The 71,535-nt window shown below is 32.0% G+C and overlaps 4 protein-coding genes and 1 long non-coding RNA gene across 5 annotated transcripts; 3 read left to right on the forward strand and 2 right to left on the reverse strand.

The window, feature by feature from the left end:
* Positions 1-418: 418 nt before the first annotated feature.
* On the forward strand, positions 419-2,741 carry LOC132737824 (uncharacterized; the record flags this gene model as incomplete). Its single annotated transcript, XM_060725175.1, is given in 2 exon segments — positions 419-613; positions 2,223-2,741. Coding segments are annotated over 2 exon segments (389 nt in total), but the record flags the coding sequence as incomplete, so codon positions are not given.
* A 4,361-nt stretch (positions 2,742-7,102) lies between these two features.
* Positions 7,103-14,542, reverse strand: LOC132737825 (L-xylulose reductase-like). Its single transcript, XM_060725176.1, has 7 exons — positions 14,360-14,542; positions 13,361-13,458; positions 12,450-12,604; positions 11,786-11,828; positions 10,467-10,631; positions 8,732-8,849; positions 7,103-7,846 (listed from the first exon to the last, which is right to left on the reverse strand). Exons 1-7 carry the CDS (start codon positions 14,409-14,411, stop codon positions 7,737-7,739), a joined length of 741 nt encoding a protein of 246 aa, XP_060581159.1. The 5' UTR covers positions 14,412-14,542; the 3' UTR covers positions 7,103-7,736.
* Positions 14,543-16,565: 2,023 nt separating this feature from the next.
* On the reverse strand, positions 16,566-21,292 carry LOC132737826 (D-erythrulose reductase-like). The gene is made up of 7 exons (XM_060725177.1): positions 21,046-21,292; positions 20,450-20,547; positions 19,703-19,857; positions 19,055-19,097; positions 18,095-18,259; positions 17,666-17,783; positions 16,566-16,947 (listed from the first exon to the last, which is right to left on the reverse strand). The coding sequence occupies exons 1-7, from the start codon at positions 21,098-21,100 to the stop codon at positions 16,838-16,840; spliced, it is 744 nt and encodes a 247-aa protein (XP_060581160.1). The 5' UTR covers positions 21,101-21,292; the 3' UTR covers positions 16,566-16,837.
* A 2,874-nt stretch (positions 21,293-24,166) lies between these two features.
* LOC132737821 (uncharacterized) lies at positions 24,167-31,924 on the forward strand. Its single transcript, XR_009626786.1, has 3 exons — positions 24,167-24,226; positions 26,737-26,815; positions 31,357-31,924. It is a non-coding gene; the product is annotated as an uncharacterized LOC132737821 (long non-coding RNA).
* A 12,679-nt stretch (positions 31,925-44,603) lies between these two features.
* LOC132737827 (uncharacterized) lies at positions 44,604-53,235 on the forward strand. Its single transcript, XM_060725178.1, has 5 exons — positions 44,604-44,698; positions 47,929-48,047; positions 48,348-48,403; positions 49,766-49,850; positions 50,041-53,235. The coding sequence occupies exons 2-5, from the start codon at positions 47,984-47,986 to the stop codon at positions 51,492-51,494; spliced, it is 1,659 nt and encodes a 552-aa protein (XP_060581161.1). The 5' UTR covers positions 44,604-44,698; positions 47,929-47,983; the 3' UTR covers positions 51,495-53,235.
* Positions 53,236-71,535: the final 18,300 nt, after the last annotated feature.

Consider the following 71,535-nt stretch of genomic DNA (forward strand, 5'->3'; position numbering starts at 1 on the left):
TGGGTGAAATTTTCCATGTCAAGATTTTTTAACAAAAGCTTGTATTTTGTTTTGAGTTCTCACTTTTTTCTGTTAATTTAAAACCTACGTTGTTTTCGAATCCCGCCAGGGACTTTGGACTTTTTATGGAACATCAGTGGTTCTACTTAGATGTCTATTCAAAATAATGTACGAATCTGTTAAAAATGTTGAAATATGCCACATTGCCCTTATTGTATTGGTGCGACGTCAAACCTTGCCAAAATCCTCTTCTTTTGTGAAGAAATTTCGTATGATTTGAATTTCTATATATTCAAAAACAAATAATTTGAATATGTTTCTACTTTTTAGTTATTGTTTGTTAATGCATTTTAATGATATGTACTTATATTATCTCCGAGTTACAACAAAAACCGTATTCTTTTATTTCACGAAACAGATCAAGTTAGTGGCTGTGATACGATATTTATAGATAATGGCTACGTAGTCACCTGTCCGACGTCACATGCGGGCACAAAGAAGGACTGTATGTATAGATGTTTTCAAGGTTATAAACCAGCCTCGAAGAGCGTTACTTGCGTAAGGAAGAAGTGGTTGACAAACGACACCTACAGTCAACCTTGTATAAAAGATGGTATGAGTACTATATCATATTAAAATATGTACAATAAAAAATACTAAGCCGAGTTGCTAAGGGCTCCAGATTCCGTATCATTATCTTTCAAACCTGCGGGTTCGAATTGTTCCAGCGACGTCGATTTTTTTCATGTGAGATAGTTACACATAGTTTGTGCTTTTTTTAAGCTCACCTGTCACAAAGTGACAGGGTGAGCTTTTTTGATCGCTTTTCGTCCGGCGTCCGTCCGTCCGTAAACTTTTACTTAAAATGATATCTCCTCATAAACCACTTAGCCAATTTCATCCAAACTACACAGGAATGTTCCTTTGGTGGTCACCTTTAAAAATTGTGCAAAGAATTTTATTCCATGCAGAAGTCTTGTTGCCATGGCAACCGAAAGTAAAAACTTTAAATATCTTCTTTTAAAAAACTCAAAGAGCTAGAGCTTAGATATTTGGCATGAAATATCTTCTAGTAAGTGTCTACCAAGTTTGTTCAAATTAAAGCCCTAGGATCAAAATTGGCCCCGCCCCAGGGGGTCATTGATTTTCCCTCTATGCATATAGTAAAAACTTAAAAAAATATTATTTTAAAGAACCCAAAGAGCTAGAGCAAAGATATTTAGCATGAAACATCTTCTAATGAGTGTCTACCAAGTTTGTTCAAATAAAAGCCCTGGGGTCAAAATTGGCCCCGCCACAGGGGGTCATTGATTTTCCCTATATGCATATAGTAAAAACTTAAAAAATCTTCTTTTAAAGAACACAAAGAGCTAGAGTTTAGATATTTAGCATGAAACATGTTCTAATGAGTGTCTACCAAGTTTGTTCAAATAAAAGAACTGGGGTCAAAATTGGCCCCGCCCCGGTGGTCATTGATTTTCCTTAAACGCGTATAGCAAAAACTTTAAAAAATCTTCTTTGAAAAAACCCAAAGAGCTAGAGTTTAGATATTAAGCATGAAACATCTTCTAGTGAGTGTCTACAAAGTTTGTTCAAATAAAAGCTCTGGAGTCAAAACTGGCCCCGCCCCAGGGGTGTCATTGTTTTTAACTATATGTGTATAGTAAAAACTTAAAAATCATCTTTTAAAAAACTCATTGAGCGAGAGCTTAGATGTTTAGCATGAAACATCTTCTTATGGGTGTCTACCAAGTTTGTTCAAATAAAAGCTCTTGGGTTAAAATTGGCCCTGCCGGGGTGGGGGCAGGTCATTGTTTTTCATTATATGTGTGTAGTAAAAACTTAACATCATGAAACATCTTCTAATGGGTGTCTTCCAAGTTTGTTCAAATAAAAGCCCTGGGGTTTAAACTGGCCCCGCTCCGGGGGCCTATATACAGGTGAGCGACCTCAGGGCCATCATGGCCCTCTTGTTAATTAAGCCGATGACAATTTTTAGGTTTTTTTTCCTCCACAGTAATACTTTTCTGTAACTTAACTTATTTTATCTTATTCGTTAAATGAAGAAAAATGATATATTAATCCAATAAACAATTGATAACCAGACTAGTCAAAAAAAGACATTTTCTAGTCTAATTTCCAGCGATATAATCACGTTCTTCGATAAATACTACCAAACATGGCCATGTGAAACAATCAGATTTTTTTCTCTTTTTTTTCAGGATCCATTGTGAAACCTACAGCGATGACCAAACCGCCAACGGTGACGACTACCAAGACTGCTCGTACAACGTATCTGGGATATTATGATGATCCAAATCTCAAAATGGATGTTAGCCCTGTAGTTTTTGTAGGAGCTGTTATTGGCGGTCTTGTTGTTTTAGGACTGCTTTTATTTGCAATATTTTTCAGGTAAATACACATATGTTTCATCATTATTGATTTGAAATATTTGATTATTCAACATGACTCACTATTGTTTTAGTGAAAAAAATCTTTCGGCTTACGTTTACGTATTTTTAAGTCATAATCCTGGACAAGCTAGTATTAGGTTTAAGGTGATAAACTTTTATTGAGCAGTGTCTCGAATCTCAGGATTTTAATTGGATACTATAAATTCTGTGCTGGCTTGCACCAATAACATTACTGAGATCTGAGTTTGAGCCTAGTAAATATCTTTATAAACCAGGACCTGGGTTCATTATAGGTAAACTTTTCCAAGACGCTATTTGAGCCTCATCCTTCACCTAAAATGTCATCATTTTTATCACTTTTATTTACATGTACATAATGGTTACCGTTTTATATTTAATGAAATGTTAAACATATCTCGATTTTAGATATAAACTTACGATTAAAGGACTGTAATAAAATACTGTTAAGTAACACATTTATGGTAGTGATATGATAACAATATGATAACATATAGTTAATAAGTGGTTTTATCATTTATTAAGCGGTCGTATATTTTTCATTGTAATTGACCCCCCCCACACACACACACACACATATATATACACTTTAAATAGCAGTTACTTCTTAATTTAAATACAACAGCAGATTTTCTCTCCGGAAGTGTTGAATTGTAAATAAGAATACCTTTGCGACATTAAGATATTAGATGCATTTATCTACATGTATATCTAATTTTTTTATTTCCAATTTTTAACAATATATTTTCGTTTTGTTATGATAGTGGATTTTCTTATATTTAGTTTTTCAGTAATTGAACAAATATAAAGTTAATAGTTTATGGATATAGTAATATTTGTGTTCATGTGCTTCTTAGAAACTAAACAAAATGCAATAAAATGAAAGATAGGTTGACTTATACAAGTGATGCTTTTGTAACAGTATAAACAATATCGTTGAATGCCCGTATCGGATTCTAATTTCGGTCCCAAATAAGTAATGAACCGAGAGAGGAATATTCATTGTCAGCTAAAATGTGTATGCTTCATAACGTAATTTTCATTGTATGCTAAACTATTTAGTTGCTTAAGTAAAGCTGTCGTTTAGTTTGAATTTTAAGGACTATTTTACTGTGTCAAATGTGATTTGTGTGATTTACAACTGTAGTTATTATTTTATCATTGCCGACAATTTTCAATTGTACAGCTATTTTTCACTATCAACTTTCATGAAAATCTTGTTAATAATTTAAGTGAACCAATAATGTTAATATTTATTCACTGTATAGCTTATATTTATTTACTGCAGAGCTCACCGGAAGACAACTCGGGACGCTAGGGCAAGATCTGCTGTTAGAGCTGCTTGTGATCCACTATCTATACAAAACGACTACACAAATAATAACACAGACATTCCTGTCGATGATTCTCATTATCGCGATATAGCCCGACGAATTGTACAGCAATCTCAAAGCCAACCAAATTTAGATGACTATACTCTCATCATAATCCTTATCGCGATATAGCCCGACGAACTGTATATCAATTGCAAAACCAACAAAGTACACCCAACCCGCCGCCATATTATACAAATTCTGCTGATAGCAATCCAAATGTCCAAAACAATCCATCTGGCCCGTGTAGCCCTCCAGCATATACAGATGACCAAAGCCATGACATTTTAATTGGACCACTTTCTCCACCCTATTCGGCAGTAAATATTTCTGGGCCTGGAAACCTGGACGCTGCAGCAAATGATGAACAAAACGCAATCCAGACAGAACGCACCAATGGAAATCATGAAAATATTACACATGGTATCAACACGCCCAGTGACAACCCACCTCCTTACGAGGAGGTACAAAAAGAAAATGTTTTGAATTTTAATGAAAAGGACCTAACTGGGATATCCACAACAAGCATTACCTTAGATCCCCCGCCACCTTACACATTGCCAGACGAGACAAATGAGGTGTAACACTGCTTTGAAATTGTTTAACCTTTGTGCTTATGCTTAACTTTTTATGCTGTTCATTAAATAATGTGAAAACGGAGCCAGATTAATCGGTGATAATATTCTGTAGATTAGCGTTATATTCAGTTGTTAACTTTATATTTAGGATGTAGGTCATATCTGGATCAGATATGCAGACTAAACGATATATCTGGACTACTGCATATGTTTACATGTATATAAGTAAAGGATAGTCCATGTGCCTTTTGTGTTTTTTTAACAAACAAAGTGCCTTATAACCAAATCACAAATGTATACTTTGTATATTATGCAGAAAATAGTAAAAACAATAAGTAGTGAAATTTATGTTGTGTTTTCAAGAGCATAATGTTATAAGGATCTCTTCATATAAATATAAACCAAGACGCTTCGCGATGGATAGCAAATAATGAATGAAATGCAACCCACACAGAACGCACCAGAGGAAAGCGTCAAACTATAACACGTGGTTTCAACGTGTACGTGCTTAGTGATAACCCATCTTCTTTCGAGAATGTGCGGGGAAACTTAGTTAATGCTGGATGTGTCTTTTTGATTTGTTGTTGTTGTTTTTTATAAGGAAGTCTTAAGTTAGGATCTTCTCATTAAAATTATAATTTTTATTTTGCAGTGAAATTCATCTTGTGTATTCAATATTCAAGAGCATTATGTTCATATTATAAAGGATCTCTTGTCATTAAGTAAAGGAGGCAAATTGATAAGGGACTATTATAAAGTCTATGTATTTTAAACACAAAGATATAATGTCCATATGATTGATTGAATCCTAGCGCATAATTTAATTAGACTAGCATATGTAATTAGATTTCCTCGTCTTTATTCGCTGTTCAGAATTTAACACTGCTTTAACTTAATAAAAGATTTTATCTGATATAAGAGAATATTTTATAGTTGCATGCCTCCAGATGAGCCAAAATATTACAAGAAAATCAAACTGAGAAAAAAATATTTTAAAAAAGATTTTAAGAAAATCAAAATGATTCAAGATTTAACGGCTAATAATATGTTTTGTGCGATTTATGATTCATTTTGCAGTACTTATTACTAGATTTCTGTTGCGTGACTGATGCAGTAAGGGCTTCTTTTTGCATATGTTGATCTTTTTTGTAATTTATGTGTTTTTGTAATAATTTTATTTTACTTTTGAATACATTTTCAAAATTTTTATAAAAATTAGCATGAATCTAGAGGCATGCTGCTTTAAGTGTCAATTTAGTGTTCAAATTTTTGGACGGGTTCCAAATTATTAAAGTACAAACTATGTACAAAACCTGAGTATGCAGTTTTCTCCTTAAACCAAATGTAATAATATGTTTGTATGTCCTATTGTGAGTTCTGTATATTTTTATGCCCCCCTTCGAAGAAGAGGGGGTATATTGTTTTGCTAATGTCGGTCTGTCTGTCTGTCGGTCGGTCGGTCGGTCGGTCGGTCTGTCGGTCTGTCCGTCGGTAGACCACATGGTTTCCGCTGATTATCTTGAAAAGTATGTATCACAAAGTCTTCATATTTCACATAGTGATTGGTCATAACCAGTAGATGACCCCTATTGATTTTGGGGTCACTAGGTCAAAGGTCAAGGTCACAGGGACCTTAAATGTCCAAATGGTTTCCGCTGATTATCTTGATAAGTATGTATCACAAAGTCTTCATATTTCACACAGTGATTGGTCTTAACTAGTAGATGACCCCTATTGATTTTGGGGTCACTAGGTCGAAGGTCAAGGTCACAGGGACCTAAAAATGTCAAAATGGTTTCCGCTGATTATCTTGAAAAGTATTTATCACAAAGTCTTCATATTTCACATAGTGATTGTTCATAACAAGTAGATGACCCCTATTGATTTTGGGGTCACTAGCTTAAAGATCAAGGTCACATGGACCTTTAATGTCAAAATAATTTCCGCTGATTATCTTGAAAAGAATGTATCACAAAGTCTTCATATTTCACACTAAGATTGGTCATCACTAGTAGATGACCCCTTTTGATTTTAGGTGTTACTAGGTCAAAGGTCAAGGTCACAGGGGCCTTAAATATCAAAATGGTTTCCGCTGATTATCTTGAAAAGCATGTATCACAAAGTCTTCATATTTCACATAGTGATTGGTCATCACAAATAGATGACCCCGATTGATTTTGGGGTCACTAGGTCAAAGGTCAAGGTCACATGGGCCTTAAATGTCAAAATGATTTCCGCTGATTATCTTGAAAAGTATGTTTCACAAAGTCTTCATATTTCACATAGTGATTGGTCATCACTAGTAGATGACCCCTATTGATTTTGGGGTCAATAGGTCAAAGGTCAAGGTCACAGGGGCCTTAAATGTCAAAATGGTTTCCGCTGATTATCTTGAAAAGTGTGTATCACAAAGTCTTCATATTTCACATAGTGATTGGTCATAACTAGTAGATGACCCCTATTGATTTTGGGGTCACTAGGTCAAAGGTCAAGGTCACAGGGGCCTTTAATGTTAAAATGGCTTTCGTTGATTTTTCCATAATTGAACACTTCCATGTACCCATTTTTGGCAAGTTTCTGTAATAAAATTACCAATTATATGAGTCAATGGCTAGAAAGGGGGGTATATGTGTCGTTCGACATTCTTGTTAATATTTTTTGTCGAAATTTATCAAAATTATAGATGAAATAAGACTTCTGTTTCATTATCCCTCATGTACAGACTCAATCAAACGGAGTCTGCAATTTTCATGTTAACTTGTTGTGATTAATGCTTACGAAGGATCACCCTTCTTCCAGATTATTTTAATGTGCGTTTCATGTTACTTTATGCATTGTGACATTGTTAACCATTTGATGAAATACTTTTTATAGTTTTCTTTAAAGATATTTTGTTAATTTTTATACTTTACACTCTTTTGTAAATAAAATGTTATTGAAATGAGTTTAGTTTATTTTTTTATTGTACATTGTACTAATTGTTTGACTTTATTTTATCTATTGTCACTTTTAAATAAGATTATTATGCATGGTTGCTCTTCTCCCATAGATATTTTAGATAATAAGTGTCGTAGCTGACGAGTTGTCTTCAAATAACTTTGACGAATCAGTGTTACAATAAACGCATGCGAAGGCACAACTGAATTAGAAATATTAAAATAATCACTCGGATGTACATGTTAGATACAAAATCACCAAACCTAGCATACACGATGAATATAAATAAAATATTCATATTTTCTCATTTTATTTAATTATAAGATTTATTTTTACAAGAAAAAAAATTTTTAATAATCAAATTTATTTATACAACAGTTTTGTATATGCCAAAAAGTGCAGCAATCAGATGAAAATTATAAGAAGTTCGTGTGATGTCCACCATCTACAGGTACTTGTATTCCATTGATCATAGAGGCTTTATCGCTCAGCAGAAACACTATGGCATTTACGACATCAATTTCCTCTGAATGAAAAACAACAAACAAATCTATTAGAACTCACAATACTCCAGACACTATCAATACTTTCTGCAGAAGTTTTTAATATTGAAAATTAAAGGGTAACTGCTTATTTGTAAGTGTTTCTTAGTGTGTTTGCTTTGAGAATAAAAAGCATTAGGACATACAAATGTAGTATTTGAATCATTTACTGCCGGTAATCAGAGGTTTCCGGAATCTACCCCAGACATCAAATCTCCTAACCTGCCCATTTCCTTATATGGATATGACCAGCTGACAGTTTTAGAACTGCTCATGATCAGTTTTATCGATTTGAATTTGAAATGCAGCCAGTCAGCCTTGCTTAACTTATGAATGGTTTCAATCTTTACTGCTAGCAAAACCTTCTCACCACTTCCGGTGGTTATAGCAGAAGGGTAAGGGATATGCCAACTTACCACCAACCTCACGATTTTAAACAAGTTCTTCTTTTAAAACACAACAATATACTGTTGTTTTTCATCAATGCAAGTCCCCTTTTAGCTTATAATATGTCCGTATTACGAGAGATACACACTGTCTATCGTACATGTATTAAAATGCAATAACTAGACGAGATTACAAAATCAGGATATCCACTTTTCTACCAGCTTTTTTAACTCGCAGTAACCAAGTGGGTCATTTGCAACGAAGCCGTTTTAGACTCGAACTCTATTTTTCAAATGTTTATGTATGCAATATTTAACCGGGAAATTAATAAAAACTATGATGCCGGCATGACAATTAAGCTATTCCTAACAGAAGAGGTAATTCGATGTAAGTGATTTAAGATTACCACAAAATTCTAAAATAATGTAGACCTTAGGACAAAAGTTGGACGAATTATTTGATATTATTAGGTATAACTGTACCTGCAAATCTTCCATTAGGTATTCTCTTTAGGATATTGTCAGCCACCCCTGGCGCTGACCATGCTGCTCGTCCCATTGTGGTCATCACCACGGTTGGGTTGACACTGTTCACTCTTATCTTGAAGAAAGAAGGCATGTAAATGTTAAAGAACGCCCAAAACCGCAAATCGGAAAATGCTAAGGCTCAGTTACATTGAGCCTGTTCATGGACATCAGTGTTAGATTTTATTTATCATCCATACACCTAGCGCAGGCTTAAGAGCATCTTTAAAATTCAACAATGAACAGTTTTCAGAATTAATTATGAATTAAGAATGTAGAACCTTCGATGTGACTATTGAGTGCCTTTCAAAGAAAGGTAGTGTATGGTCTTTAGTTAAACACACAACATATGATTACAACAAGTAAAACGGAAATGCTTCCTTCTAAATACCTTAACACAAAATTATAATTATAAGTGGCTAAATATATTACTAAGTATTTCGATTTACAAGACGAAACGTAAATTTTACAAGACGAAACGTTAATTCAATCCGCTTCTAAACCGCTCTTAGTATATGCAATTATCTAGCTTAATTATGTTTACTGGTTTTTGTGTCGCCTTGAAAAGGCGACATATAGGGGTTACTTTTGTCGGCGTCGTTGTCGGCGTCGGCGTCGGTGTAGGCGTCCCCTTAAGCTTGTCCGGAGCATAAGTCAGTCATTATAAGTCGGATTGACTTCAAACTTGGTATGTATGTTTCTTATAATGACTCGAAGTGCAGTGAACAAGAACCGGTACTTTGCACTTCTTAATTTTTGAGTTATTGCCCTTTGTTAATTTTCATACTTTATTTTTGTCCGGGCCATTTCTCCTAATGGAAAAAGGATAAGGACTTGAAACTTCATAGGATGATAGATCTTATTAAAAAAGTGCAGTGTACAAGAAGCGGTACTCTGCACTTCTTATTTTTTAGTTATTACCCTTTATTTATTTTCATTCTTTATTTTTGTCCAGGCCATTTCTCCTAAATTATAAAAGCTATAGACTTGAAACTTCATAGGATGATAGATCTTATTGATCAGAAGTGCAGTGCACAGAAACTGCTGCTCTGCACTTCTTATTATTTTAGTAATTGCCCTTTGTTAATTTTCATATTTCATTTTTGTTTTGGCCATTTCTCCTAAACTATATTGTCCACAAGGCGACACATCCGACTCGCGGAGTTCTAGTATATAAAAACAACGTTTCGGCAAGAGCTCAAACACCTTTCCAATTCTCTATTAGATATCAAATGATCTTAAATGAGTTGCCATGTATATTGCCATTAAATATGAATTATAAAACAAAAAACATTATATAGTTTGTTTGTTTGTTTGTTTGTTTTTGGTGAATTTTATTGTGTTTTTGTTTTTGTTTTGTTTTTTCGTTTTACGCTTGCATTTATAACACGTGGCTAATACGAGTATAGAGAAATTCGTAATTTCTTTATTACATTGGAAATAAATAATACAATGTGTTTAAAAACGGATTTTTTTATTTTCTTTGCTCACAACGATATAATGATCAAAAAACTACCATATTCATCTTATTTCTTAGCCACTACAGCTTATCCGCGGAAAATTAGAACATACACCGTATTAGTTATTTACTTTCATATCCATTAATGATACGTGCAAACATGAAACACGTACAGGTTATATCTTAAATTTTCAAACATCACAAAGGTGCTTATTCAAGAAATAGAACACGAACCTTATAGGGTCCAAATTCTAGAGCCATAGACTTTGTCATCATGTCCAGTGCTGCTTTAGTACAACTATATGTTCCTATTGAATGTACTGGATTAATTCCAGCAATACTAGACACGTTTACAATAGACCCACATCTTTCCTTCTCAATCATACATTTTACAACAGCCTGTATTTTATTATTAAATAAAACAAATAACTATTATGATAATAGTGAGAGGAGCTGAACGTTCGTTTTATTGTTTCAGACGGACAAACATAATGCTAATTATTTTGGAATCTGACACACACTGTTTTTACACTACCATTGTGGATATAACACTGTAGGCTCGTTAGTATTTTTGTCTAAAATCTTAAGTTATTTACTCGACGGTGTCTACTTTCAGCTACCAAAATCATGTGACCCGTTATAGTGTTGCTTTTTTAAATTCCACGCAACAAACACATTGACCTAAATTGATATACTGTCAAGTTACATAACTATGAAGGCGAAAAGGCAATTTGTTAAACAGAGAGTCAACCGAGGTAAGTTTTTGTATCATAATATATGTAAAGGTCTAGGTTTGACCAATCATAAATATTAATATTATATAAACTAAAGGGATGGCGCTCTTCGGAGAAAAGAAAAGATCGAAAAAGAAATAGAGTGTTTATCATATGCATGCGGCAAACAATATATGGCATGAATTTGTTCTTACATACATGTGTTTACATGCCGTATAACGAGACATTAAAATCCGGAAACAAAGTGATCCCTCACAAAAAAATTACATAAGAATTGCAGACTCGGTTTGATTGAGTCTGTACATGAGGAATAATGAATAAATGCAACATCCCTCATGCCCCCTAACACCGGCTTGAGCGGTACTCAATTCTCAACACTTAATAGTGCTGGCATCAATGATTCCGAAGGTTTGTTTGTTTGTTTCATTTTTACGCCTTTTCCCAACTAAATATAACAACACTGAATTGAAGTACGTGGCAACTTTTAACAGCTGCCACACGGCACTTGATACTTGCTGTTGTGCAGTATAAATATCCGGAAGCAAAGTGATCCCTCGGAAGCATTAATCACAACAAAATTACATAAGAATTGCAGACTCGGTTTGATTGAGTCTGTACATGAGGTACAGACATTAAAGTCGTACATTAAAGTCGTGATTACGTATATATCAGTTTGCAAGAAATGAGATTGTTTATACATGTATGTGTATATCTATTAATATGTCCTGCTGCAAGACAAGAAGTTAATTTTTTATATGTTTCTTTTTTGTAAGACATGTTCATCTCCATATAAATACAAAAACAAGATTTTCAACTTACCTGTGATATATTGAATGCTGCTTTTATATTAGTATTATACAAGCTGAAATGTCAAATATGATAGATTAAACGACTATGTCTTTTCAGCTAGCAAACGGAACGTCGGTTGCTCTACTCAGGTATAATTCATGCATGAAATAAGGCACGGTAGGGCCCCTGAAGTCCACCAGTAAAGCTCGAACGTCGTCACATAATCTGTATATTATCGGTGCAACGCAAAACCCAATCAAACAAACACGGCTATGTCCATGTGAGCTATTCGTTTGTTAACAATAACCATATCCATACAGATTTGCTCAAGGGCCGAATGCAAGTTCTCACTACACACTCTGGTTATCTATAGGAGATATTTGGTTGTATCAGCGGAAGACATCGAGTAAACACTAGATGTAAAATATCTAGTCACGACAAAGATCACGCCGTACATTATTGTAAATAGATCAGGAAAAAATGAGACCACAGTGTTCGAGCTATGCCAGCTTCCTCGGACTCTTCATGTGAGAAGGCTAACGAACCGTCGTTGGTTCGCCTCAGGAGCCAGTTTGTGCCTAAAATAATGTGCAGAGGGATATATAATCGCTATATGACCTGCACTGCATTGGTGCGACTTTAAACCCAATCAAAAAAAAAGATCTAACCTTACAAGACACATTGCTGTACTTACTAATCAAAATCTTCCTCTTTTATTTCCAGGTAAGGTTTCTTCCTATCTACAGCAGCATTGTTAACTAGCATATCAACAAGACCAATGTCCTCTATCAGTTTTCTTGTACTACTCCAATCACTTATATCTTGACTGTAAACCTCTATTGACGCATTCTAAATCACGGAGTAATCAACAAGTAATTACATAAGTGTCTCAGCACTGTAAGGGTTGAGAGATTCATTTTATTGTAACTGATATAGAGAAAACAAGTTTCCGGGATTCAAGCATTTAACCAGCGAAATTATGCTGTCATATTATGATTTAAGTAGATCTGTGTACATTTATTTAAGTCACGTTAGCATTATTCAAGTCACGTTTGATGTTGCGTGATACTTCAAAATGACAGTGCAAATATATTTTAACGATTTGCATATAACATATTGTTATCAACATTTTCTTGAGTTTTGATATCATTAAAAATGCAGTTAATTTTTTTAAGATTTAACTGTTTAATATTAAAGGCCAATATGATGCCTCAGAAATGCTATCATTTTTTATTTCTTACAGTTTCCAAATAAATACTCATTTGCTATATACAAGATGTATCTTTTGCATGTTTAGCACCTGTTGGCAATTGGTACAATTACAGAGAATTAGTATTTTGAATTATATTTTGTATGGAAGTCAAAACACTACTTTGTTTACATTTTGCTACCTTTACGACACATCACTGCATGTTTAGTGCTACTTTTTTTCTTGTTTAACATCTAACATGCTCTTAATCCATTATTTAAATAGTTTGACATTTCTGAAGAATAAAAAGGAATACAGATTTAGACTAATAATATTTAAACGGAAACAGGTGGTGGTTTGTACAGAGCTATTTAGGAATTTCTTTTCGATATTGATAATTTGATAACAGTACTTGCTTCATGCTTTAAGCTTTCCAAGTCCTTTGCAGTTCTACTTATAGCAATCACTTTAGCTCCCTGTTTTGCTAGTGTAATACATAACAATCGTCCAATACCTGTGAGAAAAATATTTTTTTAATTATACATAACCTTGATATTTTTTAAAGGGACATTAAAAGATTATTACATACGATAACATAATTCATGTATAGTGTAATTTTGAAAGATTCGCTATAATATCTCTTACCTAGTTATGCATAGTTATGATAATGAAAAATGAGAGACATGTGAATGGTTATTCAGTATGTTTTAATATTTTATGTGATATATCTAGTTTACATGCAAGAGAGTATACTGTCTGATTTTATTATATGCCAGTCGATATAAAAGATGCAAGTAAATCAATTAGTTTATAAATATTTGGCGGTGTTCTATATCTACGTGGTATTTTATACTGGATTCTATCATGACATGGATTTTGTCATATTTTTGTTTGTTAAAGACATAACGCCGAGCAACACCATGTAGTTGATACATACAAGTGCCTTCAACTTGTGTTGATGCATACAATATACAGAATGATTGAATGAACATAATGTGAACCCGATAAAGGTAATAATTAACAATGCTTTGGCAATCTAAAAAGAGCAAAGTCACGTGAGGTGCTAGTGTATAATACATTTTAGTCTGGCTATTTCAAAGCGTATAAAGCCCCTTGAGACTTAGTGTTTGTTTAAGGGTGGAGGCATCAGAAGTGCAGCCACCGCTTATCCCTGCGCCATCTTAAGAGGCGACAAAATGGGTTCGAATTACTGACACATGCATCTTTTAGCTACATCGAGCGTGTGAGGTGGTTTTGACCCTTGGTTTTTGCATTAAGTTTGAAACAACAGATGTTAACCAAAAAACCCACAAAAATTTAAAGCGTAACAAAAGATAATTAATACTAACTAATTTTGAGACTATACAGTTCTATAGCATTATGTAATATTAAGATAAAAGTTTACAAACACATACCTTTGCCCGCACCTGTAACGATAACTTTTTTCCCTTCAAAATATGGGTCCATTTTTAAAATAACATGAAACCTATCTATGTATGCCAAGTAAGAAAAAGTATATTTGTGCTAATTGCAATCGTGTCCAGTCATATATTAAATGCAGTATGTAGAGTTCATCTTTACAATTGTATGAACCCTTATCATATGTGTACAGGACATTAAATGTATGAAATAATCAAGCTAGGTTAACAGATAAGGGGTTAAAACTACAGCTTATCAATAAAAGATATTAGCTTGAATCAACTCGTTATTTCAAAAAGTAATGTACATATATGTACAAATATAAGTATCGCAAATAACGCGTATGTTGGTTATGTATATTTATTTGAGAAACCAATAAAGACTAGAACGAGTAGCGTCGTGATTAACAACTGTGCTTCTACAAGAGCTTAAGTAAACCAGAACTCTGTGACAATATTGAATTTCTTCTCGTATGTATAACAATTTGCGACACATAATCTTTGAGAAAGCTGATCGCGTAGACAGTACATTTTCAAAACTTATTTTTCTCCGTTTACTAAGAATGCAAGGATATTTGGTCAACACCTGTTCTGATTTACATAATCGATTAGTAATGGTCACAATAGATTTTAAATGTCTGTAGCTACGTAATAATGTAAAAATGTGATATTTCTCGGCGTAATAGATTGTAATGTATTGTCTCTTGAAATTCTGAATAGAATTGTTGGATATGTATGTTTAATATTTGTATGTATATGATTGTATGTGTACATGATATACTGAAATAAAGTATGAATATGTTACTAGATAAACTAAAGTAAGACCCATTTACATTGAACTGCTTCGCGATGACGTCACAACTCATAAGTTTGTAGCGCTCATCAAATTGGTTCGGTTGAAAAAAATCATTGTTGCCTCTACCTTACCAAGCAAGATATCAAAAATGGACTTTTCAATCTTTTTATTTGGACAAAACCATTTATCATTTTAAGTGAAATATTCGAAATATGTACCGGCTGCAGATCATGAATCTTTGTTTGAATTGAATGCCTGGGTACATGTAATATAGTCTTTTGTGAACAAACGGGTATATAGGTACTAGTATTTGCAAGAACAATTAGTCAATTTCGTTGATGAATTCAATTTTTCTGCTCAGTGATTTCACATTTTCACGGATCACTTATATCAAGACGTTCCCCATTTTACCATATTTCATTTTCTTGGCCATAACCATAATTAACCAATAAGTGAAAGAAAGAGCATCAAAACACAAGGCTATCTGATTTGTACGAGGGGGCGTAGCCTCTGAGTATTAATCAGATTGCCGAGAGTTTTGTGTTATTTTTCTTTTGTATCATAGGCAACAATAAATACACAAATATGAACCCGCTTCTGAATGTGGCATTTTTATCGTTATCACAAAGGTAAATTCCAGAAAAAATTAACCAATGAACCAGCTTCTGAATATGGCATTTTTATCGTTATGCCTTGCATTGTAGTCACAAAAAGTTAAGCCCAGAAAAAAAATCACTGGGCATGCTCTGGAGAGCGGGTAACTAATACAAGCACTCCAGTTAAAGCACTGTGCATGTATGTGTCTGACACGTTTTCAACAGAAAGGTCCCGAAACTATGATGCAACTTACAAATAAATTTGTATATCTAGGGCACATCGGGGAAATGTAAGTAATTGGAAACAACACGGTATGTACGAATAGGAATACTCTTTATATTGATATTTCAAACCACTGAATTTTGAAGGAATTGGTTGAAAGAAAATCCAAAATGATAACAGAATGTTGATGTACCGTTTGTATCCAAAATCTGGGGGCTACTGCAGTTGTAAATACACGTAAAAAGTACGATAGTACTGTTCTAGCATAAATGAGTACGTATTATACGGTAATTCAAAGTTTCTTTATCTGTTCCTCGGGTAATGAAAATAATGACACCATTTTGTCATGCTTTCATGTGCTTGTATGATGTCATTTGACAGCTATGTTTTCTAATGAAGTAACGGGGCGTCAATGCAGTAAAATATATTTACATGCCGCCCCGAGTCACACAATAAAACAAACGTGCAATAATGGCGCGTGCTCACGTGATTTTATCCGTTAATGCATTTTTTTATCCGTTAATATATACATTCGTGCTCAGCTGTTACGCAAGAGTGAAAATTAATGAGTAAGTTCAAATGAGTAACTGGGCTATAGAATAACTTTACTACAATTACATAATATTTTAAAGCGTTCACAAATATATCAGGTTCATTCAAATAATTGTATCAAAAGAAAGCAATACAAGTTTATATCATTTAAATTATTCAATCATACAATTTTTAACTAGCTTTAGATTGGATCATTAATCAATGCTACAGTTTAATAGCTACAATGAAAAATATTTCTAATCAAATTTTGCATCCAATTTTAGAATCATATAAAGCCGTTTGATGGACATTCTGTCAGTTTGCTTGTATCACACACAGCTCACAACCATACCGCCATCTACCGGCAATATTGCTCCGTTTATCATAGAAGACTTATCACTCAACAAAAATATCGTTGCATTCACCACATCTTCCTCTTCTGTAAACATAATACAAAAAATTGGTTCATAGAAACATGTCACCAAGAGTGCTCTGATACGAGACTTTATCATTTACAGACTCAGTCAAACCGATTCTGCAGTGTTCATGTAATTTTGTTGTGATCGATGCTTCCGAGGGATCACCTTTCACCAGATTTTTATATCGACTCGATACAAGAAGGCCCTGTTACATTGGCAAGATAATATTACATCATAACCTTAAGGAATTATATATATATACTCCACAATTACTATCGTAAGCACAGAGGTGTTGTTGTCGCAACGATCAAAGAATGCACAGAAAATATATTCTAGCATTTATTCAAACATCTTTTAAATGAAGCACTTTTTTACGCCAAAAATGTTATCATTATGAAATGTATGAAAAATGCAACAATTAAATAACTGCTAGCAAAATATCATTCTGATGTTTTATATACTAATAATATGTATTTGATCTGTATATTCGAAATAATGTTTCAACATTTCATTATTGCACGTTTCATGTAATGCGTTACTTCTGTGGAGGCGCGGACAGCAGCCTTCATTAACCCAATAGTGCATCTAAACTTATGTTAACCTAGGCCTAAAAATATCCATATTAACAATAATGGGTGGCTTTTATGTTCCTTCAAAACTAAATCAACAGTTAGAACATCTGCTAGATAATTAATATTATTTTAATAAGGGAAACTTTTATCTGATGTTACAACTTACCCGCCAAACGTCCAATGGGTATCTTAGCAATGGCATTGGCTTTCTTTACTGGATCACTCCATCCTCGTTTACCTAACTCCGTTAGAACAATAGTCGGATCTACGCTGTTTACACGAATCTTAAATTAAAGGAGTATTTAAAAATAGTTCCAGCTTTTCTGTTAGCAAGAATTCATACGCCTGTAGATGTATTGATTCATTTATGACAATTTCAATAAGTAATAACAATAAAAAAATCTTTAGTAAATGTTATGCAATTTTGCATGTATGCGGTGATATTAAAGCTAGACATAAGGGGATTTTTCGGACTTTATTTAGAAATTAAGAAGTCTTTGTCTATACAAGGAATGTAAGCTTTATGAAAGCTGTTTATCCGTTGAAAAAGGATTTTTTTAAAAGAAACAATCTATGCTCATTTGTCTAGACCTACCTTTTTAGGACCTAGCTCGTATGCAAGGGTCATTGCCAACATATCCAGGGCAGCTTTTGCTGTACAGTAGCACGTATGATTCGGAACTACACGCATTGCAGCGATGCTTGAAATATTAACAATAGCGCCACCTGTTCCACGTTCAGCCATTCCTCTAGCAACCACCTGCATTGTGAATCAACAGAACGATAAATTTGCACTTTTACGAAGTTTTTCTTTCAGTTTTGCTCAGATATTTATCGAATTGTCTATTGGTAACTTGTCTAACAAAATAATTATCATCCATACCCAAATTAAAAATTAGCGTTTCTGATAAAACTTTACTCTGTGGTCGCATCCATACAAAATATCAATTCACTTTAATTATACCAATTGCCAACAGAACTAAAGATGCAATATAGGAAATGAGTATGTTGTTTTGGAAACTGTAAAGCGATACCAAAAATAAACAGTTTTTGAGAAATGAAAATTATTTCTGATGCATGATGGACCTTTAACGATTCGTACGTGGTTGCAAAATATTCAGTTGAAATACGTTCTTCTAGAAAAAAAACAACAACGTGTCCTTGCACTTGCATACAAAATAGTAAAACTATTATGTTTATTATGAGGGATTTTAAGTATACGCACGATACGTATAAATCAAAATGATTTTTTTCTTCACCTGACATGTTATAATTGTTATGTCTTGTATGAGACAGTTATGCATCTACTATATTCTTCATTTGTCATGAAATTATCTAAATAAAAATCCTTAAAGAGGTCTAAAAAGGAGTAAATTTAGGATGGACTGCAATTTGCTTTTTTGTTCGATTTGCCTTAAAAAATGTTACATGTTGCATGGTCTTTTACAGTTATTAATAAATAATCTAAATAAAAAAAATTTATGTGGCAAGAAGAGGCAAATTTAAGATGGACAGCAATTTGTTTTGTTTGTTTTTCTTGTGGAACATTTTATACCTGAGAAATGTTGAATGCGGCACGGAAATTGATGTCATGCAAACTGAAAATGACAAAACAAATTTACTTAATGGATCATTTTTATATAATTATGAAATTAGAGGATCCATAATACTAAAGTGACATCATGCCCATCAGTGAGTGTAGTGTACTGATGAAAGTCTAATGAAGTTTATATTTTGACATACTACATTTCAGTTTGTCTGAACGATATATATATAACTAATGTGAGCCGATGAAAGTTCTATAGATACCGTCCAATCATCTGTAAAGTACAATTTGTAAAAAAAAGTGTGGCACAGTCTTTTCATATTTTTGACCGTTCTATATAATATTTTTTATTTAACACTTTTTAACACATTTCTAATATCAGCTATTGGTCAGTCATCATTATAACAGTGAATCTTTGAAATATAGTCAATTAAGCCCAACTTAACAATGAAACAAAAACAAGCATAATGTCACTTAATATTCGATATTGCCACCTTATATCTTAAACTGATGTTATATAACATGCAACAACAATAAATGATGTAATTGTTATCATTTTCAGCCAGTATTGGTTACCTGTGACGGCCTTTGTAAGTACATTGTATATTCATGAAGATTGATAAATTGATATTTTATATAATTGTGTTAGTGATTTACTTGTCTAATTCCTCTTTTGTGACGTCAAGGAAGCCTGTCCAGTTTGTAATACCAGCATTGTTGACCAACAGATCTATTGGTCCAAGCTCTCCAACAACTTTTCTAGTATTATCCCAGTCGGATATATCAACAAAACGAGTTTCTATCGACGGAACCTGAATTTAAAACGAAATTGTCAGTTTCAAAAACGAGATTATTTTATGGTAGGACAGGAAGTAATGGTAGGATATAAAACGACAAACATCGTTCTCGTAGTTTGTGTTTAGCCTTCCTTTTGGCCTCTTCTGAGAGGAACATTCTAGTTGAATTTTAAATTGTATTCATGGGTAAGTTATGATCTTATATTGAACTATTGGTTGCATATTACTGCTTAGTAGTATTCCATCAGCAAATATTTTACCATATTTTCCAATTCTGTAGATTTTATGGCGCTGTCTCTGTTATTTTTCATATGATCAGTATATTGAGCAAATATTTGAAAATTTAATTGTAATAAGTTAACACTTATCCCGCTGAATATGTGTAAACGGATTGTTCTGCTTTCAATGTGAAACAGCTGCTTTGAATTTCAAGTTATCAAAATATAAGAAAGAACTATCGAGAGAATAAAACCTGGTCTGACTTTACAGGCATGCAGGCTGACCTGGTTGCATGGCGGCTGCAGTCATATTACATTCAGTTTCAGCAGTATCATGAATTAGCTACAAATATCTTGTTGATATATGCTAGTGATTTAACTTTTATTACCTGTTGTTTAAGATTGTCAAGGTCAGATTGTGTTCTACTAATACCATATACCTTGGCACCAAGACTGGCTAACTTTACTGCTATAGCTCGACCTATACCTAGAAATACGTTATATAAAAGAACCTTTCAAAATACATGTATTATTTATATAATGTAGTGTTGGATAATATTTGTGCTTAGATGTATAGTTCTCTCTCGTACGAGTCATCTAGTCCAATTAAAGTTTAATATCTAAAATGATATAGCTATAAATTATTTGTAAGTTACTCGCAGCAATAAACTAAAGGCAATAGAAAGATTTACAAACTGGAAAGAGATTATAGTCAGAAAAAACATAAACAAAAGTCATTGACTTCCTTTTCAACCCTGTTTCTAAATTGTAGTATGATTTGGTTATTTATATATGTGTGTAATTAACAAGATAGATATTGTTAAAACTAAACTACCGGTAAAATACTGATAAATTTGTTAATTTGTCTATCAAAAGTATCCTTTTGCGGAAATGATTTAATATCCAGTTAACAGTTGCTTCGCCGTTTTTATGTTCATTTTCAGAATATGTTTAACGACTTTGCATTATATTGAATAGCACCTACCTTTGCCCGCTCCGGTGACAAGTGCGCGTTTACCCTGAAAACTTGTGTCTTCCATCGTTTTAACTTTTAACACTCCAGGACTGAACTTTAAATTTTATTTAACGTAACTAAATCTAGTTTGGTTCTATCTGCGATGTTATTATCATATAAATGTACTTCTTATCGGTCAGATAATGACAGACTGTGACAGAACATAGAATGTAATTTAATCAGCAATAAACGTGAGAGAAGAACAGTAACTGTGTATGCTTATCTGAGCATTTCATTACAATATATTTGCATTAAAGTAAACTTAAACAATTTGAATATCTTAAGAACGCTTCCCACTATTGCAAGTATTTCCATAGAGACTCCACTATGAAGTGTACACTCTCAGTCCAAGTAGGTACTAAATGGGGGTCTGTCAACCTCATGAAAATGTTATTTAGTGGTAGGTGACATAAACGGGCGTGTTAGAGCACGTGATTCCGGGCATTTACGTCATGCATTGGACGCTATGGTAACATTAATACAGTACATGTGCCTCGAGCATACATAATTTTCTCTCTTTTTCTAACATGGATATTTAACAGTTCGAAAAAAAATAATCTGGCGGGAAAAGTCACATGAAACACAACTGCTCAGAAACATATTTTCGTGGTTGAACTCAAATTTTCGAATTTGCCAAATTTGTCCGGGAACTTTTGTTGATATGGACTTAACGATATCCAAAATCCGTCATTGACCTCAATCCTGTGCTATAACAAATATATATTTCAATGTTGGGACCTCGTCAATTTTTTTTATATAAATATTGAATGTATGGAAGGTTTAAGGTGTCATCTTGGCGATTTCGTTGTTTACTCTATGTGCGATGATAGAATTCAGATTTCGGCATCCTACTGGCATGTTCTTCAATCATTTTAACAGGAATAATGCATGCTTTAAAGTGAATAAAATTATGAATTTCCAATGTTATACGTATCAGTCATTTAAATATTTAGATAAGTTGAAATGTACGCTTGTGGAAGGGGAACTAAATCAACAAGGAAACAAGAAAGAAGAAAACAAATCAACATAATAATTACTTTATTCGCTCCATTTCCTCTCCATTTTGAAGTCGTATTACCTGACACGAATTCAATGAAATAGGAAGCCACGGCATTAAAATCATTGTTTGTTCGTTAACTATTAACCATAAAACTCTTCGGGTGAACATGAAAGACAAAACCAACTACGATTATACTCGTAATACATTATAATAGTTTTCAGTTAAACATGTATCTATTTAAGTGTACATGTGTAACATATTGTTAACAGTTTTTATTAAAACATATTGTTTACAGTTTTTGTATTTTCTTATCGCAGATCAGAATGCTGACATTCAGTATCTGGAACAGCGCATACAACACAAAGTAGTTCTCAAAACAGTTTAAAACCAGCGATGTAAAAGATATAAACATATATATATAAGTATCCAACGAATTTTGTATTTTCTGATCGCAGATGATTATTAACAATGCCGGCTACATTGGCATCTTGTTCTATACGCCGTGTCAAATCGTACATAAGAAGTACGATGACGGGTGACAGGCTGTCCGATCTCGGCATTTTTTACATATAGAGAAATTGTTGTTGACCAACAAACTTGCTTCTGTGAAATTCAGAAAAATGGACTTTATCTAAGATTTACCCATGACTTTTGTATGATTTATCATGCTCAGTAAAGTTTGCATCTAACCAAATCCATAGTTTAAATATTATATCTATTACTTTGATATTTTTTCTTGAAAATACTTTGGAATTAGCATTTTATTCTTTTTACTCCACTTGCTTTCGGCTTCTGAGCCGCTTTGTTCACCTGACCCCATTTCGTTGGCTTATACAAGTTGAAAAAGCTGACTACGTGCCTGTTATGTATTCATGGAGCGTAGTAAGTATGAAGTAAAGTTCCGTAAAAAGATAAGTACATGTATTTAACCCGTTGCATGTTTGATATTTCTTTAAAATGTAGAAACGTGCCCGAAATGCATCAGAAGCCAAGAATCAAAGAAAAACTGGCATTTAGTAAATGTTCTTGCATGTAAGACTGAAATCTGGAAAATTGTAGAAACACAAACTTATGTTTTGGTACGTGAAAATGCATAAATTTGTATAATTTTTGTCAGAGATCGACTATAATTTAAAACCACGGCTTAAGCACAGGTTTAAGAAAAAATATGCAAACACTATTATTCAAAATATGCACCGCTTAACATTTTATTGGGGAGAACCCCAATGCCCCCCCCCACCCCGTTAAAGGGGGATTTTATTCGTTTCAAGCCGAAAATGTCTGGATTTATAGTGCACGTGATCCCCGTTAATTATAAAAAAATTCATACCTTATGATGTAACTTTAATGCAATCTAGGAACAGTGACTTTTCCCTTTGCTGAGATTTATTTATATACATCGTCATAAGTATAAACAGTCTTGCTATGTAAATATTGTAAAATATTATCCCACAAAATAAAAAACTTTCTGGCATATTGTTACAATGTACTATTATTACAATAAATACAATGTGTTGTGGTTGTTCTTGTTTGGTTGTTATTTTTATTGTTTATGGGGAAATGATTGTTTGGTTTTTTGTTTGTTTGATTTTTCTTTATAACATTTTTTAATTAATTTTCCTAATTAATTCAATGCAAACCTTATTTTATTTCGTCATGACCATGAAATAACTGTGCGGTTATTTCTTTTGTCTTATTTTGAGTGGTAGAAGTTTACAGACCTTTTATGTAAGTTTATCAGTTTTGTTTGTATATCTAATATACCTAGGTTTGTGTGTACAGGTTTTAAATAATTCAATTTATGTAGGCATACATGCTTTTCCATAGTTTCCAAAGCATTCACTCACTCTAAACGTTAGATTGTTACAATACAAGGGTATTAAATCCAATCGAAAAGTGAAAGACTATATTACAGGTCACGAGACCAACTCGGGTACCTGTTATTCGACATGCTTTATTCCTGAGCTATCTATGCACTAACATTCCATTTTAAACATTTAGATACAAATCATTCTAAACAAAAGGGTTATGTGGCGTAAACTTCTATGTGCATAGACCCTGGAGATCGCCGTGTAATATAAACCCCTGTAAAAAGCTTTGTAATGCAGTAACTTCATGAACAATATATAACATAGATGTGCATAGACGTTCGTAAGTAATGGATGTTAAAATGGGAACAATTTTGTTATGAATTTCCTTTATACCAATACTGTTTACAGGTATAATAATTATTACATTATATATGCACTTTTTTCTGTAAACTTTTTTTAATGTAATTTCTTTCAGATTTCTTCTTTCCCGATGGCAGGTTTAGATTTGTAATTGTCATAATATAGATTTTAAAACGTTACACAATATTTCATCCCACAGACGTATTTTACATGAAAAAGTTAAGAAAACACATTTTGAAACTTATTTTTTCGTGTTGTCATGGAAATTAAGGTTATGTTAAGAAAATTTAGTTTGATTATAGAAGATGAGAAGTTTCACCCGAGGGAATTTAAATGAATATATAGGTTTAGTACATAATTCATTGATAGAATTAGATAAAATTATATTATGAAAACCTTTCTCAAGGAGATATAATATTCCATTCATCACAATAAAATAAATAAAGTGATTTTATTGTCAAAGACGCAATAAATTAACTTTGTACCATGTACTTTTTACGGGAGCGACAGAGGTATATGACACGGAGTAATATATGCATAAAGAATTACAATATACATTTTGTAGTTCACTTAATAACTAATCATATGGCCGCAAACTTTTCGAAACATGGTTTCGACCTATTGACGTGGGCTTTAAAAATATTCGCTGAAAAAGCTTTACGCAATATATTGTTAAATAAGTCCAACCGCTCTTTCAGACACTGAGGGTTCAGAAAATTATCAAAATATAAGTTTAAAATGCCAATATTTTGTCTATTCCCATCATGCAGCAGTAAATGGACTTTACAATTGCACCGTAGGCAACGTGTTTTCCAGTTAAATTTAGAATATTCAAGATGAAGGGTTAAATTTTCAGTACAGAAATTCAAATATACAGGAGGTAATTTTCTGTCACCTCAGTTAAGGCATCGAGCACAAAAATAAGTATAAACACTGACCGAAAACGGTTTACAAGTAGCAAAACTTGCTGGGACAAGCTAAATATTTTCCATGTAATAATAAAATATTAAACAAGTACAAATGTTGCTGCAATGCAGCAATTGAGAAGCTCCGCGCAAAAAATGCGCTCATTACAGATACCTTACCAAATTATTTCTACGCACAGGTCATGTCATATTCAGATCAAGTACTATTGTACATATTTTCCGAATGTTTTGTAAATTATTTTTTGCATAATTATACTTATCTTATGCACTGTCCATAAGAGAGGGGCCAGATATATAATTTAAAAAAATCTATCACTGATGCCTACCTGGTACGGAAAGTAATTCCATTGAATACAAACAAGACTTACAAGACTTTTAAATGTTATGTGACATGACTGTACTGTGTTCTGTTTGTGTCACTACTGTAGTCAGTAACATAAGATGATAAAAATATCAAAGTCTGTTTTTTATTATTATTACAATTGTAACAAATATACAAATAGTAACAAAAGGTACCAATATTATAATATAGTAATATTACATGCATTTTTTCATGTCAAATTGAAAAAAGAAATGGTTTCTTTCAATACTAAAAGTAGAACACACACTTGAATGAAAAAATGGGATGAATTTCAAAAATACCAAATTCAGGAATTTTTGTTTGTTATACACGCGTTACATGGGGATACAGTATTTATCAATATAATAGAAGACTGTTACCTGAATTTTAAGCAGGTATGAGGAAATTTACTAGCATCATGTTCGTGCAAGTCAAAGATATCAAAGCTACTTGTCATTGGTGATATATAAAAAGCTATTGTTAATTGATTTACTGGGAGATCAATATACTATTTTGTTGAATTGCTTTAAAACCCTCTGTGTTTACATTCATAAAAAAACATTACACCTCATGCCTGTGGGCGCGGAGCAATAAACAGTAGCCGATTCTTATGGCCATGGCATAGGTGTTTACAACTTAACAGTTATTCTAAATTTCGATTTAGAGAGCATGTCAATGTCAATATACATATTTGTCTTGCTTTTGAATTTTTAACAGTCCATTCAAATTGTTAGGGATTTGTATATTAAAATATAGAACAGTACAGAGTTTTGTCATGTGCACATACCAACAGACTCGCTCCGCTCTATATTGGTGACAAAGGAAAATTAATTCTTAAACAAAAACAACAACAACAACAACAAAACTGCCAGCAAGCTGACATACATATACAGTTGTAAATTATGCTGAAAGCAAAATTACAAATAACAAACATGGCAGTAATATAAACTTAGTATAAACATGTATAATAATATAGACGTGAATAAGATAAACTTTGCCACTATTGTTGTATAATTGAAGCTACAGCTAGTAAAACATGAAGCAGAAATTACAAACAGCCAAATAATGCACTTTAGAGGAAAGTGCGTTTTTAAACGACGAAAATTGTTCCTAACGAAAAGGAGCAATGTTTAAACTCTAAATATGCTCACCAGAGTAAGAATTTTCATAAAAAATGGTTTGTTCAGCCGTTTTTTTTGTTTGTTTTTTTTGTTTTTTTTGTAGATGTGAAAAGTTTTGAGCAATGCGGTAGCGAAGTCTGTGGAGATGGGTATCATTGTTGTGAAAACAACTTAGAATGCTGGTAAATATAAATCTATACACAGGGAATTATGTTCCATTTTTTCATCAGTTAATAAATGTGATGTACATCATCACACCGTACAATCAAATGGGCAGACAGCTGTTCCAGCGTCCACAGCTGTACCAGTATATACATGTCGGCGCGGGGAATACAGTTGATGTACGGTAAGTATTCATCTATTTTTAACATATCCCAACTGTATTCGAGTAAATCAATGTTATGGATTCATAGTCAACATCCAAAGGAGCTAACAAATTCCTGGCCCTGTGCAAGCTTTACTTCACATGAATTTTGATTGAAAATAACCACTCTTTCCGATGAGATGCGGTATTTTTAGTTTGAAGTCACAAAAACTTATATTTTCTCATGATAATTAATCCTTTTTTCATACGATTCGTAAACGTCAACATTTTGTCATTAAATATTCCAAACCATACCTCCAAAAAAGTTTTTCTGTTAAAGTTATAAGGTATTTAAGTTTGTGTGTCATCAAAATTTTAGTAACGTCATCAGCTGGTCGCCTCTTTTTAATGATAACATCGACAGCAATTCATCGGCAAGAACGAATAACGCTGAAAGCTGTTCAAAGAAACAATTACATGTATTAACAACAGCGCTTTTGTCCTACAGTAATTAGGAAAGAGTAAAACATTTTTGTTAATTTAGAATGTTACTTTATTCACGATACTTTCTAATTATATTATTTTTATAATTACTTTCTATTATTTGTTATATCTTAGGTTAGAGACCTTGATCTCCATTTACCGCACTGTATTTCAATACAGAAAGGTAGCAAAACCTATTAAAGGGACTCCATTAAGGTTTTTTGACATGACGGGACTGGAAATAATTTTTTGAGATTATTTCTCCATTTGATGTAGATATATACTAATAACTTATATGCAAAATTTCCGATCATTAGCTTGCTCCGTTTTTCCAGAATATTATAATAGTGAACAAATGACCCAAAATTGAAAAAAGTTTAAACGCTTTTCACTCAAATTGGACTGAAAATAGCACAAACATATTATTTTCAATGTATTTCTCCTATATTTTTTGGTTTTATTTTATTAATATTTATGTTTTAGTGCTCATGTTTTTTTTTTATGTGAAAAAATAAAATTTCATGTTTTTAGGCTTATAAACCTCAGCGGAGTTCCTGTAATAGGTTTATGAAATGTTTAAGTCAAAAGGCAAAGGCAAATTTAACGCTTAATATGAATATTCAGTCTTGTAAATGAAGGCATCCATCAAGTGTTATTATAAATAAAGGCATATAATGGACAAGTCCTATGCAGTGAATGGCTAGTAACCCGAGATATGAATGTGCATGGAAAAACACGTTGTTATCTATCCTTGAAATCTGTTTTAATGTATAGTGCAATAGAAATAATAACCATTCTTAAAAATTATTTAAATTTTTATTTTTTAAATAAATCATTTTATATGACAGACATCTCGGGTAACACATCCATTTACTGCATGGGACATGTCTACTATATGCCATTATTTATAATAACACTTGATGGAATTAGTTATAATAAAGAGTATTCGTATTAAGCGTTAAATTTGCCTTTACTTTCTTTGAATTTAACATTTCAGAAACATATTAATAGATCTTGCTACCTTTTTATATTATAATAATAATAATAATAATATCTTTATTTAAAGAAGGTTATACATTAATAACATACAATAACAATCATATATATCTTATTTCCAATGTGGCCTTCTGAAACAGAAAACAACAACAACAACAGGACATGCATAGGAAGAAAAATGAATGTATAATATGTAATTTTTAGAATATTACAACTCATATACTTTCTACAGACAATTTGTTTTAACATATACGTATATTGCATCATTCGTTCATTCGTTCGTTCATTTATTAATTAATTAATTCATTCATTCATTCATTCACTTATTCATTCATTCATATGAACAATATCAATATTGAAATACAGTGTGGTAAATGGAGATATAGGCCTCTAACCTAAGATACAACAAATGATAGAAAGTAATAATAAAAATAATATAATTAGAAAGTATCATGAATAAAGTAATATTTTAAATGAACAAAAATGTTTTACTTTTTCCTAGTAACTGTAGCACAAATGCGCTGAAAATTATTTCTTTGAACAGCTTTCAGCGTTATTCATCCTTGCCGATGAATTGCTGTCGATGTTATCATTAAAAAGAGGCGAACAGCTGATGACGTTACTAAAATTTTGATGACTCTCAAACTTAAATACTTTATAACTTTAACAGAAAAGATTTTTTGAAGGTATGGTTTGGAATATTTAATGACAAAATGTTGACGTTTACGAATCATATGAAAAAAGGATTAATTATCATGAGAAAATATAAGTTTTTGTGACTTCAAACTAAAAATACCGCATCTCATCGGAAAGAGTGGTTATTTTCAATCAAAATTCATGTGAAGTAAAGCTTGCACAGGGCCAGAAATTTGTTAGCATGCTTCTATGGATGTTGACTATGAATCCATAACATTGATTTTCTCTAACACAGTTTGGACATGTTAAAAATAGATGATTTCTTATTGTACGTCAATTGTATTCCCCGCGCCGACATGTATATACTGGTACAGCTGTGGACGCTGGAACAGCTGTCTGCCCATTTGATTGTACGGTGTGATCATATTTTTCATCACTTTGCTCTCACGGTAACTCTGTGTATGCTCCCGCCTCATGCTACTATTTCCATTTGTTACCATTATCTCAGATAACTGTCATGCTTCTATTACTGTCATCTGTTACCATTAACTCAGATTACTGCCATGATACTATTTCCGTCATCTGTATGACTGCAATGCTACTATTTCCGTCATCTGTTAACATTATCTCAGATAACTGCCATGCTACTATTTCCATTTGTTACCATAATCTCAGATAACTGTCATGCTACTATTACTGTCATCTGTTTCCATTAACTCAGATTACTGCCATGATACTATTTCCGTCATCTGTATGACTGCAATGCTACTATTTCCGTCATCTGTTAACATTATCTCAGATAACTGCCATGCTACTATTTCCGTCATCTGTAACCATTATCTCAGATAACTGCCATGCTACTATTTCCGTCATCTGTAACCATTATCTCAGATAACTGCCATGCTACTATTTCCGTCATCTGTTAACATTTTCTCAGATAACTGCCCTGCTACTATTTCTGTCATCTGTAACCATTATCTCAGATAACTGCCATGCTACTTTTTCCGTCATCTGTAACCATTATCTCAGATTCCTACCATGTTCATCCCGCCTGTTGTAATCCTGGACTAATAGAATCTATCATTGGGTTAGATAGAGGATAGGGAAATCCCAACCCGAGGGTGATCGGTTCCATCGGGATCGAGCCTTGATTATTTTTCTCATTCATCAGGACACACAAGAAACAAAATATAAATATCAGTGAAACTACTTGCTACGCGCATTACAACGTACTGAAAAGCGGGGCGGGGCTTAGGCGTATGTACGTCCGCAAAAAATTCTACTGACCAAGATTATGTGTGAAAAATTCAATGAAAATAAATTCATATGACATCCCTCATCAAAAAGCAAGGTTATCATGATAAAACATGTCAATATTAAAGTCGGAAAGTGTCATAATATAAGTGTTTATAAGCATTCAGTCCATACTTCAACGGTTGACAAAAGCGTTTACCGTTTGCAAAGATTTTTCTACTTGTTCGGTTATTTTGGCCGAATATTCAATTAAAATATATCAAAATGAGATTCGTCATCAAGAAGCATCGTTATCATAACAGAAAACATAGATTTTAAGGCAAAGTGTCATAATATCCGATTTTACGAAGAATTTTGCGATATTTTAAAGTGTGCTATTTTTAGTAACAGATTGATATTGCAAAGGGCGGATCTAGGTAGAGCAGGACCCATTGCAGTGTGAAAGTTAATATCAATCTATTTTGATTCCGTGGACAATTTAATAAATTAGCTCACATATTTTTAATACAATTTGACCTTTTGACGTTTCATTTTTGTTAAAATAGGAGTGAATTGCGTATGTGTAGGAATACGTTTTTAGAAGTGCTGCACGTTGAGTGTGAGATAGGCCCATGTGAGATATGATTTACCAACACCGCTATTTTTAGTAACATTTACGGATTTTTCTATCTGGTTAGTAAGAATTATACTTCATGTTTATATTTCGTTCATTTTCAAATTTCATACTCATGTAATATATGCTCCTCCTCATACTATTTCCTCTCTCATGTTACCACTTAGTACACCTTTCTAATTGTTACACCTCATGCCCGTTTCTCATACTACCATAACACATATTTCATCTCATACATGCTGGACAGCCCTCCTGTAATGTGCTATTTATCTGACACTACTGCCTCCACCTGCATTATCAAATCTCGATACTGTTCTGATTTGTTATGCTTACCCAAAACGACGTTTTTCATACTTTTTATACTTATTTCTTATGTTGCTATTTCTTGATTAGTACTTCTATTTCATTTTGCTGTGATTTGTTATTTATCGTTTCAGGATTTAGTTATGATTTCACAAGGATATCAACTACAGTATAATCAACTACAGCCGTATAACCAGCAGCAACCAACAACAGCCACTACAATTATTAGCTTCTAGCCAGCCAATGCATGGCCAGTTCTCTACGCCATACGGTTACAGCGGTTAGCAGTCAACCAATGTGGAGAAACCTGACAAGTTCGACTCCATGAACAGGCTCAATCAAACCGAGCCTGCAACATTTTCAATTTTGTTGTGTTGGACTTTCTTTAGGGATTCTGTTTTTCTCTATTCTATTCAGTAGTGACCCTTGTAGCAACTTATAAAAACCCAAAGAAACTAATAAATGTAAATGAATGTAAATAATTTACAATATTTTTCTCATACATTAATTTTTTGAATAACCTTTTGTGTTGTACATTCTGATTTATTTACACTTTTTTATCATTAATATTTTGCTGATTAATTTAATTTTGCTTTAAAGTTTGTTTGATTAACACTTAAAAAACTATATTGTATTGTTTTATGACGACAGATGATTTTCCATTGCATTTTAGTAGTTAACCTGTTTGTCTCTTTTCTTTTCTTAATTAAATAAAAGCAATGAAAGAATGATTTATTTATTCAGTGTTGTTAGATTTTTAGCTATTTCACCATCGTTCTTATGAGTTTTAATCGTCATAACTTCGTGTTTAAATCAGCGTGTCATAGTACCATCGCGTTTTCACCATAGTACCATCGTACATCGCGGTAAAGGATGAAATAAAATCACGATTGGCCAAACGGAACACCGTATATAACAGTGCTAGATATTGTGAGAGAATGGTGTTGCATTTTCCATTATCTCTAATGAACAGGCTCGAAAAAGAAGAACTTTTTTATGTGGTTAGTAAGCTCAGAGTGATCACACCTGACTTTAAACATAACTTTGAATGCCGTCAAATAAAGATGAGCAATATTTTTTCGATGCCAATAACACGGGGTTAAGGTCAAGTAAGACCCAATCTTAATATTGCCAAGTGTGAAGTAAAGTTATGCGGCCAGAGAAATGAACCTAACCGACGTTAATATACTCAAGTCACATCTGTTGAGCTGTGAAAACTTCCAAATGCTCTCCCAGATACGCTCCCTGAGGCGCCCCAAAATGCACCCCCAAATGCGCATGCGTAATCCGATTGATAAAAAGAATACTTGAATATTGAATAATACGCATACTTATCATAATAACTCAAATCGATATGCAAGTTGGGCTCATCGGCTCTTCCTTGTTACCCCAGATGATAACAAAAAAGTAGTTAATGAAAGAGCGGCATTTAAAGATTGGCATCCGATACATTCAACTGACTGTTAAAACAACTACCATTAAAAATATTAGGAACTAATACATAGTCATTTAGTAATACGAAAAAAGAAATGGAAACTGGCAAGTACCGATCTACGTTAAAACGATGAGAGTAACGTCTTCTTCGTTTAAGCTACCCTTGTATTTATACGGTAAATGGAAAGTGGCGCTTGTGCAATATCATGCTACGGAGAAAAGAGGTTTGATCAGCAAGGCTGGCAGATGAAGGACTTTATTATTGCGTTAATATTAGGACTAATATTCAATCATTTATTTTTTTCTTTTAGTTCCTTATCAGTTACTAATTATTTATTCGTATGTAGTAGTTTGCCTGCCCGTGCTCTGCCATATGCCCTGTCCTATTTTTGTTTGGGGTCCTCCTGGGCTCCTTTCCACTGACGCTTGTTACTGGGTCGGGTGGGGGCTGCGTTCATTGAACACCGCCTTTCCTTCTCGATCTTGTATATCATATTTTATGCCGACACAGTTTTGTTCAAAAAAGTATCCTGAATAGAGACTAATGCCGCTTATAAGGCGCATGAAAAAAATGCGGTAAAGAAACAAGAGCCACGCGACTTTGAAAAGCAGTACTTTAGACTATGATTTTGTTGTTAATAATAAAAATTATACGGGCATATATCATGATCTTAGTGGTAAGATTGTAAGTAATCTAGGATAGATAATAGATCATTGGAATTAGATAGATAAATTGTATTCTATCTTATTTTAATATTTATAAACATACCTTTCGTATCAGTTTACGCAAAGCCAACGAAATTCGATAGGAAAACAACTGTTGACAATACCCTCTTTTTCAAATGAAAGTATCGGGTTTCTAATGCAGTCACGCCCTGACAGTTTCTCACGGGATATATACACTGCGGTATACCGTACCCCGGATATTGCTCGATATTATGAGGACTTTCATCCCATTTCGCGACTTTGAACGGGGAACGAAGGTAAGTTCAGCGAAGATATTTTCCAAACTAATGGCTATTTCATTTATCTCAATGGGTTTTATATATCTAGAGGTATTTCTGTAGCTCTAAAAGACGTAAAAGTATTACAGGTATTTGTAAAATTGATTAAACTACCCCTAAACGATCCGCTGCTCACTAGAAAATACTGACCGCGATACTGTAGAATCGTTAGAAATTATTATATTACCAATATAAAAAAAATTGAATCGAGCAATTTTTTTATTCTCAATCCAAGTATGCCTTGTCCAAATTTCAGGCAAAAAGTGTGAAAGTACAAAAAGATACAGGCCAAAAAAGATACAAGAAAGTGTACCGAGTATTGATTTTAAGTGTACAGAGTATTGCAAAATAGCCCAACTTTAGTGTACAGAGTATTGCAAAACAATATGAGCACATTAGTATGGAAAATCGATATTTTTGTCTAATTTTCACGTCTGTTTATCGATTATTTCTCAAAATTGCCAAAAATCTCTATTTTGCGTTGTTTTTTCCCATCAAAACTGATTTCAAGGTGCACCAACTTCTCAATTGATTGAGATAAAGTCTAAGGTTTTCGGCGTTGATTACACGGTACCTTTAAATCGACCTGAGGCCATTTAGCCCCCCACAAGTCCCAAGTCTTCTCGACGATTAGAGGGGCTGCTGCCCCACTTCAAACCCCCAAACAGAAGGGGGCACATCCCCCCTGTGTAACCCCCTTGATGTACCTTTTTAATGGGGGTGGCGCCGAAAAAGTGATCACTCTTTTGAACAACATTTCTCAAACGAAAAAACAGTGTTTGGGGCCTAAATAGCGCATGTTTTACACTATTTGAGGCCTAAAAAGGGTTGGGGTGTAAAGCCTTCAAAACACGCCTTTATGAGGTAAAAGGTTATAAATAAGGAACATAACCTTTTTATTGCATCTGCTGCCCTTTATCATAATCTTATTCGGTTTTTTGAGCTGTACCCGCTCGGCAGTCATACGGTAACTCATTGCTAAGGCGTAACAAAATTTACGTGTAGACGGTCTGCCGTTGCTAGAGTGCAGGTGCAAAATGCCCGAAAGTTACCTTTATATGGATTTTTGGCATACTAGTAGGAAGTCGGTTGATATTAGATATTGGCACACTTGCTCAATACCGTCTAATATTGACAATCTTGAGGCAGTTTTAATGCACTTTGGATGCATTTTTTTACTATTTAAAGTAAGATATGCAAAAATTATTAACAAATTCTGGAAAGGTTGATCCTTCGATAGCAACGAGAACATTTTAAACACAGAAAACTGAGATTTTTCACGAGCAGGAATAAAAATCTGGATTATTCGCAGATGTTTCCAGTAAAGTACCTCCGAATTCTGCATATTCTGCACATATAGCGTAAATAAGTATACACAGTAAGAAATATTTAAAATTAAATGTGGTAAATACTTTGTGTTTACTACTTGCATTTACTCTTTATTGATAACCAATACTCGTTACACTAAAAAGCAATACTCGTGACACCGGCGGGCAACTCCAAAGCAATACCCAGTACACTGACATGTGTATTTATTTTCAAAATGCACTGTCATCTGAGGTTCTATTGTTGATTGAACATTTACAACATAAACATTATCATCATTATCACATTTCACTCGATTCAAGTTTTTCTTTTAAGGATGTATATGCACAAAAACATCAAATTTGACTGATCCGAGCTCATTTATCACGTGAGCAAAGAGACGAATTTTACCTCCTAATCACATTTCAAAGCTATTTCTCAACATTTTTGGGGTTTCATTAACTAGAGAAATTATCGAAGTATTTGTATTTCTACAAATTTTATATCTAATCAATTCAAAATGACTAAATATCGTCACTAAACATACCTTCTTTCCTCGTTCAAAGTCGCGAAATGGGATGAAAGTCCTCATAATATCGAGCAATATCCGGGGTACGGTATACCGCAGTGATATAGTAATTACAACAATAATACTGATATACAAAACAGCCTTTTATTTTCTGTTAACACCTTACATAATATTATTATAAAACGTATATTATCTACATAAATTCTTTTTGCTGGCATTATATTGTTAAAATTACAATATCGTTGACCGATAAATGCAACAAATTTTGTAACTGAACCAGGGACAATTATTAGTTAATCGAGTACAGATTATGGTTATGTGTAACTGAGCTGTTAACAAAGAATAAATTCTCAAACCATAGTTTTTCATTAAACAATGTATATAGAGAAATGTATGCTAATAATATGATAGTATTTCAGTTTAGAATTTGTACAATGTTAGCTTTTAAAAAGCTAGTATCTACTCGCTCCGTCATTTCTATTTCCTACAGTGTGCTTAAATGTCAAATTGACAGCTATCTCGGTGTAATGATGGAATAAACAAAGAGGAATATTCCATTTCTAACAAGGGGCTAATTGGCCCCAAAGCGATCAACTGAGGACTAAATATATAAAATAGAGAAAAACAGAATCCCTAAAGAAAGCCCAACACCGCATAATTGAAAATGTTGCAGGCTCGGTGTGATTGAGCCTGTTCATGGACGGTACTGTTAAGTGCAAACTACCGTCCATGCCCCCTAGCAACGGGATTCTGTTTTTCTCTATTTTATTGTCACATCCGTGTTATTTGTGCCGTGTGGCGGCTGTAAAAAGTCTCCCCGTACATTTAATCAATGATGTTATATTTTCGATCCTTGAAGATCGTTCAGCACGACATTGTTGTTGTGTTTACATGTTATGTGGAACTTTTAGTTTCAGCTATTTGGACATTTTCATCTTGGGTGGTTCCAGTATTCCTGCTTGAATACTGTATAATCACCCTTAGGACATGTTGCCTGCTTTTTAAATTTGTCTTTTGACGTCTTATCTGTGATATGCAGGCTTCATAACCTCAGATCCCCTTTCAAAATTCCATTTTATTTAGTTCCGCCCATTGTTTTCTCGTTTAGGGCAAAAGCATTCTTTTACTTGGGGACCATACGCCGCTTTTCATGGAATGGCACTACTGTGTCACATTGAAGGTTCCATGATAACCGCCGTATGAACACATCTGCGGATGTTTCTAAAGTCAAAATTTCACCATGTTTGTGTTAAATGTTGAATTCTGCTTAAGCCGGTGCTAGGGGGCGTGGACGGTAACTTGCACTTTCTAATACCGTCCATGAACAGGCTCAATCAAACCGAGCCTGCAACATTTTCAATTGTGTTGTGTTGGACCTTCTTTAGGGATTCTGTTTTTCTCTATTTTAAGCAGAATTCAACATTTAACACGAAAATGGTGAAATTTTGAATTTAGAAACATCCGCAGATGTGTTCATACGGCGGTTATCATGGAACCTTCAATGTGACACAGTAGTGTCATTCCATGAAAAGCGGCGTATCGTCCCCAAGTCAAAGAATGTCTGTGCCCTATGAATGAACCGGGAGCAAGTCCACTTTTCCCGCCAAAACATCGGGCAGTTCTTCAATATTTTTAGCGTATATCTGGAGAAATAAATGTAAAAAGAAAAATGACAATAATATAAATCAGCGCAAGATCAAATTGTCGCATTGTTGTTATTATTATCTATTGTTATTGTTGTAACTTTTATGTAACAAAACTGCTATACGGCAATATGTTTGTGTAACAAGCAATATAAAAGGCGATCCCGCGGTATAATGATAAAACTACCTCTTTCGAATCGCTCTTTCGCTACTTCCGAGCTAGTGCATGCCGCTAAAATCAATTGTCAAGTGTTTACATTTTTTTACATATTTTGTAAACTCTACATCAAATATCAAAATTCGGAGAATGCTATGCGATGTAGATATGATTAAAGTTTCCAGAAAACGTAAAGTTGTTATACTTGTGATTGAAATGTAGTTGTTGCGGCGTTTCCCATTTTGCCAATTCAGCGTTGAAATGGACCGTTTCATAATGAAACAGATTGTTTTCCCTCCAATTTTCATCTAAACAGCGATTCAGATTAAAAACAAATATGTTTCAAGTAGATATTAGGTCTAGAAATGAAATAAGATTGAAATCAGATCAAAACATTAGTTAATAAAGAAAATAAAGGAAATTTGTTCTTGGAGACAGCTCTGTCGTGAAGGAGTTAGTCATATCGCCAAAGAGAAAGCTCTATGGTTTCAAAGGGGACCAAAAAATGATAGGGTAAAAAATGTAAAAGGTTTTCGTTGAAAAATATATTAAGGATGTGGATACAACAAGAAAGAAATAAACTATGTGACAATATTTGTTTTATATATTAGCAGTAACTGTTATACCTGCTACATCGTTCACGAAATGATCCAACTTCAGGTTGAATAGTAATTAATCTATACAAAATTTAAAGTGAACACTGTGTACAATATGGATTTGATATATAACCATTTGTACTGAGACTTCACGTTTCAAATGTACACACACAATTACCTAATAGGAACACAACATGTTTTTTTCAGTTTGCCTAAGATTTTGAAGCGTCACATAGTAACCGTTCATATGGGAGAATAGAACTTTGACTGCGACAGTTGTTAAAGACAACAATATTTATAGAGCTTCTGGTGTACTTGTTTTTTAAAGGTTTCTAATAAAGATTTTTGTTCTCTATTTTAAATACCCAGTGAGTTTACATTTTAACAAACGTACTAGTATCTACATTTTTTCCAGCTTATCAGAAAGCTATGATTCTTTGTTTCCCTTGAAAAACATCTTAAATATCCAGTAAGCAGTAAGATGGAAATACCGCAGACATTGTGAAAAGTAACGCAGAATTGTGCAATTCTGTGGCCGAACAGAAATGAAGCAATTTCTTTATTGTACATCAAATTAAAAGAAGTGAATTAGCGCATACGGTTGCTGATACATTATACTTTAACCATCATCAAAAATGCTTACATGACAATGTTTATTTTTCAAGATCATTCCTGAGAATTTCGATCTGACTTCGTATCTTAGAATACATAATGTTAATGTACAATAACGTATATATTACATAATGAATTTTTAAATTCAGTGTACCCGACACATTAGCAAAACTACTCGTGGGTTGATATACACGATGTAAATATAGTCATCTGAAACAGACAATATTTACTCTGTTTATGTTTTGCATGTTCTGTACAAAAAGTTGAAGTCTTGCTTGTATTTTTTAGTTCAGTTCTTAATGTAACGTGGCAAAAAGCATAAGATATGTATTAACTAAAAGGACATTGAAGGTTCAATACTATATTTAATACTACACGAATATATATAGTACAATATGCTGTTTATCACAAAGGTGTGTACCCTGAAAAACAATTGAGTCGGTTATAATTTTAACGCTTTAAATGTTGATGTTTCATTATGCAAATTACGTCATGATATACGTGTAGAGTAATAACATTATTATAATATTGCTTTTATTAAATATTTATGTGTCGTGATAAATGTTATGAATGAAATATACACAAACAATCAGGTACTTTGTACGTTACCATAGACCTATCTCATTGGCGACATAACTACCTTCTTCACGACAGAGCTGTCTCCAAGAACAAATATCCTATATTTTCTTTATTAAGTAATGTTTTGATCTGATTCCAATTTTATTTCATTTCTAGACCTTTTATTTTCTTGAAGCATATTTGTTTTTAATCTGAATCGCTGTTTAGATGAAAATTGGAGCGAAAACAATCTGTTTCATTATGAAACGGTCCATTTCAACGCTGAATTCGCTAACTTGGAAACGCCGCCACAACTACATTTCAATCACAAGTATAACAACTTTACGTTTTCTGAAAACTTTAATCATATCTACATCGCATAGCATTCTCCGAATTTTGATATTTGATGTAGTTTGCAAAATATATAAAAAATGAAAACACTTGACACTTGACTTTAACGACATGCACTAGCTCGGAAGTAGCGAAAGAGCAATTTACCGTATACCTCCGAAAGAGGTAGCTCTATTACTTACCAGGCGTGTATACAGCAATACAACAATGTGCGATACCGCATTTATCTTTTGCAAGGGAGACCATCCGGTTATAATTAAATAGAAATACAAACTTAATTATTTCCCTTAAGTAAACTGATATTTTAAAGCTAAAATTCTAAATCTTTCAGTAGTTAATTCAAACCAATCTACAACTTCTTTTATGAAACACCCATTCGGGCATATAAACGGCCAAAATATGGCGGACTTCCAACAAGGAGTATATTCCATGTGCGTGATCACAAGCCAATTTCATAGAAATAGAAAAATACATAATCCCTAAAGAAAGCTCAACACGACAAAATTGAAAATGTTGCAGGCTCGGTTTGATTGAGCCTGTTCATGGACAATAATGGAAAGTGCAAGTTACTGTCCACGCCCCGTAGCACCGGCTTAAGCAGAATTCAACATTTAACACGAAAATGGTGAAATTTTGAATTTAGAAACATCCACAGATGTGTTCATACGGCGGTTATCATAGAACCTTTAATGTGACACAGTAGTGTCATTCCATGAAAAGCGGCGTATCGTCCCCAAGTCAAAGAATGTCTGTGCCCTAAACGAGAAAACAATGGGTGGAACTAAATAAAATGGAATTTCACAGATATGACGTCAAAAGACAATTTAAAAAGCAGGCAGCATATCCTAAGGGTGATTAAACAGTATTCAAGTAGGAATACTGGAACCACCCAAGTTGAAAAAGGCCAAATAGAAGAAACTAAAAGTACCTAATAACATGTATACATAACAATAATGTCGAACTAAACGACCATAGAACCCTTTAAAACTATCGCCTTAACCCCTTGATTATCAGTAAACCACTTAACACATTGACTTTTAAGGAAATGTCCTAGAGCCAACAATACTCTGCAGACAGCAACCAATTCCCTCCAAGTGGAATATTTGGTGCGACACTTATTGATCAGAGGTCTACACAATTTCGTGAACAAATAACAGGCAGACGATAAACCAAAAAGGAAGTACTAAAAACTTGTAATGTATGACATTGTCATCTTTGTTTTTCCAACTAAAACCCAAATACTCTGTGTGCGGTTCAAATATTTGAACAAAATGATATGCACTTGTTAAATCAAATTTTATCATATAACACCCTTTTTTAATTAAGGAAAGTGCAATTTTTATATATTCGTATTTACACTTTGCTTCCACAAGTGCTTGTTAACCTCTCTCGGGTCAAGAATAAGACGTTTTTGACCTAATTTATGAACTGATACGGAAAGTGGGTTAACTACATAGGGAATTTTCGAACCTTTTTTGATCAAATGTCTATCTTGCTCTAATAATGCTGATTCATTATTTTTGCATATAACATTAACTGAATGAGAATACAATGGAATCTTATATCCTTCGTCAATAATATCTAATATGAAATCATTACAACCAATTTTCTTCCAAAACTCTATATGACTTTTTAATGATCTGCCCTTGACAATAATATTCTATTGACCTTGTTAATATTCATGGTATTTATGTGTAAACCTTGAACAATCATTCTCATCTTTCATAGAAATGTCTGTATCTTGACAACTACCTAATTGCTGTGGCTTGTTGTCCAAAACCGGAAGTTGCTGATGACTGCGCTCGTGCAAAATCTCTTCGGAAGTGGGTGTTCTCTCCGCAATGAAAACATGGCCCTGGGGTGACAGGACCACCGTAGAAGCCGCTTCCGGTACCATAAGCGAAGCTGGAGCCGTATTCGTATTGCAAGACTGGAGCAAATGATGGACGAAAATTACGTCCCCGGCCCGACATCCCGCTTTGTACTGAAGAATATGGCTGCTGAAAACTAGGACCAACAGAACGCACAATGTCACGTGCGCCATGCCCTTTCGAAGAAGAACGTTTGCGTTTTAGTGCACGATTTTCAGCTTTATTGATCTTGGTTTCATCGTCGTTATCACTAGCTACAGGATTGCACTTATACATGCGCACCGTATCCCACCGTATCTAACGTGCAACTTCCCAGACAACTCTTTCAGCTGGTCACCACAATATTCAAATTTGCCTAGATCAATAGCCCACAAGGCCTGCTTAACAATGTCCGCAAGTTCACTGTTGAAACAGTACTTCTGCTTATTACCTTCGAACTTTCACTTTATCTCCTGTTCAGCTTTTAAATGTTTTACTTCAGAAGAAACAAAAACGTCGTTATTGTGTACTTCTTTCTTCAAACTAGAAAGCTCCAACAATATGACATTTAATTGTTCCTGTATTACTTATACTGGTACTGTAAGTTGCATCGCCCGAAGCCAAAACACGTTGTAAACAAAAAAACTTTCCAAAGCTGAATGACTATTGAATCGATAATTTTGCACGTGCGAAAATTATACGAATATGGACACCTAGCGATCACTCATTACATTCAGGGAAATTAATTTTCTTCTTATTCGCTACTTTTCGACAAAGAAAATTATATACCACATGAAAAGACAAGTATTTCCAACAAACATTGGAAGTAAATTTTGCTGGTGGAATTTGATATCTTCAGCCAATACATGTGATGTCAAACTAACGTATGAACTTGCGTTTCGCAAATTTTAGATTATCAAAAATAAAACAGTAGTTATAGATATCGACTAAAAATATTTATTTATTTTCATGTGAAAACATAGTGCTCAAGAAAGATAAAGTGATTCCTTTTCCGAAACTAATGACTTCCTAGCTCAGCATCATCGTACATGTTTGTTTACTTCCTATCTTAAATTGTATTTAGGTAAACATCGCATAATTCATACTCAGATTGATTTATTTTACATTTAAAGTGTGAGAAACAGCGAATGTATTATAAACAAATTAGATCTCTGAACTGACGAATATTCGTACTCGATTTTTCATTTTGATTCGTGATTATCCGAGTACTCAGACACTCGCCCCAGCCCATATTAGAATTAAAGGGACAAGGGCTATAAGGCTGAGAAGGGGATGAGAAAACACTTACCGTTAACGACAATTTAATAAGGGAGACATCACAAAACATGCAAACATTCAAAACAAGTTACAATGCATACATGTGAAAACACAGGGGTACCGCCTTGGAACGGTCAGTGGTAGTTAAACCATTCGGGAGTTTAAACCTGTTTTAGGCGCGCCAAACCTAACTCGTTCCTATATGACACGAAAATGTAAATAAAATTAATCCCCGCCAAGTGAATTTCTAACAATGGTCATGGTTACATTGGACGAAAAAATAAAACACATAAATGATCGTGTAAATATGTACAAAATAGTACAGACTTATGACCATTACTAAAGAACTCAATGATTTAAAGGGAAAGCAGAGTAACAAGAAAATCACCTACAAGGGCCCAAAGAAGCAAGACAGAAGAGGAACATTAAGAAAATTCAGTCTCAAAGGGCTTTAAGGTCTGTCCATCATAGAGTCTCCAACTCAGATGTAATCAAAAGAGGAAAGCGTCAAGCTGTAAAAGGGTTGAAAACCAAACACTCGGTATGCTTTGAAAAAAATGGGTCATAACTTCTTTTAATAAAACGTTAGATAATTTTAGTGAACTATTTTATTAATAAAATATAGTTATTTCCGTTTTCATAAAATATACCAAATACAGCTTTCAGTTTTAGACTTCAATATATCCTGTCAAAATCAAGATTTATTTTACATATTCATGCTCCCGATGTTTAATAAATCAAATATTAACTTTGTCGCTTTACGATTTTTAGTCTTATCATACTCGATTAAAGTGCTGTAAATCGGTTGTATCAAGTGTGTACACAACGCAAATAAGTGAACTTTAATATATAGCATTTATAAAAAAGAAAGGTACTCAATGTGTAACAGTTACAGCTGTACATTTATTATCATTAGAATGAGCATGTGTTTACTCTATAACAATACACAATGTATATCCTAAACTTATCAACGGGTTTATGTGGAAAAAGTTTAGTAACAAATCATTTTACAATTTCCTTATAGATATAAGACATAACTATTATGATATGTGAAATTGCAATGAAGTATCTAAATATATGTATGAATAGAGGTAAATTCAGATTTAGAGTAACTCAATAGACGTTATCCGGAACTGGGCAGCGGGTTTTCTCCTAGCTACAAATTAACCAATTAACTTTTACCGTTATAGCTTTAAGGTGCACTACCTGTCACAATAGATAATTTCTATAAGCATACTATAAAAGTTTATATGTACCTACGTTCATAGCTGGGAAAACCCAAAATATTCTAAATTCCGGAGTAGGTCTATACTTTCCTAAACAATGTGTCTTAACACGGGTAGAAAATGTCACAAAACATTTTTTTTTAAGTATCATGGTATAAATTAAAGTTGTGATATAAAAAGATGTCTCTTAAAGTGAATTAATAATGCTCAATTTGTCCGTGTCAAGTTGAGTTGAACTAGTATTATATTGCAAAAGATTGATTATTATAATGATGATTGACCAATAAATGATCATAACGAAAAATATTTATGATACGATGTTTAAACAACCTATGTAATAAAAAGACTGTCCCACTCTGTTTTAAAATTTTAGCTGTAAACGATATTTATAGAAATTTTCGTATGTCAAATGAATTTTTGATTATTTTTTCATAGAAAAATTTAAAATTGAACACAATTATGGCAAAATGTCTATTTAATTTGATAATGTTCATTGTTCATTTATTTACACTTGGATTGGCATCATGCCACTTTATGTTTTGATATGTTATTGTATTATCCCAAAATCTGCTTAATTTGTTTAATTAATTCGTAAAGATTTAAATTTGGAAAAGTTCTTTCATAGTTATTTCAATATCAAAATATAAAAATTTAAATACCAACAGTAATGTAACTAGTCAGACTTCGAGGGTGTAACGGCTAACTATTATTTCACCTGTATAAAATACTGCGTTGTCTTGTGAAACTACTGTCAATAGTTAAATAACACTTGAAAAACTCTTACCGTTTATTTTACATGTTTCTTGAATATGTTCCAAATTTCATTTGACATGTAATCTGATCATTCTCTATTTAAAACATTATATTAATTTCATGCTATTTCACAATATCTGTGTATGTATGTACATTTTGGATTGTAAAAAGAAATCATTGGTAAGATAGAATTGTCATTAAATGAACAATGAGTTTATTATCAAAACGAACGTATTTTTGTTTATATATCATTGTTAAAGCTTTTAATAATATAATCGATCTTTATTTTTAAATAGATGTAAGTTATTTTTGACAAAACATCACTTTGTTGTTGGATTATCGAATACTAGTATTACATTGAAAAGTATGAAAATATAGTAGATATTAACATACTTAAGGTGCATTTTAACATTCAAACGGAATTTCTATATATTTTGGTCTTGTCGGCAATTAATATCACCTCTGTAAAATAGAATAATTGGTTATTTAATCATAATGAAATGAAAAAAAATGCAACGATTGTTTACGAGGCTGCAGTTTAAATGAACACGTAATCAAAGATAAAAATCATTAATATTAGGTGAAATGACTCCAAACCCACACATGTCATGTTTAATTGGCTTGATTTGTTATCTAAATAACAAATGCATTTTCTGAGTTTAAGATGTTAAAATATTGTTTTATTTATAAATGTAATGAATTTTCACGGTAAAAATAAATTTCAAACACTGACATTTTATAGGTTGCATCAAGAACTTAACGTCATTAAACAGATGTAAGATATTTTTGACAAAACATAACTTTGCATATGTCATTTTTATAATCATAATCATTGTTATTTTTACTATAATAATAATAATAATAATAATAATAATAATAATAATAATAATAATAATAATAATAATAATAATAATAACAATAATAATAATAATGATAATAATAGAAATAATTATAATAATAATATTTATTATGTTTTAATTTTTACAGGTACTCCTTTTATCTCAGTGTATATCTTTATATTCATAAATAAACTACGTCAATATATTTGAAAGTCAAAATGATCAATTGTTTCTTAAAATTTTGAATCAAATTTAATTTAATGACATGTTTAATACCATAAATCTACAGTCATACGAGGACATACACTTGTTATCAAAATTGATATACTGGTTTCCCAGCATGATGATTTCACATATTACGTGTAGCGTATTTATAATAGGACGGGTCAAATGATAATATATACAGTTCCAAAGTGTATGATGAATGACATCTTTACGTTTCGTGTCGTTTACTTATTAAATGTTAAGGATATTCACTTAATTACTTATACATTATATCGTTTATACCTTTGCAAAAATAGCATTGATAGTTGTTTTTATCTTTCAAGACTTCTGCCAACCTTATTTCGTTCTATATATTAGAGAATGAAAACAGTCACACTTGAATTACAAGTCTAAGCATATAAATAATGTTCCGAGGAATAAAGGCAAAACCTTTTTAGTCATCCACTATCATACAAAAACCCAACAAATACAATACATACACTTACATACACGTACAATATGACAAAAGTCTAAATAGTCATTTACTTGACTACATCGGGCAGGTTCTAATTGTAAATAAGGTTGTATAATGAATTACTGCACTTTGACATTTTTTATCAAAGTATCAGTCTTATTTTCAGTAGCCTAAAATTATCATTAGTAAAAGTGTCAGAACAATTGATGTGGCTCTGATGTAGCATTAACGATATGAAAAATGTGTTGTTTCCTTGACTGTTGATACTGATAGACTAATTGTTGTTCAATTTCAGTACTTATTTAGATTCAAGGTGTACATTCTATGTGTGAACTTTACAAAGGAATATTATAGACTTTATAATAATTAAATGAATGATTGTTGGAACACCAATTTGAATAGCGGAAATGTTATTTTTTGACAGAAGTCAGCGAAAGTCGATAACGTCCATTACGGATACTTAATATACTTTGTCTCCAGCTTTAGGCGACATTTTTACTAGCATGCAATAATTCTTGTTATAACCCAGGTACTTCAAGTACACAATAAAATATTACATAAATGCACAATAAATCTACTTAAGAGAGCGCCGCCCACGGAACGCAACTCACACTTAAGTCCTGTCAAACAACACCAGTCATAAAGGGCATAAGGGCAGTGGAAGGGATGGCAAGAATAGATTATCGAGCATCTTTCTGGGTACTATAAATATCAAGGATATTTTACGGAAGAGCGGAGGAGAATAAAATTGTACATTGGCCAATTCTGAAGGGAAGAAAGTACTTGTTACCGAATCTATAAGCACATATCATTGTGAAAAACGTACACAGAAAAGAACATGACAGGGTATTGGAACGTTCATTAGCAAAATACTTTTACGGAATTAAAAACACTCAAGAACAAACCTCAATCTAACCTGAAAGAACAAAATGTTCATGTAAATACATGATTTATAAAGAGTACTCGAAGCCTTAAAATAAGACAGAGGATCTAGAAAATCACGACGTTGTCCAAATACTATACCTAACCAAAAATATAACAAACACATTAGAGTGTGACCGCTTGTATAAATATAACCAACCTTGCTTCCGTCTTCAAAATCGTAATTGTATTAGGGTTACATAGATAGGGTTTCCGGGTGCTTTTATAACAATTAGCTAATAGCTAATTCTTTCAGATAGAGTTAAGATTCTCTAAAAGAATCATCAAAAGCTATTATAGGCAATTCATTTTAACACGGCTGTCTTTGATCAAAGTGAAAAAGATAAGTGCTTAAAGTCAAAACCATCACTACACCGGGGTTGTTTAGGTACGATAAAGCTTCCAGGTCACGCATATAATTTAAAGTTACCACACGACAATCAAAAGTGAATAAATTGCGATAAAACTAAGAAATAAGAACAAATATCAACATACACAATGGAATAATTTGTTTTACTATCAAAGAAGTAATCATGGAATATGTCATAAAGGCACTCGTCATCTTTAAACCATTATGGCTCACATATTGCAACGGTACACTTAGAAATGACTGAATAACTTTTTTCTGTTTTCGTATGTTTTATGTGTTAAATGTATTTCAAAGCAAAACCTTTGTTTTACGGACTTTTACATAAAATTTAGATCAAATTATAAAGTTACACTTTAATTTAAAAAACTATTCACTCAGAAAAAAGTATCTTTTGCAATTTTTGCAATAAGGCCATTGGCTTGTCGCCTAAAGCAAATCATACTTCATGTTCGTCCTCCTTCTTTAATTAAAAAGAAATGTTTCGATCAGAAAACAAAATAAGTGTCAAAACGCTTCAAAACATCATAAGGGGGACTGAGAAGAAATGAGACATTTTCTTAACATGTCTGTTTTCACTATCGTTTTTTTTCTATTTTGTTAGATCTTCCTTCAATATCTAAGACAGAAAAGGTGTTTTCTTTGATGAAAAATTGATTATGGCTCTAGAGAATATTCATCTGCGAGTAATTTTAATAGCATGGTGTTTTACTATAGCAGAAGGTAAGTTCATATTTTACGATGTTTCACTACAATTCAATGACAAATGATTGCTTAGCTATAACACTTTTGTTCGTAAACCATTGACTCCCCCAATTCTAAAAAGTTAACTAGGTTTCTTCAAGTATTCTACATATAAACTTAAATTCAAAATTTAAATCATTGAAAAGTTTCTGAAGCCTTTTGGATTTCAGATCGTTGTTAATGACTAAATATTAATCCTTTACCTGATGGATCCAAAAGTAACAAGAGCCATTTCAACATGGCCATCCCCCGCTTTAATTTTTTTTTTATTATTTTCAGGTACAACAAAAAGATCAAAACACTACAAAAGTCCAGCCATTACATTTTCTTACGAGGTGTATCATTTTGTTAACACTTATGATTTTACTTGTAACTGGCCTTAGATCTACATAGAAAATAAATACATGATATTTTTTCATTGTTGTATGAAAATAAATATTTCACAATTGACAGTAGCTTCGAGTGAAAGTATGAAAATTTTCATTCAGCTGGATGAACATATACATTAAGTATTTATAGAAAACAAATCCTGTATTTATATAGAAATCTTGAATTTTCTGTTAATAATATACATTTTTCTTTCCTTTTGTTTTTGACATCACATTTTGAAAGACTTTCATTGGCTTAATTTAAGAAGTATTTCGACTTTTGGTTCCGTATTTTCGTTTAAAGCCTGACAAACAATGGACAAATTTGTTACTTTTGTTTTCTGCGAAAATGCTGCAATAACATATGTAGGGTATTAAACGATGCCTGCTTAAAATGTCAGCAAATGTGTAAAATCTAAACGGAAAAGGTTATACAAGGAATGCAATATGAAGTATCTAATTGCCAACAAATATTTCATTTCATTACTTATCAGTGTCAACCTTGTAAAACAGTTTGGTACCACTGTGCGTATAATATGCAAATGAGACGTTTCATGTGACATGTACTAGTATTCCAAAACTGTTATAGTTTCATAGTTATTAAAAAGCTTCCAAATGTAAACAGAACTGGCCAACAACATCTTGAAGTGTTTAATCAAATATAAACAAGTCATTCATTTAAAAGATATGTTATCCAAATAAGTAAATACGTATTAATGCCCGATGGTACATATCTATCAGGCTATGTTTTTTATATCGTTTGTTTACAAATTGCCAAATCTTGGTTTACCAATATATTTCAGACATCTATTGCCGCAACTAGCCCATGTGTTTGGAAAAAAATAATTATTATTTTCATGTTTTTTAAACTGACTAGATGATATTCTCTTGCGACTAAATTGACCATGAGGCAAGATCGTGTTTACAATAATTTGTGTTATTTGAGTTAGCGTTTGCAAAATGTGTTTAGTCATGATTTTAACAGTTCATGATTGGCCAATGTCTACAATGTTCATTTGATTTACCATTTTTAATTATTTAATATGTGTTCGTCGTTTGAAGTTTACAACGAAACTATGATTAAAGCGCATATCACTTTTGTTTATATTAGCTAAATTCAATTCTTATTTTAAAGGTATGTTGTGTATAATATATTAAATTAATGCATAGTCCTTATACGAATGATTGAACTCGTTAAATCAGTTCAATACAAAAGAAAACATTCCTACTCCATATCCCCTATTTTCTATCCGCTATTGGCACTATAGAAATTGCACATTTATTGCAATGGTACATGTTTGTGAAAAGTGTAAACATTCGTCATTTCAGGTTGCGGTTTCATCGACGATAATCGGACTTTTAATCACACTGTTCCTGGTCTACTGGTTTATATTTCGACCCATGTTTAATGCAAGTAAGAATCAAAAATATCTTTTCTAGGAAACCCAATGACAAATACGCTCGTATATAACATGTTTATAACTCAGGTTAACCAATGATTGAAAATTTATTACTTTTGAAATGATTCTAAATCATAAAACGCACAATTAATTTTCACTTGTACAATACATAGAAAATCTACATATTCTTTTATCTTTGGACAGCAGAAAGGAAAAAACGCCATAATCGGATAAATATGTTCTTGTTGGAATTTTGGAAGAATGATGTTATCATGAAACCATCTTGGGGTAGCAGAGAGTACAAAGATATAAGTAGCTCTATACAAAGCTTGGTTGAAGATATCATTGTCAAAGTGTTTTCATGCAAGGACAGTTCTTTGGTCATAAAACGGGAAAATGTCAGTAAGTATGTTAAGCTAATTGGAAGCTGTCAAGAAGAATCGAAGGTTCAACGGCCAGACGAGTTTGACTTTTCTATTACATTTCCAGCTTTTTCTGAAGACAATGTTTTTGTTGAACACGGAAGCAGCATTAGACCTGATGAATTTATGTGTATACATAAATACTTGTTGTATGAATATGACAATGCATTTGTTCAACTAAGATATACAGGAAGTATTGATAAAGAAAGTCAGCTGTTCCGTCTTTTAACGAAAGTTAATAACCATTATTACATATCTGCTTTTAAAATGCATAGTTTCTTTAAAAGACGTATTCGCTCCGTTGTAAAACTGTTAGTTCGTGACAAATATTCCAAAACATGTTCAACCGGGAAACTGGTTGTCGAATTTCCGGATGAAGACAAATACAACTCTGAAGAAAATGGCCCAGCATGGACACTTCCCCTACTTTGGGATCGCAACTATGGAAAAGGATACAGAATCAATGTTGATATTGCACCTGTAATATTGATATCAGATCAGTTTCCTGCTATCTCTATGACGACATTTAAAGACACAAATCTAAGTGCCAAAAGATTTATGCCATATCCGGCCATATGTTATATGTTGGGAAATGACAGATATGACTACATGTCCAACATTGAGCAAATGAAAGGGGGGACATATTCTTTAACTTATAAAGATGTCATGGCAAGAGTGTCCGATGAGAATAAATTGTTTGTTGAGTTGTCTTTCTTAACATCTCATGTTCACCATGAAAATACATTGATGAAAGAACTTAAGAATTCATTCAACAACCTATTTATAACTTATCAAATCTTTAAACGATTAGAACCTCTGTGGTCAAGATTTAAAGTGAAAGGACAATTACATGGTTTACGGTTTCACAGTTATGTCCTAAAAACAATCATCCTTGATGAAATTATTCATGGCAAGGAAACGATTTCACGGCACGACGACGTTGCAACATGTTTCAAGGTGATCCTTAATCGTATTATAGATTTGTCCGAATCATGTCTCCGTGGTAACCATGAGTCTGTAACCTCCCTATGGTTTGATGAACACATTCTGACATGCGCACAACTCCCACAAGTATTAATGTACGACGAGGAATATTTGCACGCATTCAGACAACAGTTTCGAGTGCTTTGGGATTTGTTAAATACTGTATCAGAAGATGATGCCTATGAATATTACAATTATAAACATGTTATTCTAGATTTGATAAGTAAACCAGCGAATTTCAGAATAAATTGAATATATTTCAGTAAACACACATAATTAACCTTTTAGAAAAGATGTGATTAACAAAAGGTGTATGACATCTATTGAATGCATACCGAAAGAAAAAGGATCAATATTAGGTATCCTGTGAACACCATACATGTACATGTGTGCGTGATGACAAAAATCAGCTATAATTCATTGTGAAATCATTGCTAACATTTGTGACATGCCTTTTTTTTAAAGGTGCATTTTATGAATATGTTTAAATATATTACCGTTTGCTTAAGAATCAACCATTCTACAGCTTCATTAAAGGCCAATTATGCCTGAGAAATGCTTTTTTATTTCGTGAAAGCTTTTAATTTTAGTTTCCAAAATGTTGCTCATTGGCAAATTATCTAAACCAGTTTTTGCTTCTAGGCAATTAGTACACTTATAGTGATTTAGTTTTTGTATGGACTACTGTTAACAATTTGCTACTTTCATAACAAAAACTTTCTCATTCCGCGCTTATTACCTCAGCAGATAAGCATGCTCTAAAATCATTATTTAAATGCTATAAAACTCATGTTTGCCAATTAAATTAAAAAAATATATTCGTTTCTGAGGCTTAATATGTTTAATGACCATTTTTCTCTATATGAAGGCCGCAGACATTTGTGCTGATAAAACTCATTTGGTCTTCTGGACTCCAAAATAAGAACGTAAATCGATATGTAAACCATTTAATTAATACAATGTAGCTATTTTCGCTTTTTATAACTTCAATCTCCCATCAAAATTTGCTAACATGCTTCCGATGTTATTGACTTTGTCGCTTTACAATGTTTAGTATTATCATACTCGATTAAAGTGCTGTAAATCGTTTGTATCAAGTGTATCAACGCAATTAAGTGAACTTTAATATATAGCATTTATAAAAGAAAGGTACTCAATGTGTAACAGTTACAGCTGTACATTTATTATCATTAGAATAAGCATGTGTTTATTCTATAAAAAATATATATCCTAAAATTATCAACGGCTTTATGTGGAACAAGTTTATTAACAAATCATTTTGCAATGTCATGGTTCAAAAATGGTGACAATAATAAGTTACGTATTTCTGTATAGCTTAAAGATATTACTATTTTGATACGACAACATTGCAATGAAGTATTTAATTGTATGTGTGAATCGCGGTAGATAAATATTCAAAATTGTGCGGGGATTGTGTATAATGGTTCTATCTTTAAAACTCTAATACTAAATAATTCTTATAAAAAAGTAGAATGATATATGTGTTCCATACTTGGTTTTGAATGTTATATTATTTGGTGGTAAGAGAAAAGTAAAATAATAATGATTTTGTAAATAATCTGCCATAATCACCCTATACTGTTAAATACAAAGTGTCTTTACTCGATGTAAAAAATGTCTCAAAAGGAAATGATGTAGTTATGATATAAATAAAAGATGTTATATCAATACTTTTCCCTTGAATTTTGAATCGTACTATACTCAAATCTACTTTATTTATGTAATATATTTGTCGTGCTTTGAATGTTATGGTTCGACAATGGTAAAAATAATAAGTTACGTATTTCTTTATAGCTTAAAGATATTACTATTTTGATACGACAAGATGAAGTATTTAATTGTATGTAAGAATCGCGGTAAATAAATATTCGAAATTGTGCGGGGAGAGTTATAATGGTTCTATCTTTGAAACTCTAATACTAAATAATTCATACAACAAAGTTATAAATGATATGTGTGTTCCATGCTTGGTTTTGAAATGTTTATATTATTTGGGTGGTAAGAAGAAAGTAAAAATAATAATGATTTTTGTAAATAATATGCCAATAATGGACCCTATAACTGTTCAAATACAAAGTGGCCTGTACTCCCGATGTAGAAAATGTCTCAAAAGAAATGATGTAGTTATAAATATCGTTATGAATAAAAGATGTTTTAGAACCTATTTTTTTCACGAATTTTGAAATCGTACTATTCCTCAAATCTGCTTTTATTTGGGTGTAATGCATTGCTTTTGGGAATCTGAACTGGTTTGAAGGAATTTCAATATCAAATAAAAAGATTTATTACAAAGTATGGTCTGAAGTGCAGCCGTCCTGTAAAACAATTAAAGTAAAATTATTGCAAAACATTCGTCGTACTCTTATTAAATTATCTAACCGATTATCTAATCATATTTCCTGATTTGTTTCAAAATTCAACCTGACACATAAACTGATTACATATCATCTATTTTAAACATTATAATTTCAATACTATTGCATTTTAAAGGCGTAGTCAGTATTTGTTTTAATAGCCAAAGTCATTAAACATATATACAAATGTTTCAATCTATATAATGGAACCATTTTTTTAAAGATACACTATGCCCATCTATGGGTAAAACACTTTTATTGCAGAAATTAATTGAAATCTTGTTAATTCTTCTTGAATTCTTCCTGTTTTATTTGAATTAATTGTTAAATTAATTCGGTCTATTTTTATAAAAGATAAACTGCCTGTTCTTTTAAAAGCACACACCATGTAACCCTACTGTGGTTAACCGTAGTGTATAAAACGCATCATATTTTCTCTGTGTGTATTAAAAAAAATAAAAATTTAAACCATGACCTATTTTATCAAATGTCGCAAAACATGCGTAATAACCTCGTATTTGGTAACATTCCCTAGGAGGCCCAGCCGGGTAAATCTAAGGATACAGAGAAAGTGTTGCGTAAATTTTTAGTGGATAAAATGAAATTTGCCAAGGAGATGATTGCCCAAATTCAGGCTGAAAAAGTACACAGAACAGGTGAAAGGGTAGACAGAAAGCATAGAAAAATTGTAGCAAAATTCACATTATTTAAGGAAAAAGATCTAGTGAGATAGTCATGGAAAGCACTTGAAAATACAAGTTTCTATTTACATGAACACTATCCAAAAGAGATTGCCGATAAAAGACGTATGCTAATGAAAAAGGCGAAGGAGGCGAAAAGTGAGGGAAAGAGAGCGTGGGTGTCCTATGACACTCTCTACATAGACGGGCATGCACAGAAGGATGTATAGGGATACAGTGGGGATGGTTTAAGTGTTTATCCTGGAATGTTAATGGACTTACAAATATTAAAAAGAGTAGCAAGGATTTTGTAAATATTATTACATCTAAAGACATTATAATTCTATATGAAACACAAGTAAAATAGACATTAATGGTTAAACAACGCATAACTTATATCGTAAATTTCAGCATCGCAGAGCTAAGCGATCTAGTGGGGGTACAGCAATATATTATAAAGACTGTCTAAAAGATGGTATTCATATAGTTCGAAACCATTATGATACTGTTATATGGCTTAAGCTATTTAAGGAATTTTTCATATTGTAAAAGATATTTATTGATGCGCAATATATTTATGGTGTGAAGAATCGCCAGCTTATGATGTATGTAATGTAGATTTATTTGATCTTATTCAAAACGATGTGTTTGATTTTGAAAGTCAAGGGTCATGCTATTTGATCGGAGACTGGAATAGTCGTATTGGTCTAAGGAATGATTTTATTACATGTGATATGTATAATGATGTCATAGATTATGATAATTATGTACCAGATGTACCCCTATCTCGGGCCTCTTTAGACAGAAATTGAAACACATTCGGGATTAAGTTATTAGACTTATGCAAATCTACAAATTTACGAATTTTAATGGTCGATTAGGAAGTGATATTTTACATACGTGTCCAGACAGGGGTCATCTGTTATTGATTATTTGGTAACAAATGCTTGTAATTTTATAAACATAATAGATTTTACTGTTACAGTACATAATTTAAATGAGTGGAGTGATCATTGTCCGATATCTTTTTCATGCTGTTATCTTGTTTGTAAAGACTATCATAGGATTAAAAATGAAACATACATTAAACATACTTGGTCTCAAGAGTTGAGAAACAATTTCCGGTCTGGCCTTATATCGAAATTGGCTGAATTAAATTCGTTGACTAGTAATGTTGATGTAAATGATAAATCTTGCATTGACAGTATGATCGCGAATTTTATATCGATCATACGAGATGTTGCTGATCCCTTATTTAGCAAAAAATATACAAGTAATCATAAGCAAATGTTTAGTGATGTACCAATTTCTGATGATAAATAATGGTTTGACTATGAGTAGGTGCTCGTCCAATCTTGGGATTACCCTACCTATCCCTTTAAAAGTGAAACTTTTTTTTTCGAGAAAAAAAACTAAATAAACCCTTTATGATATACAAATGCCGTAATTCAAAAAAATGTGATAATAAATTGAAAAAAAAAATAAAGGGAAGGGATGATGGCACAACTGAGCAAGCCTTTCCTTTTAAAAGGAACTTTTATCCCTGTTTGTAGAAGACTTAGAGTTATATCTACAACAGAATACAGACTCTGGTCTTACTATTGACAATATTATACTTATTTTGCTGTTGTTTGCTGATGATATGATTATTTTGGGTGAATCGCCTGATGAGGTAAATCAATCATTAAAGCTTTTATGTACTTATTGTGAAACTTGGAGTCTAGAAGTAAATACCGATAAAAAAAGTTGTTGTATTTAGAAGGCATGGTGGTTTATTAAGTAATGAAGAATTTTTCTACAATGGTATAAGACTTGAAATTTTGGATAATTTTAACTATTTGGGTACAATTTTTAATTGTACAGGTAGTTTTGTTCAAAATCAAGAGCATTTAGTTGGTAAAGCATTGAAAGCCTTAAACTTGTTAATTATTAATTGTCACAAATATAGATTAAAGCCTTAAATTATTTGTCAATCATCTGTTGGTTCTATTTTAAATTATGCATCAGAAATATGGGGATTCAGTAAATCTAAGGAAATTGAAAGAATTCATCTCAAATTTTGTAAAACATTATTAAAGGTCAAAAACGACGACATGTTCAACGGCTGTATATAAAAATCATTAAATATTAGTTTAAACTTACTTAAACAGATAATATAATATTACAGCATGCGTATAGAATTGCATATGATGATTGCTTATTTGGAAAGAAAAACTGGCTGTCAAATGTGAAAAAAGATATTATATGATTATGGTTTTGCATATGTGTGGGATTTGCCTGAAACTGTTTGTGAAAAGATATTTATATTATGTTTTAAACAACGGATTATTGATAGTTTTGTTCAAGGGTGGCATGCAAATAAGGAAAACAGTCCTGTTTTAGAAGTTTATAATCATGTAAAAAGTAATTTTGAGTACGAAAAATACTTGGATATTTTGCCTTGCAATTTAAGATGTTATTTAACAAACTTAAGGTTATCTTCACATTCTTTGAAAATTCAAACAGGTCGATACAGTACACAAAGAATCGATAGAAATCAACGTTATTGTATCTACTGTGATAAGCACGACATTGAGGACAAGTATCATTTCATTTTGATTTGCCCATATTATATTGATTTTAATAAACTATATATATAAAAAGTATTATTATGTTAAATCAAACATGTTAAAATTTGAAGAACTATTAAAAATGATAAAAGAACAATTATTTAAAATTTAGCTATTTATATTAAACGTGCTATGACTTTAAGAGCATCTGCTACTCATTTTTAAGTCCATCCTCTTAGAAAAGAAAACGATGAAATTGTATGCTTAAAAATATCATGATTATATTATGTAATTGTAACGTTATTAAATGTAAATGTGTAAATGTAATGTATGTGTTATTGCGATTCGATACTTATAAACACTGGTTTATCATGTGACTGTATTTATGACATGTAAATGTATTAATTTTGTAAATATGTTACGATTATGTACTTATGGTACAAATCTAATAAAATTAATGTTCTGTTCTGTTCTGTATTCAAAAAAGATTTCAAAAGAGACTGTATTGTAATTATCATTTATTTCACATATCAAATTTAAACATAATATAGCCTTCAAGAATGAAAACCAAATGGAGCCATAATTAGAGAAAAAGTATGAGGCTCATCTTTTGTCGAATAATTCCCCACACAAGAATAATATATCATAAATAGAACTAAAGCAAATTCACGTTTAATAAATAAATCTTCATTGCTATCAACAATTGTTATAATTAAACATTGAAATCATGGTTTCCCAAAATGATGATTTTACGTATTACGTGTACTGCATTTGATATTTTTACATATTACGTGTCGTGTATTTATAAAATGATACAGATATAATATAATAAATTTGCTCTTCCATTGATTGGCAATATCAACATTGATATTTATTTAAAACTTCTAATGCTTCTGCGAACTTTTATTTTTCTCTTTGAATTTAAGCGTAAAATCAGTCACATTTGAGGTTAAATCTGAATTATTTCGAATGAAAAATATACAGCCCTTAGCTTTAAAAATCGACACTCAAAGAAAATAAACAGTCCTCAGCTTTAACATCGACACTCAAATGAGTCAATGCTCATTTTTAATGATTTTTCCGCTTTGATATTGTCCTATCTATGCAGTCCTGTTTCATTTTATATTTCCGCACAGAAATAAGACACTGAGGATATACTCAAAACAAGTTTTAAAGTCATCAGCTATCACACGAAAATTACAGATGCAATTTATACTCTTACAATATGACCAATCAAACTTGATATGAATTCAAATGTGGAACTTCATAAATCTAAAGAATTATTTTTCAAGACTATGTACAACGTGCAGATTCTAATTCCATTTCGTGGTGAAAACTGAAATGGTTTAGTTTATATAAAATATGTTGTGAGTATTTCGCCCATTTCATTTCCATTAACTTTGTTTTGAAAATTTTCTAAAAGTATATTTTGTAAATGAAGTTAAGCACTACTTAATTTATTGCAATAAGTATCCATCCAGACAACTAATTTTTTGCATTTGAACAATGATTCGTAGTAGCCAGTTTAGAAATTGGAAAAAACAATGGAATCAATAATTGCTTAACGGCTAGTCTACCTACAGTGCAATGTTTTATTTATTTACTTATTTATTTTATTTTATTTTGAAAGTTTGTGAAAGATATGTGAAAAGTGCAATTTGTGTTGATCGTTTCCGTTAGAAGAATAAGGATATTTTTACTTTTAACGGTAGGTGAATGCAATCGGCAGTGTTAATGAACTCGTAAATAAACTTATGTATTAATCATGTTTTACTGGCCATTTCCGTCAAACTTCGGATAAGGACCTTAAACACAATTATAGTATGAATACATGGAACGAATAAGATTTTTCGGTCTAACATTCGCCAAGAAACTAAACAGGTAAACATATAGCAAGCAAGTAGATGATGTTTATTCCATCATTTGTTCGTGTATAAGTCCACCTAAATAAAGTAAGATAAGAAAATAATCAGTACATCATTTATATATACTTATTATAAAGGTAATAGAAAATGAAAGTAAACAAGAACGTGTCTGTTAAACACAAATGCTCCCGGCTCAGATTCTTGTCAGTAACTCGTTTTCAAAAAATGTTTACCCATTCACTCAATTATGGATAGAAAATAAGTAAATACAGTTATGTAACTTGACAAAGTGATGGAGTTTTGTAATTATGAAAAATATAAGTTGGCACGTCATTGCTATTATTTGTGATGAAATTGAAATATATTCAACTCACCAAATAAAACATTATCAATTATATCGTATATGAATGCAATAATTTGACCTTGAACCCAGAGATCATCCAAACTCCATCCAAACGTACAGGACCACCTTAGGTATGTTCCTTGTAAATAAATATGAGACCTTGGTAGAAACATCACAAAGGCAATATTGAGAGTGTAAAGAATCTATTTTAAGCAAAAGTGACCTTGACTTTGTGACTCTAAACACTGGAACATCGAAGATATGTTCCTTTCAATATGTAAAAAATCATTCTATAAATAAAGGATGTATAAGCAAAAGTGTAGTAATCTTTTTTGGCACCCCTGATATTGAGCCATTGACCCTAACTAAATCTAATGGGTGAAGGCAGTGCAAGATATCCTCCTACAAAATATCAATGATATCCGTCCATAAATAAAGTCTGTACGCGCAAAAATGTTAAAATCTATTTTTAGTGCAGGAGACAATAATACCAACAGACTCCTAACTTAATCCAAGGTACACAAGCATGAAAGGTATCATCATTTCAAATATGAAATACATAAGCTGTATAAGCAAATGTAAAGAAATATATTATTGGCACACTTCCTGCCAAATATGAAAGACATCTGTCAATAAATAAAAGCCTTATGGGCAAAAGTGTAAACATCTATTTTTAACACAGGTGACCGTTTACCAACTTACCCCTAACTTAACCAAAGGAAGAACACCATGCAAGTTATCATCTTTTCAAATATGAAAAACACCAGGCAAAAGTAAAAGCTGTATAAGCATATGTCTAGAAATCTATAATTGGCACACTTGATCTTGACCCACTGACCGAAAACTCAATCAAAAGGAAGAATACATTGCAAGTCATCTTCCTGTCACATATGAAAGACATCTGGCAATAAATAAAGGCTGTATGAACAAAAGTATTGAAATCTATTTTTACCACAAGTGACCTTGACTCAATTGATTCCTAAATGCATCCAAAGGATGAAGATTCCTCAATTTTGTGTTCCTACCAAATATAAAAGACATCAGTCAATAGATTAATGTTACACTTGTAAAAGTGAAAACATTTTTGACATTGATGACCTTAACCTGACGCAAATACCCTTTACTGAACCCAAAGGAAGAGGACTTTCTTATGCATGTAAATATTAAACAAGACATCAATTCATAAAGGTTTATGGCCAAAATGTTTAAATTTATTTTTTAAAACAATGACCATGACCCAAGTGACACCTTATTCCACATAAAGTTTAAAGAACCATTGATGGTATCTATCTACAAAATATGGAAGTTATCATAAAATAAATGAAGTTATTAGGAGGAATTTAAGCTAAATTCAATTTGCCCGAACAGCTTAACCAAACAAAGACTTATTTTCAAATTGATAAAAAGGGACAAAATTGGAAATAAAGGATGGTACAGTTATATAACTTGGCAATATCATATACTTTATATTGATAAGTAAGTGTGGAAATTATGAAGCCATTAGTATAGATAGAACATAATAACATGCTGAAAATGGGAATTACTTGGAAACGGTTCAATTATATATGTCCTAGAGCGGACATAAAAATGTATATCTTTTGACATTAATTCAAATTTTAAATGTTTATTAGAGGACGTTTTAAAATTGATCGTCAGACATATCTTAAAAATTGTTAACGAAAGATACTTTATTTCTTTTGGGTGTCAAATATATATACATTCGTTATGCGGTATTTATATTTAATGTAATAATCAAAGTGAAAATTCACACAAAATGCCCTTTTACTTTTGATCAAATGATCTGATACATTAAGTGTCAAAATCTTGCCCTTTAGGCAATCTCATTCATTGCAACAACAAGGTAAATATGTCATAATGTTTTCTATATACCTTGCAATGTTAGTAATGGTGCTGAAGACATCTGATATTCGAATTATTTTAATATCATGGTGTTTCACTATAGCAGGAGGTAAGTTCGTATTTGACTGCATCTTAATGAAAAGGTAACAGCTTACACCTATGTTCATAAATATATTGTTGTATCTCCTAAGATGCTAGAAAGTTGAAAACAAAAATTAAACAGTTTAGTACGGTTTAAAAATAACTTAAATTCAAATATTCAGCATTGAAAAATTTCTGAAACCTTTTAGATTCCAGACACTTGTCACTTATTTTGTATTTTGATTTGTTCCTTAACTTTTTTTAGGGATTTTGTATTTATCTATTTCATAAGGAGTGTACCAAATTCAAAGCACGGCAAACACATCACACATATTTAGCAAATGAAAGGTAAACAGCAGGTGACCACTCTTATCACTAAGCTGATACATGCTTTAAATATTTATTTTTCAGGTACAAGTGAAAGATCAAAACACCACAATAGTCCCGCCATGATTACATAGAGGATATTTGTTTGTTTGGCATGTAAGATTGAAATATAATTTCACTGAGTGAACACCAGATGTAATATTTTCACTTTTTACATTCTTGTCTGAGGCGTTTCTTATTTTCATTTTGTTTCTTCTCACAAATACTTGTAATTAAATACATTTATTCACCTCCTTATTAGCTTTATACTATAACACAATATCTTCATATTATGGTTTACATAAAGCTATATTTAAGAACTAGGTTTAACCAGATTTGAAGCAACCTTATTTAATAATATTTTTATAGATAACATTACTATGAATAAGCAGTAATCAGTGTTCCTACCCTTGGTTCAGTAGTTTAGTTCAAATCTTATTAGCAATGAACGCCATTTGTTATCTTTGTCTGTGGCAAGTCCAGCCGTATAAATAATGCTGGTTATTTAAAAACGCATTCTAAAAACAAATGGGTAAGACTCAATTCCTAAAGTGTCTGCAATGTTGATTTGTATTAACATTTTAGTTACTAATTATAAAAATTTAATGTTTGTTTGTTTGGGTTTTTACGTCATAGGTCATATCGCGACGTTCCAGCTTTACTGGTGGAGAAAGACCTCAGGTGCCCTTCCGTGCATTATTTCAGGCACGAACGGGAACCTGAGTAGAACCACCATCGTATCGTAAGCTAGCTGGATAGCTTCCTTACATGAAAGAATCCAAAGTCCCTGTCGGGATTCGAACCCACAGCGGTAATGGGAAAAAGAAAATGCATTAATTTGGTCGTTTGATATTTTAAAATATTATTTATTTCTATGTGAAGTTTACAACGGAAATATTCTCAAGCTCCTGTCACTTTTGCTAATATTGGCGAGGTCAAATCGATATTCTTGTTTTTGTCTTTGTGTTGATTCCGTATAGGAATGATTGAACTCGTTGCAAAATATCAATGAGAAATTTACACGCTACCAAACCTACTTGTTTTAAAGTCTTTATAAAAAAAACATTCTACATGAGAATGTACATGTTCATAATTACATTCGTCATTTTAGGTTGCAGGTACACTGATAATCGGATTTTTAACATTGTTCCTTGTACACTGGTTTATATTTCGACCCATGTTTCAAGCAAGTAAGCAATAATATTTATTATTAAATAGGAAATACATGAACACATATTTATTACATATTTAAATCTAAGTTAGCCATTTTGTGAACATTTATCAATTTTTAATTTATTTTTTTAATCATGAAACTCGTTAATTTATTTCAATTGTACAATATATATATATATATATATACAATTTTCATATTCCTTTATCTTTGAACTGCAGGAAAGAGACTTCGCCGTAATAGGTTAAACATGTTCTAAATGGACTTTTTGAAGAATGCCGTTCTCAAGAAATCATCTTGGGGTAGCAAAAAGTACAAAGATGTTAGTAGCTCTATACAAAGCTTGATTGAAGATAACATTGTCAAAGTTTTTTCATGCAAGGACAGTACTTTGGTCATAAAACGGGAAAATGTCAGAAAGCATATTGCGCTAGTTGGAAGCTGTCAAGAAGGATCGACGGTTCAACGGCCAGACAAGTTATATGCCGCTTTTCATGGAATGACACTAAGGTGTCACATTGAAGGTTCCATGATAACCGCCATATGAACACATCTGCAGATATTTCAAAATTCTAAATTTTACCAGTTCATGTTAAATGTTGAATTCTGCTTAAGCCGGTGCTAGGGGGCGTGGACGGTAGTTTACACTTGACATTACCGTCCATGAACAGGCTCAATCAAACCGAGCAACATTTTCATTTTTGCCGTGTTGGCCGTCTATATGGTTTCTTATTTCTCTCTATTTTTTCTATTACATTTCCAGCTTTTTCTGCAGACAATGCTTTTGTTGAACATGGAAGCAGGATTAAACTTGATAAATTTGTGTGTATACATAAAAATATGATGCATGAATATGACATGCATTTGTTCAACTAAGATATACAGGAAGTATTGATAAAGAAAGTCAGATGTGTCATATCTGCTTTTAAAATCACAGTTTCTTTAAAATACGTATTTTCTCCGTTATAAAACTGATGGTTCTTGACAAATATTCCAAAACATGTTTGACCGGAAAACTGGTTGTCGAATTTCCGGATGAAGACAAATACAACTCTGAAGAACATGGCCCAGAATGGACATGTCCCCTACTTTGGGATCGTAACTATGGTAAAGTATGCAGAATAAATGTTGATACTGCACCTCTAATATTGATATCAGACAAGTTTCCTGCTATCTCTATGACGACATTTAGCGACACAAATCTAAATGCAAAAAGATTTATGTCATATCCGGCCATATGTTATATGTTGGGAAATGACAGGTAAGACTACTTATCCGACATTGAGAAAATGGAAGGGGCGACCTATTCTCTAACTTATGAAGATGTCATGAAAAGAGTGTCCGATGAGAATAAATTGTTTGCCGAGTTGTCTTTCTTAACACCTCATGTTCACCATAAAACTATATTTATGAAAGAACTAAAGAATTCATTCAACAATCTTTTTATAACTAATCAAATTTTTAAACGATAAGAACCTCTGTGATCGAAATTTAAAGTGAAAAGACAATTACATGGTCTACTGTTTCACAGTTATGTCCTAAAAACAATCATACTTGATGAAATAATTCATGGCATTGAAACGATTTCACGGCACGACGACATTGCAACATGTTTCAAAATGATCCTTAATCGTATTGCAGATTTGTCCGAATCATGTATCCGTGGTAACCATGAATCTGTAACCTCCCTATGGTTTGATGAACACATTCTGACATGCGCACAACACCCACAAGTACTAATGTACGACGAGGAATATTTGCACGCATTCAGACAACAGTTTCGAGTGCTTTTGAATTTGTTAGATACCGTATCAGAAGATGATGCCTGTGAATATTACAATTATGAACATGTTAATCTAGATTTGATTAGTAAACCAGCGGATTTTAGAATAAATTGAATATATTCCAGAAAACACACATAATGAACCTTTTAGAAAAAAATACGTGATTAACAAAAGGGTTATGACATCTTTTGGATGCATACCGAAAGAAAAAAGGATCAAAATGAAGTGTCCTGTGAATACATGTATGTATGATGACATAAAATCAGCTATAACTTATGGTGAAATAATTGTTAACATTTGTGACATGCCTTTGTTTGAAGGTGCATTTTATGAATATGTTTAGATATATTACGGTTGGCTTAAGAATCACCAATTCAACAGCTTCATTAAAGGCTAATTATACCTCAGAAATGTTTTTTATTTAGCGAAAGCTTTTGATTTAAGTTACCAAAATATTGATTATTGGCAAATTATCTGAACCATTGTTTTGCTTCTAGGCAGTTAGTACACTTATAGTGATTTAGTTTTTGTACAGGCGTCAAAATACTACTACTGTTTACACTTTGCTTCTTTTATAACAAAAACTTTTTTTACTCCACGCTACTTTCATCAGCAGATAAGTATCAAACATGCTTTAAAACCATTATTAAATTGGTATAAAACTCATGTTTTCCAATAATGAAGTAGAAAAAAGTATTCGTTTCTGATGCTTAATGTGTCTTTGACCATTTTTTCTCTATATGGAGACTGCAGACATTTGTGCTGATAAAACACATTTGGTCGTCTGGATTCCAAAATAAGAACGAAAATCGATATGAAAACCATTTAATTAATAGAATGTAAAATGTATTTCCGTTTTAATGAAATATACAAAATGTAGCTTAAAATTTTAGACTTCAATATTCTCCATCAAGATCAATTTATCCCATCAAGAATTGTTTACATGTTCATGCTTCTAATGTTTTATAAATCAAATATTGACTTTGTCGCTTTGTAATGTTGAGTATTAACATACTCGACGATTGAAGTGTTGTAAATCGTTTGTACGAAGTGTGTACACAACGCAATCAAGTGAACTAAAATATAAAGCGGAAAAATATAATATGTGTGGAAAAAAAGTTTTTACAATGTTATTATGGTTCAAAAATGGTGACAATAATGAGTTACGTATTTCTTAATAGCTTAAAGGTATTACTATTTTGATACGTCAAATTGCAATCAAGTATCCAAATGTATGTATAGTAGAGGTAAATTAATATTCAGATTGAGAGTAACTCAATAGACGTTATCCGGAACTCGGCAGTTGGTTTTCCACAGCTACAAATTCACAAATTAACTTTTACCGTTATAGCTTTAAGGTTCACTACCCGTCACAATAGATAATTTCTCTAAGCTGTCACTATACTATACTTTCCAAAACAATGTGTCTTAACACGGATAGAAAATGTCACACACAAAAATCTGTAAGTATCATGGTATCGATAAAAGTTGTTATATAGAAAGATGTCTCTGAAAGTTAATAATATGCTCAATTTATCCGTGTCAAGTTGAGTTGAACTAGTAATATATTGAAAAATATTGATTATTATAATGATGATTGACCAATAAATGATCATATCGAAAAACATTTATGATACGATATTAAAACAACCTATGTAATAAAAAGACTGCCCCATTCTGTTTTAAAATTTATCTGTAAACGATATTAATAGAAATTTTCGTATGTCAAGTGAATTTTTGATTATTTTTCATAGAAAAATTTTATTCATAGTTATTTCAATATCAAAATATAAAAAAATTAAATACCAACAGTAAAGTAACTAGTCAGACTTCGAGGGTGTAACGGCTAACTATTATTGCACCTGTATAAAATACTACGTTGTCCTATGAAACTACTGTAAATAGTTACATAACACTTGAAAAACTACATGTTTCTTGAATATGTTCCAAATTTCACTAAACATATAATTTGATAGTTCTCTATTTAAAACATTATAATTTCATGCTATTTCACAATATCTGTGCATGTACGTACATCTTGGATTGTTAAAAGAAATCATTGGTAAGATAGAAATGTCATTAAATGAACAATAAGTTTATTATCAAAACGAACGTATTTTTGTTTATATATCATTGTTAAAGCTTTTAATAATATAATCGATCTTTATTTTTAAATAGATGTAAGTTATTTTTGACAAAACATAACTTTGCTGTTGGATTATCGAATGTTACATTGAAAAGTATGAAATTATAGTAGATATTAACATACTAATGCTGCATTTTAACATTCAAACGGAATTTCTATATATTTCGGTCTTGTCGGCAATTAATATCAACTCTGTAAAATGGAATAATTGGTTATTTAATCATAATGAAATGAATAAAATGCAACGAATGTTTACAAGGATGCAGTTTAAATGAACACAATGACTCCAAACCCACACATGTCATGTTTAATTGGCTTGATTTGTTATTATCTAAATAACAGATGCATTTTCTGAGTTTAAGTTGTTAAAATATTGTTTTCTTTATAAATGTAAATAATTTTCACGGTAAAAATGAATTTCAAACACTGCATGACATTTTATCAGTCGCATCAAGAACTTAACGTCATTAAACAGATGTAAGATATTTTTGACAAAACATAACTTTGTATATATCATTTTTATCATGATCATCATTGTTATTTTTACTATAATAATAATAATAATAATTATAATAATAATAATAATAATAATAATAATAATAAAAATAATATTAATAATAGGGTGCTTGTAGAAAAATATATGCACGTATATTGTATAGCTACAACACAGACATTGGCATTTTATTCGTATTATATTCATGCAGAGTTTATGTTTTAATTTAATAATAATAATAACAATAATAATAATAATTATTATTATTATAATTATTAATTTTATAATTATTATAATTATTATTATTATTATTATTATTATTATTATTATTATTATAAAATTTAAAATGTTTTAATTTTTACAGGTACTTCTTTTATCTCAGTGTAAATCTTTTTATTCAAAATATTGTAATCATAAATAAATTACGTTAACATATATAAAGTCAAAATGATCAATTCTTTCTTAAAATTTTGAATCAATTAATTGCATGTTTAATACCATAAATCTACGTTCATACGAGTACATACACTTGTTATTAAGATTGATATACTGGTTTCCCAGCATGATGATTTCACTATTACGTGTAGCGTATTTATAATAAGACAGGTCAATGATAATATATACAGTTCCAAAGTGTATGATGGTGACATCTTTACGTTTTGTGTCTTTTTATTTATTAAATGTTAAGATATTTACTTAATGGCTTATACATTATATCGTTTATACCTTTGCAAAAATAGCATTGATAGTTTTTATCTTTCAAGACTTCTGCCAACATCATAATAATAAAAATAATAAACATTATTATCATTGATCATAAAATTATAATAATAATAATTATAATAATTATAATAATAATAAAGATAATATTAATAATAGGGTGCTTGTAGAATAATATATATGCACGTATATTGTATAGCTACAACACAGACATTGTCATTTTATTCGTATTATATTCATGCAGAGTTCGTGTTTTAATCTAATAATAATAATTATAGTTATTTTTATTATTATTATTATTATTATTATTATTATAATAATTATTATTATTATTATAATCATGATAATAAATTTATATTTTTTTAATTTTTACAGGTACTCCTTTTATCTCAGTGTATATTTTTATATTCAAAATATTGTAATCATAAATAAATTTCGTCAATATATATTTGAAAGTCAAAATGATCAATTCTTTCTTAAAATGTTGAATCAAAATTAATTGCATGTTTAATACCATAAAACTACGTTCATACGAGTACATACACTTGTTATTAAGATTGATATACTGGTTTCCCAGCATGATGATTTCACGTATTACGTGTAGCGTATTTATAATAAGACGGGTCAATGATTATATATACAGTTCCAAAGTGTATGATGAATGACATCTTTACGTTTCGTGTCGTTAATGATTATCACTTAGTGACTTGTACATTATATCGTCTATACATTTGCAAAAATAGCATTGATAGTTTTTTTCTCTTTCAAGACTTCTGCCAACTTTATTTCGTTCTATATATCATAGAATGAAAACAGTCACACTTGAATTACAAGTCTAAGCATATAAATAATGAGATAAATGCAAAACCTTTATAGCCATCCACTATCATACAAAAACCAAACAAATTCAATACATACACGTACAATATAATACATATTTACTTGGCACAACGTTGAAGTTTCAATGTCATTTCAACGTTGAAACCCCACCATACTTTAATTTTTGGATATAAAGCAAAGTAACCAAGTTTAACAAAATATCAGGGCAATATTAAATACTTCAGATATTTTATTTCAAAAATACAGTTTAAGTGCAGCTTAAATTCACTTTAATAGTTTAACAATTAAGCTACAATCTGTTCCAATCTTTTCTTCTAGATCTTTCTGGGTATGTCAAGTGTTTGAGTACTTCTTTGGTTGTCTCTTATTGCTTCTGAAAAAAATAAATAAGAAGTTTGTAGTTTAAAGTGACTTGGTCAATCTCAAATTATAAATATAAGTACTCAGCTTAGTGATTTGTTTTTTATCTTAAAATGCTTATCTCTAAGATTTACATCATAAAACAGCATAGAAATTGAAATATGGCAAAGTTTCATATTGACAGCAAATACTTTTCATAAAACAACAAAATCTCTATTTAAAAGTCTCACCTATGATTAGCTACAGCTGCAATACTCAACCAGGACCAGGATCTAGAATATAAAATTATATATAATTAAATAGAAATAGATTTATTATTCCCTATAAATTTACGACTATTAAACTTAAAACGTTTAACACTCAACTTTGTTATTTAACTTCAGAATAATGTGTTGTTTTTTTTTAAACTAATTAACACTGTATTATACTATCACTAAAATATAAACATAGTTATATTGACGAATCGTCTTGGGAAGTAAATTATGTGGGCCGAACTACTTCAGTACTTGATAGGTTTCAGTTTAACAAGATATGTAAAATCATAAATTGCCAAGGACATCAATAACTTCGTGTTTACACGGCCTACTGAACCCAAATCATTCAATAAGGTCGCGAAAACGTGTCAAATCATTTCAATCATGTGTTTTCATCTCTCATTTGTTTCATAAAGTAAATTTAAGTAGAATTTTAAGAATTAATCATATTATTTTAGAAAATAATCGTAAACTAAAGTAAGACATTAGGTAGCACACCACAGTAATGTAAGCCACAGCTTCGAATGGCCAGGGACGATTTCTTGGATATAGTGAATATTCTGGATTTAAATGACTGGTTGTCTTTAAAATGCATTTTCAGCATAAAATTTGTTTTTGTGACATCTAATATGATCACTGGCAAATTCGAAAACATGGCCAGAAATCACATGCTGTTGATTATGAATGTCAAGGCCGCAATTTTTTGTAAACATTGCTTTTATACAGCATGCACGGTAAAAATAAGTCATTTTACAGGGGGGTACAAACTTTTAGCAGTAGCAAAAAATCTACAAGGTTGAGGACTAGTTTCTTTGTGATATTTTGCATGTATAGGGAGTTGCTAAAGCAGAGACGGTGTTCCTTTAGCCTGTATATTTGCAGATATTTTTTGCCAGAGGGTCGAAATGTGTTGTTTTGGGTCTCGGGCCACTGTAGATTTTGGGCTTCAACGGAATGAATTGCAAATTTTTTGACTGCCTGCCTATTGCAGATGGGATAATTTCTTTGTAGATTTGCAATCTTATTTCATATATGTTCTCAACAAAATGTGTTTTCTTTTTCCAGGTTGTGTAGTTTGGTATCAGAATTATTAGACGTATTGCTTGTAGGACATTGACGGCAGGAACTTGAAATTAACTGTGGAGTGCTACCTTACCGTAATACCTCCGAAATCCGAATAAATTGCCGAATCGTGTTGTTTTTCAAATTTCGAAACAGCGCCACCATTTGCACGAACGATAATCATAAACAACGAACAAAATCATAGACCGCAACAATTACTTCCCCTGACCAGCGTTATTTTATAAAACTAATTAATTAATATTATTCATAATAAAGAACTAAAAAATAAAACAACAAATAACAAAACATATTAACTAATATTTAAAGCGTTAATAGAAATAGAATATTTGTTTAAGCGCTAATTTTGAATATCCTAACAAAGATTGTAGATCTACATAACGCAAATTTTCCTGACAAAAATCACTTACAGACTTATTCAATAAAGGAATAACAACACAAAATTAGTGGTATAAAGGTATATATAAAAGGGACGTCCGTGGCCGAGTGGTAAAGGTCGTTGACTTCAACCACTTGCCCCTCACCGCTGTGGGTTCGAATCCCGACAGGGACTTTGGATTCTTTCATGTGAGGAAGCTATCCAGCTAGCTTACGGAACGTCGGTGGTTCTACTCAGGTACCAATTCGTGCCTGAAATAATGCACGGAAGGGCACCTGAGGTCTTCCTCCACCAGTAAAGCTGGAACGTCGTGAAACGACCTATACTGTGTCGATGTGACGTAAAACCCAAAACAAAAAACAAACAAAAAGTATATATAATGATTAAACTAAATGTAAAACAACGTTGAATCAACGTTGATTATACATTGGCAATATATCCGTATGGTCGCCCATAGTTGAATATTGGTTGAACAACGTCACGACCATATTTCAACGTTGTTTCAACGTTGAAACAACGTTAAGTGCCTGCTGGGTTAACTGTAGTGTCGGAACAATTGATGTGACTCTGATGTAGCATTAACCATATGATAAATGTGTTGTTTCATTGATTGTTGATGATGATAGACTAATTGCTGTTCAATTTCTGTATTTATTTAGTTCAAGATGTACATTCTATATATGTGCGCACATTACAAAGGCATATTATATAAATAACACATGGGTTTGTGGGTAACAGTAAAAATATAATTCCTAGGAAAATACTGTATTTTTACAAGGGATGGTATTTTTACTGTTACTCAAAAACCCATGTGTTATTCATTTTATTATCCGGAACAAAATACTGTGATGATCTGAAAGTGTCAACTAAATCTAACTGTTACAAAAATAAACCAAGAGAAACAATAACTTAGGCCTACTTGAGAAGTTTTTCTTTTTCTTTTATTC

The sequence above is a fragment of the Ruditapes philippinarum genome, unplaced genomic scaffold (genome assembly GCF_026571515.1).
Source record: "Ruditapes philippinarum isolate M1 unplaced genomic scaffold, ASM2657151v2 ctg125_1_1_1_1, whole genome shotgun sequence".
In the NCBI taxonomy this organism is placed as follows: Eukaryota; Metazoa; Mollusca; class Bivalvia; order Venerida; family Veneridae; genus Ruditapes; species Ruditapes philippinarum.

Coding starts and splice junctions, on each gene's coding strand:
- LOC132737825 (XM_060725176.1), bottom strand. CDS start 14,411: ATGGACCCATATTTTGAAGGGAAAAAAGTTATCGTTACAGGTGCGGGC. Junction 12,605..13,360: donor TGGAAAGCTTAAAGCATGAA/GCAAGTACTGTT, acceptor TCCGTGATTTAG/AATGCGTCAATAGAGGTTTA. Junction 10,632..11,785: donor CAGCATTCAATATATCACAG/GTAAGTTGAAAA, acceptor AATAAAATACAG/GCTGTTGTAAAATGTATGAT.
- LOC132737826 (XM_060725177.1), bottom strand. CDS start 21,100: ATGGAAGACACAAGTTTTCAGGGTAAACGCGCACTTGTCACCGGAGCG. Junction 19,098..19,702: donor ACAAAAGAGGAATTAGACAA/GTAAATCACTAA, acceptor TGTCATTTTCAG/TTTGCATGACATCAATTTCC. Junction 17,784..18,094: donor ACGAGCTAGGTCCTAAAAAG/GTAGGTCTAGAC, acceptor CTTTAATTTAAG/ATTCGTGTAAACAGCGTAGA.
- LOC132737827 (XM_060725178.1), top strand. CDS start 47,984: ATGGCTCTAGAGAATATTCATCTGCGAGTAATTTTAATAGCATGGTGT. Junction 48,048..48,347: donor GTGTTTTACTATAGCAGAAG/GTAAGTTCATAT, acceptor TATTATTTTCAG/GTACAACAAAAAGATCAAAA. Junction 48,404..49,765: donor CCATTACATTTTCTTACGAG/GTGTATCATTTT, acceptor TCGTCATTTCAG/GTTGCGGTTTCATCGACGAT.